Here is a 72,089-nt window from a genome sequence, read left to right as displayed (position 1 = left end):
CTCTTGTATAAAGAACTAAATCACGACTGATAAGGTCAATATTAACAGAATGAAGCAGAACCTGCTGGGACAAGAAGGAAAGCCTGCTTCCCCATTTCATGCACATCTTTTCCTCTGTGCCCTGGAACTTCAGAGGTAGAGATTATCCAAATGTCTTTTTTGTTTTTCTTCAGATAATTTTGACTTTTTGTTGCTTGTGATTTTTTTAAACTGAAGTCAACATTTTCTACCAAAAACAGATAACTTTCCTTAAAAATTTAGTCAAAATCTCAATTTTCCTCAATTTTTTTCAACCAGCCCTCTTAAAGGGAGATTATGCCTCAAGAAACATGACCTCATGTGGTATTTCTCTGTAGCTAACATAAATTAGTACATAACAGATACAAAGAACTCTAAGAGTTGTGACTGTCTCATGCTAGTTCCTTCCAACTTAGTTTTATAATATATTCCTCAGCTAACGCAATTGGCAATGAGAGAATTAATCTGCTTTCCTGAAATAATAGTATAGATTAATCATTTTATCCCAATGTGCCAGTGCCACCAAAATTCATAAAGTAGGGTGACAATACTTGACCTTTCTAAAAAGGGGGTACCCTTGAAAGGGAGTGTATCTAAATCTGTATCTACCAACTCACAGTATATTAATGTACTGTGTACACTATAACACATGAATACATTGTGAATTGGTACATACTGATACAGATACCACACTCCCTTTCTGGGGTGTCCTCTTTTTTTATACGGTAACCATATGTAAAAGGACTTCCTTAATAGGATTTCCAGAGATTGGGTCTGTGAGTAAAATTTGTGCTCAGGAATAACAAATTATGTCAATTACTAATGCTTTTTATCCAAGGGGCAATAGCTGTACTGTACTGCTATAGGGTTCTGGAGGACTGGTGCAAGCACCTTGCTTAGATCAGGAGATCTGCTTCCTCCTTTGGAAGTTATTTAGCTGCTGGTGGCTGTCCCAGGTGTCCAAGATGACATGGCCACTCCATATCATGCTGCTTGTCCATGACCAGAAATGGTAGTCCACCAGGGCATAGCACTAAAATCCTGGCTCTCAACTCATCTGTTTCATGGCGCTCCAGTGGATTTTCATCCACCCTCTCCATTGGCTGTCTTTGGCACCTCAAATATTTCTGAAGCCATTTTGTACAGTATCTAGTACTTCACCATGTGAGCATTTGACCCATGAACAAGAGCAGAACCACATCATCATGGATTTGTTACGTTTATTTTGTAACATTTGACAGAAGTAATAATTGAACAGGAACTGCTTTCTCTATCCTATATCAGGATGCAGTAAGTCAATGCCTAGAGTGTGTCCTGTGGCTCCCTGAACTTGGAAAGAGTACCGTTAATGTTGCATGTGGAAAAGGAGTAGAGCAGATGAGAGTATAAATGTGGACACTCTTTGTATGTCTGAGGTACATGGGCTAGCAGCACACGGACAAGTACCCTAGGATTCATGCAGTGCTGATGAAGACTTAATGTAACTATGAGAAGGATCAGACCCATAGTAACTTAGGACCTAGTTCTATCATCTTTACTCCTTATGAGGATCCTCACCAACAGCCACAGTCTATACCCCAGGAATACTAGTCCTGGATCCTTTCCTCGCAACAAAGCCCGCTGCCAGCGTTGGCCACATATCTTCTCTGGAAATACTATCACTGGACCTAACCAGGTTATTCACAGAATCACGGGCACATTCTCATCTCCTCAACTGACATCATATATGCCATCATGTGCCAACAATGCCCAGATGCTTTGTATATTGGACAGAGTTCTAACTCCCTTAGACAAAGGGTTAACGGGCACAAAACAGACATCAAAACACTCCAGATCCACAAATCAGTTAGTCAACATTTTAATGGAGTGAGCCATTCTGTTAATGACTTAAGAGTATGTGTGTTATTAAAAAAAAAATCTTTGCACTATTCAAAGGGAAACAGCTGAGCTGTCTTTTATATTCAAATTCGGCACATTAACACGTGGTTTGAACCGGGATGGGAATTTTCTGAGTCGCTATAGGGGCTCGCCTGCATACTTGGCTTAATCTAATTCTTGACCTTCCCCCCCGCCACTCCTCCACTCTCTGATTTGCTCACCTTGATCATTTTTTTCTGATTTGTCCTCCTTGGTTACTGTTTTTGGTTCCCTGTGCCTTAAATATTGAGTCTGTTCTGGTATGGCTATGGTCTGAAGAAGTGAGTCTGTCCTACAAAAGCTCACCTAATATATTATTTCACTAGTCTTTAAAGTGCTACTTGACTGCTTTTTGTTTTACTATGTAAGTATTTATCAGTGACATAACAGAGATGATTATGTGGTACATACCAGGATGATGGTGGCAGAATCAGATCTCTATTATTTTGGGGGCTGAAATGTTATTCTGACCTCCTTGTGTGGGCTTATCAATATTGCATTTTCTTTATCTAATGACACCACAGCACTCTTAGAGTCAGGTTAATTCATCCTTTTGAAGGCCCAGATAAGTATATTTCCAAAGAAGATTGATTTGCAGCAGCTGAGGATCTGATCCTGAATGTTAATGTATCATCCAAGAATTTTAGATAGGTACTCAACAAGCTGAAATTAATAAATACACATTAGAAATGCAGCAAGAGATGCAGAATGAGAGACTAATTATCAGGGTTTCAGTCCTCACCTGTTTTGCTTCACATTTCCAGCAGAAAAAGGATCTGGAGAAGCCCTGGGAAATTAATATATTCATAGCTATGGCCATTATTTTTAAATCCATCAATAAGTCCAAGTGGAATAGCTTGGAATCATGAAGCTTGGATTTGTATTTCAAATGGGACTAAATAAAAACCACCCAAAACAAATGGCCATTTTATCTGATGTACTGTGTAATAGTGCATGTCTGCACACCTCAGAACCTGTGACTGATCACATATCCCCTTTTAAGAAACAATATAAAATAGAGCTAAGTGGAGTATGAAAAAAATCCATAAATGTATTCTTCCTGTAAAATTAAAATATAACTCGTCTCCTCAAAATAATAACAATGATGGCTAAAATGGTAAGAAGAGCATATTTCAAAAAAAACCTTGTTTAAACTTGGTAGGGCAGTTGGAACTTGGCTTCATTGAAGTTAAAGGAAAACTTCCATGGACTTCACAGAGGCAAGTATTTCATCCAATATGTCTTCCAATCATCTCAAAGGCATCTTTAACATTCCTGTAAGTCAAAAAAGCAGTCCTGTAGCATGTTAAAGAATAATAATGTAACTTATTAAGTGATGAGCTTCCGTGAGAGAGACCCACTGGATTTTCCAGATCTGAAGAAGTGGGTCTGTCCCACGAAAGCTCATAATCTAATACATTATATTGTTAGTCTTTAAAGTGCTACAGGACTACTTTTTGGTTTTGCGACAATACAGACTAACATGGCTACCTCTCAGAGGCTATTTACATAAGTGTGATTCTTGTACTTGCCAGCTAAAGGGTGTTATAAATGAAATTTACACATTGTCAGAGACTATTCTTCAAATGGATATCCAAATGATTCTCACTGAATCTTGTGGTCTACAGGGTGCTAACAAAATCCTAAATTTAAATATAAAGAAAAGCCATTCTCCATCCATTTGCTTTCATTATTTTTTAATTACACAATTTGAAAAGGCATTGAAAAGGTGCTAATTTCAGTAATTACTTTTTTTAATTGCCACCTACTGCCAAGCCAAGTAGTAGTACAGTGACAGAAAATATTAGACAATCATTCTCTCTGTTTTTCATGTCTTTCCCATTAAACCCCCCGCCCCCTTTTTTTCCCCACTTCTAGTACTACAGGCTGTAAGACTGTTTTTTTTGTATGTTATTATGGCTATGGAATTTTCTATATAATACTGTATTAAGTTACAAAAGTAACACATTTCTTACAGGCTCTGTCCTACTGCAACCCATGCCTCTGCCAGCTCTTTATATAGCTCCATGCTGGCTTTTGTCATAGCTCAACCAGCTCTTGCTGGAGTTGTGCATCAGGATGCACCCCTTTTCTTTCACCTCTGCTTAAGAGTTCATCATATATGTCACTGGCAGTTAGAAAGTCTCAGGCTGTGAGGTCATCAAGAGCCTGGATGATGAAGTGATGAAGGGCCTAATCCTGGAGTCTGCACTCAAGCTACATTTCAGTGGAAGAGTTCAGGTTGGTGGCTATTGTCTGAAGATCATCCAGCAAAATTACTGTCTCTCAAATCACTTCCATGCTCTTAAAAAGTAACAGAGGGTAAGCCGTGCTAGTCTATACACTATCAAAACAAAAAGCAGTCAAGTAGCACTTTAAAGACTAGCAGAATAGTTTATTAGGTGAGCTTTCGTGGGACAGACCCACTTCTTCAGGCCATAGCCAGACCAGAACAGACTCAATATTTAAGGCACAGAGAACCAAAAACCAAAAGCAAGGAGGACAAATCAGAAAAAGATAATCAAGGTGAGCAAATCAGAGAGTGGAGGGGTGGGGGGGGGAAGATCAAGAAGGAAGACTGTTCACTTTCACATTTAACCTCTCCCTCAGCGTGTCTCTCCTGTAGCTCCAAGTGTAATTACAAAGTACATAGACTTATCAGAGCAAGGTTTAATCTGACTAATTTTGGGTCCCAGAGATGGGAAGTGACGGCAGCACAGGCAAGTGACCCAAATTCCCAGGATTTCCATCAGGTTTCTAGTCCATGCTGAAGCACAAGTTGCTGCAGCTTCTCTGCTCTTTGACCCAAACTGAGAAGATGAAACCTCACTTGGGTACATTGAGCTGTAATCACTCTACATGGTTACAGTATAGACATCTCCATAATGATGCCAACTTAAATCTGTTCATTATAAGATCTATTGGCTTGTGGAACAGCTGCCATTTTCAAGGTTGCTAAAGGTCCATTTAATGTGTAGATCAGATCCAGCCGAGGATACTTGGGGCCAAAATTCACTACCCGATCACTGTGTAGTGATCTATGTGAAATTGTAGTCTAAATCTAATCCCTGATAAGATGATCACAGATCTACTGCCACAAATGATACTATTTGGTGTTGTTTGTTTAAGCAGGGAGGCCGAAGATTCAATAAGTTTAGACAGTAAGGGCCTTGTCATGCAAATACATATGGAATCATAGAATCATAGAATACTAGGACTAGAAGGGACCTTGAGAGGTCATCGAATCCAGCCACCTGCCCTCATTGCAGGACCCAGTACTGTCTAGACGATCCCTGATAGACATTTATCTAACCTGTTCTTAAATATCTCCAGAGATGGAGATTCCACAACCTCCTCGGCTTATTCCACATTCCTCCATATGAGTAACTTGACATGCGTGGGCACTTCCTCTAACAGAGCCCATCACAGACACAAATCTATATCCATGGATGTGGATATTTATGGGTATAAATCAATATCCACACAGGTGCAGGGCTCTACTGGGAATCACAACGGTGAAATCAGCAGCATGTGAGGCTGCCACTCCCAGGAGCCTTTGCCCCATGCGGGCACTTCCTCTGGCATGGTTGTACCATCCTCAGTCCTGTCTCCAGCCCTGTCCAGTGTACAAAAGACAGCTTCTTGGTTAGCCAGAGGAACCACGGAATCAGCCAAGCAGGTAGCTGTCAATGTATCTACCTCCCCAAATAGCCCAGGAGCCATCTGTTCAAGGAAACCTGGCTCTCCAGCCATTGCTCTGCCAGTTGGTCTGCCAGGGGAGGTGAGGATGCTGTTCAGCCCAATCAGCCCAAGGAGTTGGGCAGCTGGGGAGGCAGAAGGGAACAGGCCATAAATACCATGCTCTGGTCCTGAGGGCAGCCCCCCTCTACACCTCCCAACCTTATGTGTCCATTGTTACAGGGGCCGTGGGGGATCTGGGGTGCTAGGTGCAGGTATGGGGCGCATGAAGGCAGCAGTCCCCCATCTCCCCTCTGGGTGCACAGCAGCCGTGTATACACGTGCACGCTACTTCAAAGTAGCGGCACTAACTTTGAAATAGCGCCCGTCACGGCTACATGTGTTGGGCGCTACTTCAATGTTAACATTGACGTTAGGTGGCGAGACATCAAAGCCGCTAACCCCATGAGGGGATGGGAATAGCGCCCTACTTCGATGTTCAAGTCGAAGTAGGGACCGTGTAGTCGTTACGCGTCCCGCAACATCGAAATTGCGGGGTCCTCCATGGTGGCCATCAGCTGAGAGGTTGAGAGATGCTCTCTCCAGCCCCTCAGCTCAATGGTGGCCGCGTGGAGCGGCCCCTTACAGGTCCCCGCCCCCTCCCTTCCTGTGCAGGAAGCTGAGAGAATGTGCAGGCGGCAGCCCAGACATGCGGCCAGCCTGCACGTCTCTGAGCCACCACTGTCTGCCACTCCAGCTGTGATGGCCACCTGGCAGCCCCCCCAGGGGACCCCCCCCCAAGGGGAGCCAGGGCAGCCAGGGCTCGCGGGCTGGCAGCCAGGCCGGGAAGCGGCAGCGGGGCCCCTCCTGGACGGAGGCTGAGCTGCGGGATCTGCTGGGGCTCTGGAGCGAGGAGGAGGTGCTCCAGGTAATGGGGAGCAAGAGGTGGAACGCGGATGCGTTCGCTCGGTTGGCCGAGGGCCTGGCCACCTGGGGTCACCCTGCCTGCACTCCTGATCATGTCAGGAGTAAGGTGAAGGAGCTGCGGCAGGGTTATGCCCGGGCCCGGGATGCGGCCGGCCGATCTGGGGCCATCCCTGTCACTTGCCCCTTTTACAGGGAGCTCAGGGACATCCTGGGCCCCCGGCACACCTCCTCCCCTCTGGCCACTCTTGATACCTTGGCTGAGGAGCCCCAGCAGGCCCCGGAGCTGGAGTCCGCCCCGGAGGTAAGCCCCGCACCCCAGGGGCCCCCCCTGGAGCCCACCCCCGGGGCACTGGAGCAGGAGGAGGAGGAAGAGGAGGGGGACTCCTCCTCCACCGACACTGGGCTCCAGATCCTCTTGCCATCCCGGAGCAGCAGCCGGGCGTCCGCCCCCCAGGTGTCCCCTGACTGTGGGAGTGGACCTGCAGGTATGTACCCCCCCCTGCTGTATACCCCCGGGGTTGAGGGGCGGGGGTAATAGATATGTGGCCAGGGCCCTCCACATGCCCAGATGGCCATGGCCCCAAGGACAGCAGTGCCATGTCCCTCACAGGAGTGCATCAGCCCCTGCCCACTCCCCCACCCCCGCAGCACGACAGTGCCATGCCCAATCCCCGGAGCTGGGGGGAGTGGAACCTCTAGGGTCCCCCAGGAGGAGGGGGTGGGACACCCAGCAGCAGCAGCAGCAGCAGCAGCAGCAGCATGTGATGGAGTGGGGGGAGTGCAAATGTGAGTCTCAGGCTAGATATGGGCAACAAGCTGAATAGCTCCCAGTGGCTAAGGATGATCCTGGGGCTACAACTGGCAGGTTACACCTCTGCCCTGAACAAAGAGGAGGGAAGAGCCGAGCTGGCTTTGAATCGGGAACCGCACGTAGAGGCTAGGGGAAGGGAGAGCTGGAAGGCAGCCAGCCTGAGGAGGGGGAAATCTACACCCCAGAGGGGCACCCCTTGGGGTCTTCTCCCCAGGACGGGTTGGAAGGACTGTATCTGACTGCTGTACTGTCACTTCTGGGAGAAACTGGGCATCTGTTGCCTAAGAAACCTCTCCTGTCAGACCCTGCTGAGTGAAGTGAGAGTCACTTCCGCCGGGGGACAGGGTGCAGTGCAGGGGGACCCTTGAACCCCATCACAGCAGCATCTCCCAGGGACGGGGATGGGGAACCTGCAGCACAGGGGTGAGGGGACAAGGGCCACGGCTCGGGCCCCATACTAACGCCTGTCTCCACTCTTCTTCCCCCCTCCTGTGTTCCGCAGCTGCACCATCAGAAGGACCGGAGAGTGCCAGCGAGGCTTCAGTGGTCCCAGAATCCCCTCCGGGGCCATAGCTCCAGGCCAGCCCCTCAGTGGAGGACCACCCAGCCCCACGGTGGGCAAGACGGCGGACCCAGCACCACCACCCAACGGCGACGGACCCCCAGCTGCTGGCCCTCCACCGCCGGCAGCTGGAGGTCGCGGAGCAGCGCCTGCGGGTCGAGCAACGCCGCCTCCATCTCTATTTCGATGAATAACATCTACACGTCCTCCAGGGCTGGCAACGTCGATGTTCAACTTCGACGTTGCTCAGCCCAACATCGAAATAGGCACAGCGAGGGAACGTCTACACGGCAAAGTAGCACACATCGAAATAAGGGAGCCAGGCACAGCTGCAGACAGGGTCACGGGGCGGACTCAACAGCAAGTCGGTCCCTTAAAGGGCCCCTCCCAGACACACTTTCATTAAACAGTGCAAGATACACAGAGCCAACAACTAGTTGCAGACCCTGTATATGCAGCACGGACCCCCAGCTGCAGCAGCAGCAGCCAGAAGCCCTGGGCTAAGGGCTGCTGCCCACGGTGACCACAGAGCCCTGCAAGGGCTGGAGAGAGAGTATCTCTCAACCCCCCAGCTGATGGCCGCCATGGAGGACCCCGCTATTTCGATGTTGCAGGACGCGGATCGTATACACGTCCCTACTTCGATGTTGAACGTCGAAGTAGGGCGCTATTCCCATCCGCTCATGGGGTTAGCGACTTCGATGTCTCGCCGCCTAACGTCGATTTCAACTTCGAAATAGCGCCCAACACGTGTAGACGTGACGGGCGCTATTTCGAAGTTACTGCCGCTACTTCGAAGTAGCGTGCACGTGTAGACGCAGCCTACATGTGTTACCCTGGGCACTACATGCAGTTTGGGGGGTGGTAGTTATTCAAAAGCTAACAAATTCAGTTCTTTACCAGTTATTGCAGGTATAGGCAACTTGAATGGATCTATTACAGCTAGAATATGTACCCTGCTTAAGCATTGACTCCTAATACTTGCTTTAAGAAAAATAAGTCAGTTCAGCTTTTTTAAGAACTAAAATTAAAATTGGAATATTCACCTGTAAGTGAGATTAATTCCCTGGCCCTGGTCTTAGATATTCCCTGCTGTTAGCTTCACACAGCTGTGCAACTCCCAGCAGCAGTAAACTGGGTAAAAATAACCACACAGCTTCTTAGAAATAATCAAGAACAGATTCTTCTAGTTTCCAGAAATATTCACAGCCCCCACCTACTCTTATTTTTAATTGGCTGCAGGAGGGGGGAAGTTATAGCCTGAAGCCCTTCCAGTTCTAGTTTGCAAACTGAAATAAAATACAATCACTAAACTGTTATATGGTTAACTGCATTTAGCCTCTAACGTGGACGATTAATTCAGCCTCTTTCACACACCTACCTTAGTTAACGCAGCCTGGCCTGGCGCCAAGAGGCATGGGGGGCCTACATGGACACCTTCAACCGGCTAGTGGACTACCTGGCCCCCCATGCCGCGCCGGCCACCGTCGCCCCGCCACCCGCCACTGAGGGTCATTCCACCAAGGGAGACCTGGGGCCAGCTGAGACTCGCCAGACATAACTGCCGGTCCGCCCAGCCCCCAGCCATCCCCAGACAGGGCTGCAGCCGAGGTGGGGCTCCCGGCCACCCACCCCCAGTGCCAGACTATAAGGGTGTGGGGCCCAGGACGTGGCCCCCCCCCTTGTATATAGTTTGGATTTATTTATTTGTGCCCCCCGTTTGCCCAGTCTGAACCTTCCCCCCCCCATGTAAATAGTTCTCCCTTTCATTGTAATCCCTGGTTTTTTTGGTGAATATATGCATACTTATTTAATATTCAATTATAGTTAGAAGTTCTTGTATATAGTTTAGTATTAGTTAAAATAACAGTTCAAAGAAAACCAGTTTGATTTTACAAACAAGTGCGTGCTTTTATTTGTCCAGGAAAAGTGGGGGGGCGTGTGTGCTGTTGGGTGCTCCGTGGTGTGGGCATAGGGGCAGGGAGTGTTGTGGAGGAAGGGGGGGCACAGTGGGGAGCCTGCCAGCGTTCACCCCACGGCCTCATCGAAGTGGGTCTTGCAGGGAACACTAGTTTGGATGTTCTGTTTGAGCTAGTAACCAACCAAATATTGCAGTTCTCTTTTACTATTACATCTGTGTACATGTGGCCTGAGTTTTCCTATGTTGTACCTTGAGTTGTCACATTGGATTGCTGCAAAGTTAATGAGAAACCCTGCCAGATCAGAATGGTAACATTTTGTGCATCCCTTTTGCTTTGTGAAGCTGTAACTGACTATAAAGGCAAACCAATGGAGATTCAGGCCTATTCAGAGGTAGCTGACGGTCAGCTATTAAAATTTCAAGTGACATCAAACTCAAACACTCTGTGGGCCTCTTGTTTTGTCATAGTACTTGAGGAGCAAATATGCTGTGCTCCAAGTCCTAAATAAGGGTGGAGGTGAGACGTAGGTGAAGTGTTGAACTGGGAGAAAAACAGGAGGGCTGCTTCTCGGTGATGACCTGCACCACTGGGATTGATTTTGCTATTATGAAACTGGTGTAATTATAGCCGTGGCTTACACCACAGGAGGAATAGGATTACAGCCAAAAGAAAGAGAAACCTCAGGGGGTGTTTGTCTAACTCCAAGTAGTTATCTAAAACAGCCCATGGGTTAGGAAATTCATTGGCTGTTGTTTATCCTCATTTCTAAGAGCTGTTATCTATCCCCAGGAAGTGAGAGTTTCAAGTTCCAGGAGACAGGACTTAAGGGTTAATAGGAGATTGTGCCATACAAACAAACTGTCCTGTAGAACATGGAGGTTCAGCCGCCCACGCTTCCTAGCTGAAGCTGCTTGCTTTCAGAACTTCCCGGTCATTGGGTCAAAGCCTTTTCAGCGGTTCTGGGGCATCTTTGCCTCAACCTTACATGTGACCCTTACAGGCTCATGAAACTAAAGACATACACATAGTAATACACATAGCTATGGCAGGATACTAAAAGGAAAACCAGAGATAAAAATGCAAATGCTAACTTTCACTTACACAGCTGAGCAGGTACAGGGACAAAACAACAAAACACTGCATCTGGCTATCTAAGCTATACTGCTACAAATTTCTTTGCAGTACCAATAGGTATTCATGCACTACTCTGTTTAACTCGCAAGCAGGCAGGAGGAGCGGCGAAGGGTGATCAGTCCTTGTGGCAGACAGTGTCCGGTCTCTCCAGGATTCAGGAGTTCCTCTCCCTCCTTATGTTGTTGCCCCCCTTTATGGTCCTGCCATTTGCTGGCTCCACCCAAGGCCTGACACATCACATCCTGGTTGCTTCTGCTTCTCTTCGCCTGCAGCCCCTCTTCAGCCCCCCTCCCCATTTTACACAACCATACATCTCATGCTTATTTTTTCCTTTTAAGGTATGTAGCTTGCGCCTCTGGGATGCTAGGTCAAAGGCCATCGATCTTTCCTGTATAGGTTTTTCCTGTTTGTCAATTTTAGACGGGGGAAGGGGGGGAAAGGCTGCACATAGTGTAGTCTGCAAGCAATTCAGTAAATCCCATTACTGACTGGTTTAGACTTGCCCAATTCACTTGGTTCCTCAGTTCTTGGTGTGGGGTTAGTGGTTTTGCCTGTTTGTGCTGAGGCATATTTCCCTACAACAATTTAAAAGGGTCTCTGACCCTGCCTCCACCCCACATACCTCACCGCATTGTTCAAGTGCCCATGCAATCCACCCTAACATTCCCGAGCGTGGCCATTCACTTAAGGGTCACCCGGAAATTTTGCACAGTATTTTCTAAAACAATAGCAAATATGCTTAATTCTATATTTGTGTTCTTCACTTCTCATTTTCATAATAACGCCTCTTTTTGAATCTTTGTGAGTGTGGAGCTGTGTACCTTTTGCTCTTTGCTTTATCTCCTGACCAGCTCACATGCATCTAAACTTTCCTCCAGTACCTCTGACTTCCCCATTAATTTACAAAATAGTTCCTGTGAGGTGGCTAGTTACAATACAGACTCTTGTCAGAAGCTACTTCTAACACTTCCCTAATGAGGACATTTTTTCCACACTATTCTGTATTTTGGTTATTCCAACTGACTGATTTTCCAGATTTTTCTTCATGTGCATATTATTAACTTTTTTCATGCAGTGCCTGAATGTTAATGCTGTCTTGGTTGTTTTGTCTAGCATAATGACTTATCTAAAGCTAAAGTTTTGAGACAGTAGGAAGTGACCTATATTAGCCTTTTGGCATGAGGGATAGGTATGGAATTAGCATGAACTGGAATCTACGAAAGCAAAGCCCTTGCTGACCAGTAGCCCCCCACACAAAAATTTTGAATGACGGCACAGGTGAAGAGTCATTATTGAATAAAGCCTTATCTTATTTTGAGAATGAAAAGGTTTGAAAATCAGGTTAGAACTGTCCTGAAATGTATCTATCTGTTCTCATGTGGCATATATGTAAGAATACATTGGGCCTGTGTGTGTGGCAAGTGGCAAGGAAGAGAATAATAAATTGCCTTTCCCATTTCATCTGTACAAAGAGTGTTATATGCTCATAAAGTTAGATATTTTCCCCCTTTTCAAAAGAACCATTGAAATATACTAGCACATTGTATTCAAAGTTCAGTCTTGATTCTGATCTTGTTGAAAGGAACACATTTCAAGTATTTTGACACTTAATCCTGGTTATTCACGTTTATCATTTCAGATTGAGGTATAACCACTACCTGTGATAACTAAGACTGAAAAACATCTTATCGGCTGATAATGGAAGCTGCTCCGTGGAACTCCAATTCCTTGATAGTTCATTTGGAAGGTTGTCTGTCTTCTTTTACCTGGGGTTTTCAACATTGTGACAAGACATCAGGGAAAATGCAATATATCCTATCTACAAAGTGTTTTTAAAATGAACATTCTATTATATAATCATATGTGACTACATGATATGAAAGGTCCACTGGGTAAGTGTGAGCAATATAGAGTGTCAGGCCCCAGGAAACAACAAAGGATTAAAACAAACAGGTATTATATTACCATAACATAAACGTTTCCAATGAGATGCTATCATTAGGTAGATCACTAACGGCATTTTTGTCATCTTTTATCATGAAAAGGAGTTGGTCTTTATTGGGCTGAGGTTCCGCACAATAAACTAAAATAAGGATTTATGATGGTAACAGAAACTACCAAAAATGATTGATGTTTGAATAGGTTCCTGAAATAAGTAAACACATCTTCCAAGAACTCTGTTGGAAGACAGGATAGTGGCCTACATAGACTTTTGGTCTGACCTAGCATGGCCGTTCTTATGTAAAGGATTTTACATAGAGACTTTATGATATTAACAGTGCTAAAATTGTAAAGCTGAGTATCTGACACAGTACCATCCTAGATCCACCATTCCTGTATTGCAACCCTTCTTGGTTCAGCCTGGCACACTCATTCTAATAGATGTATTAACATTAATTCATTATTATCTGAAGGTGTTTTGGTGCTTTCACCTATCTCAGATGTGGGTCAGTGTTATTAGCATCATTTTGCACACAGATAACCTGAGGTGATATGGTATTCTTAAGGACCTACAAAGTCAAACCCAGAACAGGAAAGAGAACCTGAGTGTACCTACGCCCAGTTCTCTGCATTAGCCACAAATCATCATTTCCTTGTTTGACCCCTCAGTGTTTCCTTTCTTCCCTTTTCCTTTCCCAGGACCACTCTCTTTCACTGTTCTTTTTTTCTCCTTCTTGCCTTTTTGCCCTCCTATCTTTCCTCCCTCAATTTTCCATTACTGCTCTGTCAGCATGGGCCCAATCTCTCCTTTGGTTCTTTCTGTCCTTGAATTCCCAGTCTTTCCACCTCCCTCATATCCTGACTGATCTGTGCCGTGTGGGTAATGAACTATACCAGGGTGACCGTATTTCCCAACCCCAAATATCTGCCCCTCATACCTACTCTGTGCGGGCAGCTGTCTGGCTGCCCCTATGCCTGGGGCTGCTGGGAACGAGGCTGCCTGCCCCTGCAGGGCAGCAGCCACCACACTGGTGTGCCTTCTGGCTCCCCACAGCTGTGGGGCACCGGGAATTGGACAACAGTCACACTGGTGCAGCTCCTGCGTTCTTGAGCCATAAGGAGGTGAGAACAGGGTGGCAACCATGCCCAGACGGCAGTCCCCCTTGCTGGATCCCTCTCCTATGTGGCCGGATGGCATGTGAGTATGTGTTCTGCAGCCAGCAGCTGCACCTGTACAGGGGGCTTGAACATGGGGCAATTAGCCCCTTTGTTAAAATACATTTGGATGCCTACCTGGTGCCCCAAATAGGTGGCTGTTCCAGCCAAAACAGGATGGGTGGTCACCCTAACTATAGCTCAAGGGGAGGAAGCAATGGGTCATGTCCACCTGTTACTCCTCATTGTGCTGCACTGTGTGGCTGAGCAGAGGGATCTATAAAAAGGATGCACCTTTGTGTGCTTGTTCAGAAGCACCTAGAGTAGCATCTAGTAGTGGGAGAGGGAAGTGAAGATGCAACCTTCCTCACAGCCTCTTTCCCCACTGACAAGTGATATTTGAGCAGACATGAGTGACAACAGGAGGGAATGTGTGACTGTCACCTTAGATATATGGCACTTGGAAGATATAATACTGCTGTTTCAGGTGTGGGTCCTTATAACTCACAATGTACTTATCACTTTGCTTCTGTTCCAGCCTTTGATACAAATTTAAAAGCTCACATTTATGTCATGAAGCAGATAACTTATTGCATAAATAATCATGTAATATGGACGAGGACTTTTTCACACCTTGCACTGTGTTTGTGGTGTGGGGACAAAGAGGGCATACTAGAACAAAGAACCAGTGGGTAATTTTTGTGGGACAGTTGCCTCAAGTGTCTAACATATGAACTCCATCTATGAGCCAAGCCATACTTTTTATTGGGACTGTGACTTGAGTGCTTGTTCCTTAATGCGTGTGTCTACACTAGGAACTAACTTCAAAGTTAGGCACTACATCGAAGTAGCAAGCTAAGAGTCTACACACATTTTCTCTTACTTCAAAGTTAACTTTGAAGTAGGGAGCCCAACTTCAAAGTCCTTCCTCCATTCCCAGGAATGGAGCAGTGCCCTACTTCAAAATTTAACTTTGATGTAGGGTAGGTGGAGACACTCAGCTTCAAAGTTGTACTTCAAAGTAAACAACTTCAAAGTTATTTTTGTAGTGTAGACACAGACAATAAGGAAGAAATGGATTGGGCCCATTAGGTGTTTTACCTAATTTGTTGTACATGCTGGCCCTAATCAGTAGAAGTGCTACGGGTGTTTGAGCAGGGGACTGGACTTGATGACCTCCTGAGGTCTCTTCCAGCCCCATGATTCTGTGGTTCAACATACCAATAAATATGATAAATTATTTTATTTACATAAGGCTACATTTTAAACTGAGAATACATTTGATATCTAGCCTTAGAAGAGGTTAGTTTTAGCAATAATGTAGCAGTAGAAATACTAAGATTGATGATGCTCCAAAGCCTTTCGCTTTATGCAGTCACTCCCTGGCGCTGTGTCTACACTACAAAAATAACTTTGAAGTTGCTTATTTCGAAGTGCAACTTGGAAGTAAGCAACTTTGAAACAGAGCATCTACTCGCACCCCTCTTTGAAGTTAAACTTCAAAGTAGGGCATTACTCCATTCCTGGGAATGGAGTAAGGACTTCGAAGTTGGACTCCCTTCTTTGAAGTTAAGTTCGAAGTAAAGGAAAACGTATGTAGACTCTCTTCTGGCTACTCCAATGTAGTGCCAACTTCAAAGTTAGTTCTTAGTGTAGCTGCACCATGGGAGTAAAAGAGTGAGGCCACAGATATTCTAGAAAGCTTAGAGAAGTGCAGCTGCATGGCTAGAAGCTCTTTAGCATAGCCTCTTTAAGCAGGTGGTAGAGAGCTCTCCCATTGATGTAATTAATTCTCCCCAAGTGGTGGTACTACGTTGTTAGAAGTTTTTCTGTCAACGTAAGCTGTACACACAGGTGTTTAGGCTGATGTAACTTACATTGCTCTGGAGGGATGGGAGATTTATTCATAACTGAATGACCTAAGTTATACCACCATAACTAGTACTGTAGCTACAGCCTGAGTTTCAGAACACGGGTGTTTTACCTAATTTGCTGTGATTTAAGAGCCAGAGCAGAATAACGTCCACTGATTCTCAGATATTTTAACATTACATGTGGAATGGTTTTATCACCTTCTGGAGGCCGTAGTTTGGGGGATTGCCCACATCACAGCAGAGAATCGAGGAATGTGATAATTTACGGAAAAATAATAAAAATTAATGCACAAAAGGCTTATCAAATGCAAAATCTGTGATCCCAGTTTATTCATTCATCTGTTTAGTGTTCGCATATTTACTCAGTCAAAAGCACTAGCATTTTTAGTGGCAATCTGGAGCTTTTGGAGCCCACTGCCAAGTTTGGTTAGCTGGCACTTCACAACAATGTGTGTCATGTTTTGTCTGTGCCACATCTACAATTTTTATTGTCTTAAAGACCTTGAAGATGCTGGTTGTTCTCCACAGAGGCCTTGCCCAGCCCAGAATAGGTTAAGAAGAGCCAATGGACATCATGGCAAGTCAAAGCCAGATGGGCAAGCAAAAGGTTTGGAGGAACTGATTGGTTGCTGATGAGTCAGGTGTGCTGCATGGCATATCAGTCAAAGCAGTCAGTCTTTTCTCAACTAGCTTCATTACATGAAATATGAGTTATTTTCATGCAGACCGCATTGGCATCATGTTGATGTGCAAGAGAGCAGTCTATAAACCCCAGTGTTGAGTTGTAAGAGGCAGAATGTGGGCCTGATGCTCCAGAAATCATGGGGCTGCACATTCTTAGAGTGACCAGAAGCAGTGATATTGGAATTCAAGTATGAGTTTGTGGCATTCAGTTTGCTAGGAGGCTCATTAGTTTCCCTGGACTGTACCATCTGAAGCACAGTGAGAACATCACTTTTGAGGTAATGCACAAAATTTGAAATGAACATGGCATGCTTGGTTATATTTAGGTTTATGTTTGAGACAACTCTGATCTCTTCCCTTTCTTTAATGAAGTCTGATGTTCTCCTGATCACACTTTCCAAACCATGGACTTTATGGATGGAACAGTAAAAAAAACAAAATTTCACAGCAATATTTCCAAATTGTTAAAGGCTTAAGTTGTCTGAAGTCATCAAACACCAGTCTGTTGAATTCAGGAAAGTCAGCCTTTACAAGAAAGGGCAAATTTCTGGGCTAAAATGAACCAGTGAAAAAGTGCAAAGATGTTTAAGGGACAAAAATGGCTGTAATAATGTGTGTTCAGTCTGACATGTGGGTACTCTGGCTGATGCTTTTGCTGCTACGGGATCGTGCAGCTGTTCCAATCTGATAAGGAAAGTAAGAGGCCAGTCTATCTTGAACACAACCCTATGGTTAACAACACTGTGATTAGTCATTCAAAAGACATTCAGAAGAGTGACAGTGGCTTTCAGGGCTAGTACAGCACACAATAGCACGCATTAACTGGACAAGAGCTATTTGTTAAAAACACTACAACACACCACAGTTAATATAGTTTGGTCTACTTTACATTGCTAAAAAAACTTATTTTTTAAGAATTGACATTGCTTCCAAATATAAAGATGTTTGTCTATTTTTACAGCTTAAGTCATATTTTCCCTTGATTTACTATCTACTATTTCTGACATTATGACCTTTCTCTAGCTATATCACTAGAATAATTTGCAGTTTGATTTAAAGCCCTTATAATCTAAAACAAAAGAATACGACCTACATTTTCTAGCCTGGATCATAGATTAAAAATTGACTGGAAGGTCTCTTTCTACTGACAATACTATACTGGAAGAAAAAGCAAGTCTCTCTTAAATATGTAATGGAATACATTAAAATTATCCTATTAAATCTTTAAAAAACTTGCAACTTCACTGAAAACCATTTAACTTCAAAAGAGATTCTGAAAGACAGTACTTTAAAGGATGGGTTTTTAAGAAATCTTATAGGCAAGAAAGAAAATCAATTCTTACCTTATTTTTATAAGATCAGCAAAGACTGTGGAGATCCCTTTGTAATTATTTCTGACCAATTGTTAATTTACGCCAGGGCTGTAGCCAGAAGGGCCCACTTCAGAAGGTCCTAATTTCGAGTGGGTGGGTAGTGACGGGGAGTGAGTGTGAAGCCCTGGAGTACAGACCAGGCTTTCTGGCTGGAGAGCCAGACAGAGCAGGGTAAGTTACCATACCCCAAACCTGGACCTCATGTGGAGTGCTGGGCAGGCTGGTAAAGTAGCATGGTAAAATATATGATCCACCAATGAAGGCCCAAGCCACATTATTGTAGAGTTTATACAAACAAGACAGTCACTGTCCCAAAGTACTTGGAATCTAAGTAATAGGATAATGTTGGGTGTTGGGTTGTCGTAGAGATTGATCTGGTTGTTGTCGTTAGGTTTTTATCATTAGGGGGTTAGCCTAGCCAGTTTTGATTGTCAAATCAGAATTTTCCACTTCTCTATATTTATTTAAGGAACTTATTTCCACTTAATACAGGCGTAAATGACTGCATGGTGATCGAGGCAGTGGAGAGAGAGAAGATGGGAAACAATCAGCTGTCTTACAAAGTCCTTGAGATAAAATAGGGGCTTTTGTAGGTTGGACTGGGTAAAATCTATCCATTCCTGGGGACTTTGAGGTTACAGATAAAAAATAAAATCTGTGTACTGATAATGTATAACACAAAGAACCCAGAAGAGAACTGAATATGTTTTCCAGTGCAAATTTGCCAGTTAGATTCATCATCAATAACAGCCACAGGCTCGGTGCCCGTTGGTGTCCAATGCTTCCCTCAACATTTCTTCTGTCTTTCCTTCTCCAGTGCAGTGTGACTTAGTTTCTCTAGACTAGCTCCGCACCCATCTACTATATCATCTACTCATTCTCTGTGGGGTCTGTCTCTCCTATTTGAACCATCCATTATGCTAAATACCAGGGTCTTGACTTTTCAAGTCGATTCCGATTATATGGCTTTGCTTAAATTCAGCAATCAAACATTAGAGAGATTCCTAAATATTTTGCGTTGGTTTTAAAAAATACTTTTTTCTGTGAGAAATGAATATGATGATCCATGAACATGTAAAAACCCCACATGTAGATAAAATACTTGCATATTCTATGTAAAAACAGTGCTTTGGCACTGGGTCAACATAGCAAAATTTTCTAATCAAAACTATGCTTAAAAAGTGCCAGTCGTGACAAATGCATATGTGCCTTTTTGACATGGCTATTATTTGTTTCTTTGTCGAGCTCTATCCTGAGCTCTTTGAATGGATTTTGACCAGTAAACTTAATTGAGTGATCCAGATGACCTTTAAAGGGCCTGCAGCAGATGATAGAAAGTCTGTGTGCTGTGCAGTATTTTGTTTTGTCTGTTAAATAAGTATCTCATTACTCCCAATCTTATCTTACTTCAACACTGTGTCACTAAATTACTTACATGGTTGTAACTGAAGTAATCCCTTGCCAATCTGATAAACTTTAGCTTGACTTTTTGGAACTAAACTAGCATCTCCTTTGTGTGGGCAAGAGCATCTTTCAGTGCTTTTCAGGCAGGTATATACTTGCCTTCATGCAGCCCCATTTTGTGATAGCTTATGAATTCTGCAAGCTGCTGCTTCATAACATAAATGGAACTTCTTTACTTTTTATCTGCCAAATATAAGTTGGATTGGGTGCTTGATCCATAAATAACAGGTCACCAGTCTAGTAGCAATATTACATGGCATTTTTCTCTATTTTTCCCTTCTCCGATTTCACATCATTTATACTGCTTTGGAAATGACCAGCAAGAAATTTTAATCATCTAATTTTCTTTGATGTTTATGAAAGAACCATATGGTGTTATTCAAAGACAATGTGACAGTGAGTTGCAACTCCAGAGGCCCTGAGACCACTGACAATGGTGAGCGAAGCCTCTGCTCTCCAACTGTGATAGAGTAGCTCCTACAGACCTCAACACTGGACTGTATATTAGTGCTGACGTTTTGTGACACAGATTACTTCACTGAGTGGCACTTACAAAAACCCCATTGAAATCAATGAGCACAGTGATATGAGTCACTATTCAGTTTGAATTAATGTTGCAAAATAAAACTCTATTGCTAATCACCTAATACAGACTTTGCCAGTTGGGGTGGGAGAATAGACACCCTTCCTGTCTATTATGGAGAGACCCATGTTAAAATTTCTCTGATCCCCAATCTCTCCTCTCTGTTTACAAGGCAGGAAGCCTTACATTTCACCTCCTGTAAGTCATATCTTTGCTTTTCATCATGTGCCCTACAACCATAACTCACCGTTTTGAAGAGACCAAGACTTCATCAGGCCCGGTGAGCTGGGCTTGTGCACCCCACTGTTTCTGAACCTTTGTTCCTGTGTTGTGAGAGAGGGAGAACGGAAGTCCCTGATCCACCTTCTCCATATCACTAAGTGTTGTACATACTTTTATCATGATCTTCCTGAAGTAATCAATTCGTCTTTTCAGTCTCTCCTGATATGAGAGATTTTCCATGCCCATAATTATTTGTGTTCTTCATAGCTTTGAATTTGGCCCTTTATTTAACCATCTGTTCCTCCCTGCAGCCTCCTGAAACTAACTTGTTTTTGTAATACTTTTAAAAACTGACATCTCAGTACAGAACTCTGTAATGCAATAATATTTATTTTGTATTGCCTAATACAGGGGGTCTCCCATGTCATTGCACCATGACCCTCTTCTGACAACAGAATGTATTTCATGACCATGCACAGAGGGCAAAGCCTGAGCCTGCCTGAGTCCCACCACCCTGAGGGAGAACAAAGCTCGAGCTTCCCCAGCTGTTCTGGGAGGAGGTAGTGGGGCAAACTCAAAGCCCCAGAATTTCAGCCTAGAGCAGGGGGCCTATCCCCTGAACTCTGTGCACACCTGAAGCCCTTAGTGGTGGGACTCGGACTTCAGCCCCAGACTACAAGTCTATGTTAACCCTGATGGCTTATTAAAATAGGGCTGTGATCCACAGTTTGAGAGCCACTGGGATAGTGTAATTTAATTTTCCATGCAGAAATGCTGCAGCTGGGTGTTAAACTGTTGTGACAGTGAAACTTCACCAGCCCTGGTAATGGATTAAACAACTGCATGTTTGCTGTAGTGCAGCACAACAAATCAATTTAGGTTCAGATCTTAGTAAATAGAGAATGTTGAAAAAGTATTCAAATTTCACAGCTGCAAACTAACCTGCCTTTAGATGCGCCTCCAGGAATTAACAAAATGTTTATGCATGAATTTAAAAACTTAATAGCAACTGCAGGAGCTCTCTCTTTAACTTTTAAGCTAATACTTCATAGCAAAAAAGTGTAATTTAAGCGTAGGCATTTTTGTTTTGAACAAATTCCCAAACCGTGCAAGCAGCAAGTTTTAAAATAAACAGTATTTCCTCCAGTGATAATTTTAGGGAATATGTAATTGAAGAACAACAGCATTATGCTCATAAAGACCTGCATTCCTAATTTTTGCTTAGTTGTCTCAGGTTGCGTCTACACTTGGAGATAAAATTGATTTTAAGTCAGTCAGCCTCATTTTTCCAAGTACCTGTCCTCAAAGTAAATTCCATTACCTCAATTTATGGACCACTAAAATCAATGTATCGAAATCCTAAAATTGTAGTAACCTGACGAGTGTAGCTTTCAATTCGCATTTAAAAGTCCGAATGAAGGGTAGTGAGGATGTAGCATGTCTTTAAATCACATTCATTAGCCTCCACAGATGTCCTGTATGTGCCCCACAAAGCACCACAGTTCTCTGCTTTGGCCTCTTACATCTCCACTGCTCTCATTTGCATAGGAATTAGGCAACAGGGCCATTACAATTTAGCACCTGCAAGCCCGTGGCTGTAGGGTCATGATAGGCAGAAAAATCTTGTTTCTTTTTCTTTGCTAGGAGACAGATGTGGGGTCTGTGGTTCTGGGTATACCCCTGCTAGCTGACTTTTTTTCTGCACTGCTTGGTGTTGGCCAATGGCCACCTGAACCATATATCAGCTAGGCTGTGGGTGGGGGTTGTGTTTGTCTGGTAGGATGAGAAACTTCTTTTCAGCCATTTAAGTGTTGTCCTGACCCCCACATTCCCTCCCTTCTCTGCCCCCGGAGGCATCACATAGTCTGGAACATTCCTACACCCAGACATGTCACATGGCTTGACCTTGAACCAATAAAAGGATGTCCTGTGCAACGTGCCAGGCAGCTTGTGCATGGTAAGGGACACAATTTTCAGGGGCTGACTGCAGCTGGAGGTCTTTTAGCTGCCTGCGAGACATCTCCTTCAGCGGTCCCAATTTTGGGGGGATGGCTGTAGCTGGGGGTCTTGTAGGCACCCGGTGGGGCGACTCCCTTGGTGGTCATGATTTTCAGGGGCTGGCTTTAGCAAGGGGTCTTGTAGCCACCAGGGGGATGTCTCCCTTGGCAGTCATGATGTTTGGGGGCTGGCTGTAGCCAGGGTTCTTTTAGCTGCCCGGAGCCATACATGTTTCAGCGAAGGCAATGCATGAGCTATACAAGTACTACAGTTGTTGAAGAGAGGCTTTGCAGCGGGGAACGTTCCTGTCCTTATTCTTGTCAATCCACTCTTTCGAAGTGCCACCGCGGTTTTTCGAAAGGCAGCGTCCACGTGGCTCCAAGTCCTCTTTTGAAAGAAGGGAGGCAGGAAACACGCGGACAGGGTGGGGAGCCCCCCCACATGTTGGGGACCCTCTGGCTAATTTCAGGGCTGATAAGTTGGGCCTGGCATAAAAAGTTTGCTAACCCATGTGGTAGAGAAACATGCTGGAGATGGATAATGTCAGGCTCTCCAAAGTGCCTCAGAAACTTCTGCTGTCAGTGGAGATGCATCTGCACTTTCTGTTCAAGGCGTTCATCTTTTTTACAGTACTTGCACATTGTTCAGTGTAGCCTTGCTCATCTCCTCCTTTGGTCAGACTGGTAACTCTGCTTCCTTCAAATGGTTATCATGCTTTCTTGTTATTACTGCTGCCATTGTCACCTTGCATGAGGTATGGTGGGATTTTTTTTGCTTTGTTTTTTTTTTACATTCGTTACCATCAACAACTTCCTAACCTGGCGGACAGGTGTTCTGCGGCATTAGCCACCACATCTTCCTGCGGGGTACAGGCTGTCTTTTTGTGTTTCAATTGGATGGACGTGACATTGCAATGTGCACAACTTTAAGGCATGACTTTTCTCAGCATGTTGCCTGCTAGGAGGAAGGGAGGCCAAGAGTTTGAAAAATTACAGCTTAGGACACAGATGGAAACAGAGGAAATTTTGAAAGCAGAAGGATGTTTTCAGGCTGTCAGGAATCTGACTGAAACCCTCATTCCCCACTACGATGGTATCAGGATAGCAGATGGCACAGTGTTAACAGCATAGGAAGACGTCAAGAACCAGGGGGAAGTATATTTTAGGGAGCATCAAGGGACATTATAGACAGTACTGAGTGTGAGGCAATCATCAGCACAGCCATAATATAACCTTCACCTTTTCTGGCAGAGATTGAAACTGCAGTAAACAAGCTCAAACTGGGAAAGGCACATGGTGCAATATTATAGATGAATTCATAAAAAAGAGGCTGGCAACTGTGCATTTATTGTCCTTCTGAAGAATCTGTCGTTGGGCAAATCGGAAAGGAGGAACTGGCCAAAGTCCCAATGCAAATAAATCTACATCATAGTATGCCTCCTCTGTATCTCCCCTCAAAGTCGGCAACACATCTTGGAAATTGAAAACAAGCCAGGCAAGATGGGGGTCAGAATAGACTGACTAAGCATTGGGAGAGGAGAGAAGAAATTACATTTTCATTTTAGGCTTAGCAAGTGTGAGATAATTCAATCAACAGCTCTATGTGAATGTCAAGATTGTAAGAGAGGTTGGGATTGTTGTAAGCAAATTGAAATGGCTTGTGGTTTGTATATCTGACTTGATCAATTTAATTTTGTCAGAACATGTATGGGGAAAAAAACACAGAACAAAACTACCAGCATACCAGCACTGCACACAGAATAAGTGGGCCTGGATTTGAGGAAAAACTTCACTCAATTGAGTTAAATTTCTCTTCTCATGGTATGTTTTAAGGATCAGCTGGTAGAAATATGGGGATTTGGATGTTTGCAGGGTCTTTTTAAAAAGGACCCCCATGTAGACAAGCTGCACATGAGCAAATTGTGACACTTTTGAAGTGCCGTGGCTGGCAGCATGCTAATGAGGTGCTGAATATTCATTAGTATCCTCCTATTTGGCCATTAACATGGTCGTTACAAAGATTTTCCTAAGTGTAGACATAGCCTCGCTGGCTAGAAATTGCTGTCAATAAGATGCTGAGTGTTGAAACTGGGAACTCAATTGCATTAGTTCAGCAAAGCACTGTAACAGGAAACTATATTTACCTATAGAAAAAGTTGGCTAAAGGAAAGTGTGGCTGCCTTAAGGAACTCAGATTTTGGGGGTTTCATTTGTTTTTTCCATCTAGCAAGATTTGGCATGATTTGTACAAAATGAGGAGCATTGGATAGGGAAGGACATACGGCCCAGGGAAGCTTGGGGAAAGTTTTACTGTCTAGCAGCTTTGCCATTAGCTATGGAACTTCAGCCACAATTTAAAACTGCAGTCTCTTGGAAGGATGATGAGTCAAACTCTACAGTGCCTGCCTTTCTCTGGGGCAGGGGTGAGCAAACTTTTTATATCAGGCCCCACCTTTCATCTCTCCAATTAGCACGGCCCCTAATTGTCTAAGATGATCCAAACCGATGGAAATGTTGGTTATGTACACATGGGGAAAAAAAACCCTCTTTTGGCATATGTAAGAAAGTACTTCTGTAGAATGTAAAAACTTTATAAATTGTTACATAAATGTGAATACACATCCATAAAAATAGTAACATATTTCAACATTTTGTATGAGATGGATGAGCCAGAGATCCTTCCGCCAATTGTGCTGCAACCCTCTGATTTTTACAAAATTTCATATCCCTCCTTAGGGCCCCCCACCCCCTTTGCTTACCCCTGCTCCAGGGTGTTAATCAGCTGAATTCCCCCCTGTGGAACACTGGCTCTTCTCATACAGAAAGGTTCAAATAGCCAGTCTTTTTAGGAAAGAACTTTGCCCTCTTGCTTCATTTTTAAGATTTAGTGGCTTTTACAGGAAAAAAATTCTATTAAAAACATGGTGGATTTAAAAATCTCCACAAGGATTAGTGCTTACAAAATCAGATTTTTGGATCTTGGTCCCAAATGTTGAATATGAATCAAGCCTGAATTGTCTGCCTGTTCTTTGCAGAGTCAAACTAGGAAGCCAAAACTGTTCCTTTCAACATCTTAATGTTGACTTCCAATTTGAGAAGATTCACAAATGAACATTTGTCGCACGGCAATACTGCTGTCATCAACAAAACTCTACTGGATGTATCACATCATCTCAGGCATGACATTTGCAAGTTTGGTGGTAGAGCTGGATCACTCATTTTCCTGCATTTTCTTTTCTTAAAGTGCTTTAAAATATACATAACCAGTTGAAGAACAAGTTCTGTATTCCCCCAGATGCTAGGTTGGCTGTAACCATAGCATAGAGCGCTGGAATTAAAGGAACATATTTAATGTAATTTTAAAGCTGCACCATTTGATTGATGTTAAACCTGTCAGAAAAAAAAAATTGAACACAAGGCAAAATTAGTAAAATGGGTCTACAGTGACATTTTTGTAACTAGACCAAACTTTCAGAAAGCAAAAGTTTTTCATCTCAGTGGATTTGGAAGAGCTGAAGGACAAAGATGAAATTCAGCTTTCTGTATCACTTGCTCTCAGGCTGACACTTACTGACAGGAATATACTGTCAAAACAGGATGGAAAGCAAGGTTATGCAGCCAATAGGGAAACAAACAATTACCTTCTGTAAACCCTTTTGAGTTTAGTCCATTTTCTGTGATAGCACTGACTGGGAACTGTGAAGGAGGAAAGCAAGTAGAAATCAAACGACTACAGCAAATAAACCCTAGGAAATGGACGATGGAAAAAAGGCAGAAAAACCTGTTACATAGAGGAAGTAAAATACGAACTTACCCAAATACAAAAATACACCCCAAAGTCTCACCGTAAAAAGGAAAGAATGAAATATAAGCATAATGTTCTCACAACAGGCAACTATTCATTGTTTGAGGAAAGCATAATTTTGTGCATCCACTCACTCTGTGCTGATGAGTAATATTCTTCAGGGCAGCTTGTATCACTGGAAGAATTCGGTCTCTTATACACCAATTGGAAAATAATCTTAATTAGGCATGACTGGAGTTAGCTATTTCCCTGCAGCTGACAGTGGCTATGAGCAGCAAGCTGTCTATTGAGTTCAACCTAACTAGCAATCCTGCGTAACCTGCCCAAATGTACTACACATAAGAGAACTGGTGATATCTCTGGATACCTTGGCTGCTACCCTCTGCGAAGGGAAGACAGGATTGTGACATGACATGACAGAGGGCTTCCTTTGAGCACATAGGATGCCTTGGGATGCCTTAACAATTCTGAACTTTAGCTTCAGCAGGTAACAAGGAAGGTGATGACCTCATTTTGAGGATTTTAAAATCACCAAAATGTTAGTTATGTGTAAATGGAAATTGAATTATGATCTCTTGATAATCTACATTTAAATCCATCACTGCTTAGTGTAACGTCAAAGAAAATATCATCCCTGTGCAGACATGGTGCACGTAGGACTGTACAAACTTTCAGTGGGTAAGAATCAGAGATAACATTGGCTGTAGGTGAACACAGGAAGTAAAATATGAAATACATGCTTATGAATGGTTGATCCTTTTGTCACTTTTCAGATGCAAATTAATTCCTAGTTTGGAACCCCAACATGGATTCCATAGGCCATAAAACATTTGAATCTCTGACCACCTGATTTGCCCCTACTATCTAGAGTAAGATGACGTAAAATGATTTGCTCCAGTAAATAAGCTTCTTTGCATTTATATGGGAGACCTCCCTTTTGATGTTTAGCCCATAGCAGTATGTTCAAGATTTAGTTAGAAATATATATTAATATCTTCATGGGAAATAACAGGTTGATATTAAAAGAAATAAAGACTGTTGCTGCAGGGATGCTTTTACAACTGATGCACAGTTAGCTGAAGGGAACCGCTTCACCTACTGTTGTGACTATTTTAGGATAAACGGTTAGAATATGTCAAATATGCTGTCAAAAAGTAGTTCACTGAAACTTGCATACCCTGCAGGACTACCTAGAATCTGAACATTCCACAGGTTCAACAGATTGTTAATGACAAACTTAAAATCATCAATGTGTGGGTAGATGACTACAGACGTGTGTACAGTTGCCCCCCTCCTCCATGCCTTCCGGAAGAAGCATGGCAGTGAACGGAGTGGAAGAGGCTAATGAGACACAGATTAAAACATCTAATGCCTCATTAGCATATTCCTGTGAGAGCTTGCTTCTGGAAGATTCCCTTACGGATCAAAGCTGCAGTGTAGATGGGACTTCTTTGGAAGGAAATGGAGATCCTTCTGAAGGAAATTCCCCTTCTGGAAGATCCTTCTTCCACAAATGTTTGCCCATTCTAATAACATAAGAACATTTAATCCGTGCCTCATTAGCATCTTCCACTCCACTCATTACCATGCCCCTTCCAGAAGAGGGTGGGGAGTGTATACGTGGCTTACAGGTCTAAGCTGACCTTAAATGTCATATAATATGATTTAATGCATACGAATATGACGTTGAAATTAAGGGTGGTTTTCAATAAATATATTTGATTTATTTTCTTTCATTTTCCGTTACATGCTGTAGGTCATGATTTCTTTCAGTTTATTCATTATTTGAATAAATACATGTTTCTGTTCTTTTTCTCTGCAAATTGACCGTGAATCTCCTTACTTATAGTTATGTTGTGATTGAACAAATCAATCGTGGTATTATGGTGTCAAATTCTTACTGATTATATCTCATCATAGCTACACTAAATTGGCAATGATTTAAACCAGAAATGATATGAGCCCATTATCTGTTTGTTAACTGAATTAAAAGGCAAAATACAACCAATATCACTTGACTCTAGATGAGGATTTGAACCTTACATCTCTTGAGGTGGTAACCTACTGCTAAGCTAATGAACTAAGCTTTTGAATGTTCATTAAAATACATTTGTAAAACACTTTCACTGTTTTTCACCCCCTTGCAGACAGGTCAAAATTCTTCAACAGCAAAAATATATATACATATACAGAAAAAGAGAAAGTGAGAGAGAGAGAGAACATTGCCCCTTCCAGTCAGCTCTTGGCTCAATTATGTGTTGCTGAGAGAGACGTTATTAGGATTGAAACTATGAAAACCAGGGGCAGGCAACCAAAAGGAGTGAGTGGGCCAAACGAATGTCCCTCATTCAATTCATTGCGGCTGCCCACTGGGGTTCTACCTGAGGCCCATAAAACGCCTCTCACTCACTGGAGCACTAGAATGTCACACTTCCTACTTCTCCCCCTCCCTCACAGCCCTTTTGGAGCACCACAAATCTCGTGCTCTGTCCTCAGTCCTCTCCCTCACTCCCACAGCTTGAACAGCCACAACCCGCTGATATGCAGCATTCCAGCCATGAGAGGAGTGGGGATGGATGAATCAGTGCATTCATAGCGCTCCAAAAGTCAGGGAGAGAGGAGGAAGGGTAGAAAGTGAAGGAGCTCCAGAGCCCTAGTGTGTGAGAGGTGCATGGGAGAAGAGAGCAGACAGGGGGTCCACAGGCCACAGGGGGAGCCCCAGTGGGCTGCATATGGACCACAGGCCACAGATTGTCCCCCACTGGTGAAAACCAGCTGGTTCATTCACTTTCACACGTGATTTTTCAAGGGTCAGATCCATGGCTGGTCTCAATTATACCACCTACTCACTTCAAGTAAGTGGTAACTTTTACACCAACCAAGGATTTGGTCCGAAGCCTCAAATTTCAATTAACCTAGGCAAATTGAAATAAATACAAAGAAATTCAAATGGAATCATTGTACATCAAGAATGCTGAATTGTGCTTCTGTGTAACTTCAATATAGCTCATGGACACAGTGCCTACTTCAGCAAATGGTCCTAGAGTCCTAGCAAAAATTCCAGAGGCACATCTTCATTTCTTGGAATACTAGGTTTCATTCTCTTCTCATATATTCCATTTGCAAGGGATTGCATCTATTTTGATTGGCATTAAATTGAGTAAGGAAAGAGGCCAACAGACCACATCACAGTAAAACTGAGAGCAAACTTTGGTTTCTCACTGCTCTCTCTTTAGCTGTTTACTTTTCCACCTCATCCATTTTGGGATCTTTTTCTGTAACGTAATATTTTCTGTAATATTCCAACATTGATATTAGTTGTTGAGACAATTAGTCTTAGACTTAGACAAAAGTGGAATTAAGTGAGATCACAACCAGAAAAGTATGGTAAATGTAAATAAGTGCTTTTGTAGACAAGAGTTTTATAATTATATCCTCTAATGTATACATGGGAGAATATATGATTATAGCCTAATGATTAGTTAAAAACTGTAACTCTGTCAGCCACCCATCTCTGTTTAGCAGGAAGAAACAGTCTCTCAGGCCATTGGTAGAGATGCATGAGACAGACTGTGTCTGTATCTGACGTCAAGGCAGAAAGAGATTGGAAGGATCTCTGTGATACAGTATGATCACACTATTGGTCTTAGGAATAACTAGAATACACATTGTGGTGTGACAGATACAATAAATAATTAACGCTTTGTACCAACAAAAGTTTGTATAAGAATTAGATTGTGTACCTAACGAAGGCAACTATATCCCTCTGCTTATGTGAAGTAATTATGTAGCCCTGGGGAAAGAGGAGGGGGTGAACAAGTGAATGGGTAAGAATGTGAGTGTTTAAAGAGAGAAATATTTAAAGGTTGCCTCGGTGTCCAGGTGGCAAAAGTGGGAGTTAAACACTTGAGAGCACCAAGACGCTATCCAAGGAATGTTTGGTAAAAGTGAGACTGGTGCAGGACACATAGACAGCCTAGAAGTTGAAAGTCAAGCACCTCTAACTAAAACAGATACCACAACTCAATACAAGTCTGAGAGAAGAGGCACCAATATGCTGACAATGAAAAAAGACCTCCAGAGAAACCATGTTGCATGAACTGATTGACTGATTTAGGAGCTGAAAAAACACAACGTATAGAACTGAATGGAACAAGATGGCGTGTCTTGCATGAATCTTGTCAAGCTTGGAGTATCAGATCTTGTCTTGTCAAGCTTGAAGCAGCAGTTTGAACTGGTAGAAGCCCTGCTCCTTGTTTCCTCACATCAAATCACCTTTCCAGTGACAAGATGTGAGCAGCAGACTTGTAAGTATGACATCAACAAGCCCATGTGGATATATATGTGTGTGCATGTGGGTGGGTGGGTGGGTGCGCGGGTAAAGAGCACTATATGCATATGCTAGAATAATGTTACATTGTCAATGCATGTGGTGTTTTGCCTTATCGCCAGAAGAAGATGCCATCTAATTATTTCAGGTATAACACTTTTTTCCCAAAAAATCATGCCTCATATGCGGTATTCTCCATTTGGAAATGAAAGAATCATATATTTCACCTTTGAATATTAAGCATGCTTATATACTAATTAGAAAGTTAAAACTTGAGGAATTCAGTCATAACTCATCAAATTAGTTTTTTAAATAAAACATATGGCAAATACTAGAATTTAAGGTTTTTAATATGTTGTACATTCTCTTGAGCAGGGATTGTAACCAAATGTAAAGGAGGACAGAATTCTACTACCTCTTTGCTTATCTCAAAGAAGGCTTCTTTCCATTAGAATGCTTTCTCCCTTCCTTCCCTGGTCCAAAGCAGCCTCAATCTGTTGACCCTTCAGGCACGTTGAATAACCCACCTACCTGAGAAGCCTGATCAGAACTGAGGCTGTGGTGGAATAGAAGGTGGGATTTTTGTTTGGTGCATATGTGTGGCGTGGTGGGAAGTTTAGGTCTTAACTCGTTGTTTCTGATGATTGATGGTTAGAGGAGGTGTACTACACTGGAGAGAGGGAGCTTCTGTTTTGAATGATCTGTATTATAACTTCTTTACTATTAAGTTCTTCAATGTTCTGTCAAAGGTGTGCAGAGCTTTGGATGGGAGTGTTTTGTTGTGTTGTTTTTTTCAGATATTAAATATTAACATACCCTAAATGCATTAATAATAATAATAATAATAATACTCTTGTTTGCATCTGTTGGTAATTACAAAATATAGCCTATGATGATTAATTTCAGCAGCACTATAGTGCCATATCTGAATCAGATTGAAAAACTCAGAATAGTAAGTTCCATAGATTTCTTGGAGCTTATGTACTTATTTATGATCACTTGGAATTAGTGATTTCTGGATGTTTTAAAACAGCTTTAAGTAATAGCACATTATCACATCCAAAAATTCAGAAATATCATAGTTGAGCCCAAGTTAACCTTCTTGCCAGGCATACAACAATGCATTTTGATGAAGTTTCAGTTTTAATATCACAAGTGCAAATCATTCTTGCTATGATTTTCACACAAATTAAAATAAAGGGAGTAGAGATGGTTATTAGTGTTGCTGAAAATTCACTGTTTAAACATTATAGTAAGACTTTAAATAGCAATTGCAGAAATGTACTTCTTGAAGCAAATTGTGATGGCAAAGTATGTTGTCATCCCTGTCACAATTAAGAAATATGACTTTTCTCAATACGAGTATTCTGCTTTTCCTTATTGCTTCTAAAAATATTTTCTGATTGTGACTAATATGGCTATTTCCTTTAGTCCGTGTCTACACTGAGAGAAATCTTCGAAATAGCCATGCTGATGGCCACTTTGAAGAATACTAATGAGATGCTGAAATGCATATTCAGCACCTCATTAGCATGCCACTGGCTGTGGCACTTCGAAATTGCCGTTTTTCGCTGCTGTGTGGCTCGTGCAGATGGGGGTCCTTCTCAAAAGGACCTCGCCAACTTCGAAATCCCTTTGGTCCTATCTGCTGGACGAGCTGTGAGGCAGCAAAAAGCTGCAATTTCAAAGTGTCGCAGCCGGAGGCATGCAAATGAGGTGCTGCATATGCATTTCAGCACCTCATTAGTATTCTTCAAAATTGCTATTAACATGGCTATTACGAAGATTTCTCTTAGTGTAGACACAGCCTTAGTGACTCTGAAAGATCTTATTGTGTTAGGTTTACCTATCATTATGAACAGAGATTGTGTGTAATTCCATGGAGTAGGGGTAAGGATGTAAAATCCTGTTTAATTAGTTAACCTACCTGATTAAATGGGGGGGTTGGCCAGGGAGGCAGGTCTACCGCAGCCAAGCCCGCAGCATTTGGGGGGCTGCTCCAGCCCCCATTGGTTAATTATAACCAGTATGCCTCATTAAACATTAACTTCCTTGGTGGATGGTAAGCAGAGCTCATGCAGGAATTACTAACAGTGGGAGCTGATTAGACAAATTCACTCAGATTGTAACATCCCCAGTGATACATGACCACTTGGAGAGGCTTACCTATGCTGGTACAAACTGGCTTTACAAAGAGCCTCAGACAAAGAAAGGTCTTTAGGATAAATAGCCTGAGTTTAAAATAATGTAGGGCCTCCTTTCTGGTCAAGCAAAAGGACATAATTTTCTGTTGAAAGGAGCAAGAATTGTAAGACTTGACCTACCAGAGCACCTTGAGGTTGATGGGTGATTTCTGTGGAGTTTGCTTTGTTTTGTATTTAAAGCATGGGTAGGTCCTTGTATTGTTTTTAACATGTTTTTCTCTGTAGTGCTTTTACTGTAAGAATAAATAGGATTGCTTAGTAGTGGAATGGTAATTCATGACTGTAGGAAATACACTAGAAGTTGTCTCTGGAGCAAAAGCAAGGGTGTATATCCAGGGAGCTTTGTGGCTTTAAAACCCAATTCAAGTGGAAGTGAGTTTTGGTATGATACCAGGCTTTTGCCCCTCAGTGGCTGCTCATGAGGAGTGGGAATACAGTTTCAGTTTCCCTGAAACTTTGACACTCATTACTATGAATATGGCACGGAATTCAAAATTGACGCAATTGACACTGGATGGAATGATAATAAAGGCCATTGCTGTACACTCTGGGCCAAATAAAGTTCTCCTTTTTACACCCATATAAATCCAAAGTAACTCTGTTGCTTTTGGTAGAATCATTCCAGATTTACAGTGATGACATTGATATTAAATTTATTCCAGGGAAAGGGGGGAGTAGGGAGGGAATTCTGCCTTAGGAGGAGTCACAATTCTTCCTATAGCTGTTGCTGGGGTAATGCCATGCATATTAAATATCATGCATGAATGGCTACGTCTACATGTGAAGTCTACTTCGAAGTAGCTTATTTCGATGTAGCGACATCGAAATAGCCTATTTCGATGAATAACGTCTATACGTCCTCCAGGGCTGGCAACGTCGACGTTCAACTTCGACGTTGCGCAGCACCACATCGAAATAGGCGCAGCGAGGGAACGTCTACACGCCAAAGTAGCACACACCGAAATAAGGGTGCCAGGCACAGCTGCAGACAGGGTCACAGGGCGGACTCAACAGCAAGCCGCTCCCTTAAAGGGCCCCTCCCAGACACAGTTGCACTAAACAACACAAGATCCACAGAGCCGACAACTGGTTGCAGACCCTGTGCATGCAACATGGATCCCCAGCTGCCGCAGCAGCAGCCAGAAGCCCTGGGCTAAGGGCTGCTGCACACGATGACCATAGAGCCCCGCAGGGGCTGGAGAGAGAGCGTCTCTCAACCCCTCAGCTGATGGCCGCCATGGCGGACCCCACAATTTCGATGTTGCGGGATGCGCAACGACTACACAGTCCCTACTTCGACGTTGAACATTGAAGTAGGGCGCTATTCCCATCCCCTTATGGGGTTAGCGGCTTCGACGTCTCACCGCCTAACGTCGATGTTAACTTCGAAATAACGCCCGACACGTGTAGCTGTGACAGGCGCTATTTCGAAGTTAGTGCCGCTACTTCGAAGTAGCATGCACGTGTAGACACGGCTAATGTGTGATAAGTTTAAAGAAGTTCCAAAAAGTAATTCATTTTAGAAGATACGGGTACTGTATAATATGGTAAGAACAGCTTTAAGCATTGCAGCAGGTGTGCTCATTTAAAATACAAAGTTAGAAATACATTAAATATGGCATGCTTTTTTTTCGCTCAATCAGCAGATAAGGTTTAGAACCTTATCTGACGGCTATCATATCTAACTCTAAAACACATATAGATGGAATTTTTGTTCCCACAGAAAGGCTAGTGCTCAATATTTACAAATTTAAGACAGGTTGGGATTGAAAAATTGGAACATAGGTGTCATGGAAAATGTTTAACATTTCTAACCTATCTTAACCTGTCCTGGAATATATCCTCAGTTTAAAGCAGTTGAAATTTTTTCATTAAATCCTCTTTTGGTGGGAAATGGCTTTTATATATTTTTTTCAGAACTTTTTCCCCAAAACTCTTTGAAAAAAATCAAAGAAAAATCTTGACAAACATGAAAAATTTTACGGGAACCTTAAACAACTTATGTAGGACTCTGTTAAAATGCAGGCATTAAAGGCATTATTTATTATCCATAGAAGCCAGTTAATAGACTCCTTCTGATATTACTGGGTTTTGGATGAGGATATACATATTTAAAGTCCTCAATTTCTCCAGAATGCCTGCAATTAGATTTAAACTTACCTCAACAATTAGAATTTCTTCCAGAGAATAAAGGAAAATAAGATCCCCAAGGGGATATTAGAAAATTGAAAGAAAAATGAACAAGTGCACTAAGAAGACAAAATTTATTTTGATTTTGTTGTGGTCTTATTGACCACTTCCCCAGTCAATTAGCTCAGATCAAGACAAGTAATCTATAGAAATTTGTGGGTTAAAAGGTTACACTAAAATAAAAATAAAGCTTGTTTACAATGGCCAGGAGTATGACATGGCAACTTGCCTGCCTGGTGCAAAGGTTATGTGTCTCTTGAGACATCTAGATAGACTTATGTGTAGTGCGGAGGAGGAGCTGGTATTTTTGGTGCATGTGGGTACGGTGGTATAAAGAAAGATAGAAGAGCAGTCATGGAGGCAAAATTTAGGGTGGTACGTAAGAGAAGTCCAAGAACTCTATGTTAACATTTTCTGCAGGGTCTTAATTCATGGATGAGACAAGGGCGTAGAGAGGAGGGGTTAATTTTATTAGGAACTCTGGAAACTTTTGGGAAAGCAGGAGCATATTCAGAATTGATAGGCTCTACCTAAATCAGGATGGAACCAGATTGCTGACACTTGAAATTAAAAAGATCATAGTACAGCATTTAAATTAAGGGTTGGGGAAAAGATGACAATACAGAGGAGCACAAGGAATGGACAGAAAAAAAATTTTGTAGGAGATCTATTAATGGAGATTTTTCTGTGTCCTGGTAAAGTGAAGAGGACTGAAGATGAGAAAATGAGGGATAGACCTGATGAGAAACAATCAACTGAATGGAAGTCTGATTTAATCACATCTTGTAATGTGAGGCAGCAGATCTCTGTCGACAGAAGCATTCTGTCTCATGGGGGAACGGCTGAACGCAGTCTACAAAAGTGCCATGTTCTTATTTGCTGTCGAAAGAACACTGGAAGCTGGATGTTCCCTTGGTTTTGTTGACAAAATATTAATTTTGTCAGCAAAACTCTCCAGTGTAAACATAGCCAGAGTGATCAACTTTTATCACTCAGCATTACAAACAGTATTTTTTTGTGTGTGGCTGTTGCTAGAGGGGGTATTCAGCATGACATCTGGCTAATGTATTTCTCAATTTGTCTGGCATTCAATCAAGAAGTGGGGTTATCAAGTACTCATTTTATTTTCTCTATCTGTGAGAGACCCCTGGGCATCTAAATGTAAATGTAATCTACTTGTGACATCAATTCAAACAAAAAGAGAAGAAATTAAAGAATATGGAAAAGGAAAAGAAACAAAAGAGGTTTTTAAAAGCCCATTTTGTTTTCTATTTTCATAAAACGTTAATTAGAGTTAAAGATGTTTTTGTAATTTCTTGCTGCTGAATTTCTCATGGTCTTAAAATTCCTTCCTGTTTTGCTAGTTACATGACAAAAGATAGCCAGAAAGGTACAAATTTACAAGTTATTGAATGAATGTTAACTGGGTCCAACAGCAGCACAATGGTGCAATAGATTCAAAGGTACGGAATAAACGCATTAAAATCATTTTCTGTATTTCCCTCCAAAAACATCATGGATGTGTATACCCAGCAAAGTTATTTCAAAATAACTGCCTCTATTTCAAAATAACTTTGAGAGCATCTGCACAATGCAACCACTATTTTGAACTAGCGGACACCTTATTGCAAATCTAGTAAGCCTAATTCCACCAGGAATCGTGCCTAGTTCAAAACAGATATTTCAAACTAGGGGCTGTGTAGACAGGGAGCAGAGGGTTATTTTGATAGTGTGTCCGATGTCTCTATTTCAAAATAGGCTCTGTTGTGTCTGGATGCTTTATTTTGAAATAGCTGAGCACGATATCAAATTCATTCTGACCATTTCTGTCAGGAAGACGGGGCTTCTGGAAGGAGAGTTTCCTTCCAGGAGGTTCAAGGGCTATTCTTCTACACGGCTGTTTTGGAGTCCGGAAGAGCTTCTTCTGGACTCTGAATCATGCGACCTTAAGCTAATCAGGCATTGCAAATTTACATCCGCGCCTAATTAGTATTTTCTGGGCTGTTCATTAGCATGCCGATTTCGGAACAAGTGGCATGTGTAGAAACGGCCTTTGTGTGTACGTGCACTATTTTAGAATAAGCTATCTCTTCCGGAATAGTTTAGTCCAAAATAATGCTGCTGTGTAGACATAGCCCATGATAGCGATGCATCTTACAATTCATATTACCTGGGTTCCTATATGATTGATTGCATCTTCCAACCAATGAGGAAATATGGCTTTCCTTCATTAATTACAGGTAGGAACCATGGCATTGTGTAGTCTGTAATCAAATGCTGAAGGAATTGAGCAGTCTCTAGGTTTCCCAGAAATCAGGGATTGTAATTACTTTTCTTTTTTTTTACTTGGGCTTGGGCAAGGAAAAAAGAAGCCTTGAACACTTCCCTTTCTTCAGCAGGCATCCACATAAGAAACAGGCAAAGTCTGTCCCAAGATTATTAGTGCATTTATTACTAAGCTATTAAGGAACAAGCTAGCATTTCAGGTTTCCTTGCATGTATTTCTCTAGACTGCAAAGTACACAATACATTTCATAAATAGAAAAACAAAAAGCAGTCAAGTAGCACTTTAAAGACTAGCAAAATGGTTTATTAGGTGAGCTTTCGTGGGACAGACCCACTTCTTGAGACCATAGCCAGGGAGCAAAGCCTGCAGGTAAGTGGAGAGCATGGATTCCTGGGAGATGAACTTGAAATGGGAGGGAGTATGGGCTACACTGGGAGAGTAAAAAGAGGGGCAGGGCAAAACTGGGAGGCAAGACCAAATCAATGTCTGAGATGCCTATATACAAATGAAAGAAGTATGGGAAATAAACAAGAAGAATTGGAAGTTCTAATAAATGAATACAACTATGATATCGTTGGCATCACAGAAACTTGGTGGGATAATACTCATGATTGGAATGTTGGTATTAAAGGGTACAGCCTGCTTAGGACGGACAGACAGGGAAAGAAGGAAGGAGGTGTAGCCTTGTATATTAAAGATGTACACACCTGGACAGAGGTGGAGATGGATCGGTTGAAAGTCTCTGGGTTAGACTCAGAGGAGTTAAAAAAAAGGATGAGGTCCTACTAGGCGTCTACTACAGGCCCCCTAGCCAGGTGGAAGAGGTGGATGAGGCTTTCTTTCAACAGCTAACAAAATCATCCAGGGCCCAGAATTTGGTGGTGATGGGGGACTTCAACTATCCAGGTATATGTTGGGAAACTAATACAGCAGGGGACAGACTGTCCAATAAATTCTTGGATTGCATTGCAGACAACTTTTTATTCCAAAAGGTTGAAAAAGCTACTGGGGGGAGAAGCTGTTCTAGATTTAATTTTAACAAATAGGGAGGAAATTATTGAGAATTTGAAAGTGGAAGGATGCTTGGGTGAAAGTGATCATGAAATCATAGAGTTCACAATTCTAAGGAAGGGTAGAAGGGAAAACAGTACAATAGAGATAATGGATTTCAGGAAGGCAGATTGTGGTAAACTCAAACAGCTGGTAGGTAAGGTCCCATGGGAAGCTAAACTGAGGGGAAAAATGGCTGAGGAGAGTTGGCAGTTTTTCAAAGGGACATTATTAAAGGCCCAAAAGCAAGCTATCCCAGTGCATAGGAAAGATAGAAAACATGGCAAAAGACTGCCTTGGCTTAACCAGGAGATCTTGTATGATCTCAAAATAAAAAAGGAATCATATAAGAAATGGAAACTAGGACAAATTACAAAGGATGAGTATAGGCAAACAACACGAGCATGCAGGAGCAAGATTAGAAAGGCTAAGGCACAAAATGAGCTCAAGCTAGCTACAAGCATAAAGGGAAACAAGAAGGCTTTTTACAAATACATTGGTAACAAGAGGAAGACCAAGGAGAGGGTAGGGCCATTGGTCAGTGACAAGGGAGAAACAGTAACAGGGAATTTGGAAATGGCAGAGATGTTTAATGATTTCTTTGTTTTGGTCTTCACTGAGAAATCTGAAGGAATGCCTGACATAGAGAATGCTAGTGAAAAAGGTTTAGGTTTAGAAGTTGAAACACGAAAAGAACAAATTAAAATTTACTTAGAAAAATTAGAAGTCTGCAAATCACCAGGGCCTGATGAAATGCATCCTAGAATCCTCAAGGAGCTGATAGAAGAGGTATCTGAGCCTTTAGCAATCATTTTTGGAAAATCATGGGAGACGGGAGAGATTCCAGAAGACTGGAAAAGGGCAAATATAGTACCCATTTATAAAAAGGGGAACAAGAATAACCCAGGAAACTACAGGCCAGTCAGCTTAACTTCTGTGCCAGGAAAGATAATGGAGCAGGTAATTAAAGAAATCATCTGTAAGCAGTTGGAAGGTGGTAAGGTGATAGGGAACAGCCAGCATGGTTTTGTTAAAAACAGATCATGTCAAACCACTCTAATAGCTTTCTTTGATAGAATAACGAGCCTTGTGGATAAGGGAGAAGTGGTGGATGTGATATACCTAGACTTCAGTAAAGCATTTGACACGGTCTCACATAATATACTTATCAATAAACTACTCAAATACAACTTAGATGGGGCTACTATAAGGTGGGTGAACAACTGGCTGGATAACCGTACCCAGAGAGTAGTTATTAATGGCTTTCAATCCTGTTGGAAAAGTATAACTAGTGGGGTTCCACAGGGGTCTGTTTTAGGACCAGTTCTGTTCAATATCTTCATTAACGATTTAGATATTGACATAGAAAGTACACTTATTAAGTTTGCAGATAATACCAAGCTGGGAGGGGTTGCAACTTCTTTGGAGGATAGGGTCATAATTCAAAAGGATCTGGATAAACTGGAGAAATGGGCTGAGGTAAACAGGATGAAGTTTAATAATGACAAATGCAAAGTGCTCCACTTAGGAAGGAACAATCAGTGTAACACATACAGAATGGGAAAGGACTGCCTAGGAATGAGTACAGTAGAAAAGGATCTAGGGCTTATAGTGGACCACAAGTTAAATATGAGTCAACAGTGTGATGCTGTTGCAAAAAAAGGGAAACATGATTCTCGGATGCATTAACAGGTGTGTTGTGGACAAAACACAAGAAGTCATTCTCCCGCTCTACTCTGCGCTGGTTAGACCTCAGCTGGAGTATTGTGTCCAGTTCTGGGCACCGCAGTTCAGGAAGGATGTGGAGAGATTGGAGAGGGTCCCGAGGAGAGCAACGAGAATGATCAAAGGTCTAGAGAACATGACCTATGAAGAAAGGCTGAAGGTATTGGGCTTGTTTAGTTTGGAAAAGAGAAGATTGAAGGGGGACATGATAGCAGTTTTCGGATATCTAAAAGGGTGTCATAAGGCAGAGGGAGGGAACTTGTTCTTCCTTGCCTCTGAGGATAGAACAAGAGGCAATGGACTTAAATTGCAGCAGGGGAGGTTCAGGATGGACATTAGGAAAAAGTTCCTAACTGTCAGGGTGATCAAACACTGGAACAAATTGCCAAGGGAGGTGATAGAATCTCCATTACTGGAAATATTTAAGAAGAGGTTAGATAGATGGCTTTCAGGGATGGTGTAGAAAGTGCTTGGTCCTGCCATGAGGGCAGGGGGCTGGACTCGATGGCCTCTCGAGGTCCCTTCCAGTCCTACTCTTCTATGATTCTATGATTCTATGATAGCCAGACAGGTCTGTTCTGGTCTGGCTATGGTCTGAAGAAGTGGGTCTGTCCCACGAAAGCTCACCTAGGCCGTGTCTACACGCACCCCAAACTTCGAAATGGCCACGCAAATGGCCATTTCGAAGTTCACTAATGAAGCGCTGAAATGCATATTCAGCTTTTCGTTAGCATGCGGGTTGCTGCGACGCTTCGAAACTGACACGCTTTGCCGCCACGCGGCGCGTCCAGACGGGGCTACTTTTCGAAAGGATGCCGCCTACTTCAAAGTCCCCTTATTCCCATGAGCTCGGGAATAAGGGGACTTTGAAGTAGGCGGCATCCTTTCGAAAAGTAGCCCCGTCTGGATGCGCCGCGCGGCGGCAAAGCACGTCAATTTCGAAGCGCCGCAGCAACCCGCATGCTAATGAAGCACTGAATATGCATTTCAGCGCTTCATTAGTAAACTTCGAAATGGCCATTTGCGTGGCCATTTCGAAGTTTGGGGCATGTGTTGACGTAGCCCTAATAAACCATTTTACTAGTCTTTAAAGTGCTACTTGACTGCTTTTTGTTTTGATAGTGTATAGACTAGCACGGCTTCCTCTTTGTTACTTTTATAAATAGAGTTTTACATCAGTCACAGGAAAGTTGTAACATTTTCTCTCTTGAGGTTTAATTCATTTTCTTATTGTCAGTACTTATTATTTAATCCAAGCCTATTCTTTAAGTGTTCTCTGGAGAGGTTTTGTTTTGGTTCCTGTATATGTTTTTTTTTCAAGACAATCTTTGGCACACGAAAAGGAATTCTCAGATCTAAGTGTAAAATCCTGAAGAAAAATAATCATGAAGCTTGATAATTCAGCTTCCATTATAGCAGTGAGGAGAAAAATATCAATGAATCTGTCATATTTTTGCTAATTATTTCTTTATATATCACCTGCATTTGTTTACACTGGAATCATGACTTTCTCTAGTTAATTTCCAATTCTTAGACAGCCCTACAGGTACTTCAGCTGTATTATGATTTTATACCATACTATCTGCATTCCTTCTAAATAGAGTCACTTGAAAACAACGGAGTTTCTAGCAGACTTCATGGAGCATCTGCCATTTGTCACACTCCAACCTTAGATGGGGTTAGAATTCATATTTGTGCATGCAGCCATACAAAATATTAAATTTTATAATTTAGCAGATGATGTGAAAATCCCATTTGTAATTTCATAGGTTTCCTCCACTCCACACACAAACACACACAACTGAGATTTTTGGGAGGAGGGAAAGCATGTGTAAATTTTTCAAAAATAAAAAAAAAAAAAACCTTTGTCAGACATTAGACATGATGTTAACAAGGGCTCCCAATACAGCACTTGAATTTATCCTCCTAGTTGGTGAGAGTCTCAGTAGACAGATCAGGGACAGAATGCCCATGGAGAATTTAGTTGTATAGGTGATATCTTCATCTCTTAATTAAAAACCGTTGGGTACTATGTGGAAGTTCCTTGTGACATACAAGGAGTAAGGAAGCTTGATGGGAGAGTTTCTCCCATTGACCCTCTTCAGTAAGGATGGCCAGGTAAGACAAGTGCAGGTACATTGATTCTAGATATGCAACTACCATAGCTAGAATATATACCTGCAGTCGACTTACTTTGTGGTCGAAAGTCAGTCCTTAGAAGACGTCCAGCGGTTCACCTATCTTGGCAGCACTCTGTCTAATGATGGGGATGTTGAGGCGGATGTCAACTGCAGAATCGGGAAAGCCTCGGCAGTGTTCCAAAGACTATGCCCAATTTGGTCTGTGTCAACAATTGGCCTTGCTACAAAGCTTCGACTTGATAGCACTATTGTCATGTCCACTGCAATCTATGCCAGTGAAACATGGAAAAACACTGCAAGAATATCACATAAGCTGAATGTGTTCCACCAACGATGTCTGCGTAAGATCCTTGGTGTTACCTACATCAATCACATTACTAACAAAGAGATTCTATGAAGATGTGGTCTGTGGAGACTACAGGATGTTGTGGCAGAGCATAGATTGCGTCTTGCTGGACACATCTTGCATCTTTCAGATAATCTTCATCCAAAGGTAGCAATGTGATGGAGACCAGCTAAAGGAAAGAGAAAGAGGGGAAGACCACTGAAAACATGGTGAAGCATGGTTAAAGAAGACTTTAAGAACATTGATATAACGTGGGAAGAAGTGGAAACAGTGGCATCAGACCGAAATCTCTGGAGAGCACTTGTTGCCCAATGTGCCCAGATGCACAGGCGGACCTAAGTCTCGGTCGACTTACTTTGCTTTGTCTCTTCTTGCCACTGATTTTTAATGGCTAAGAGTAGCAACAATAATTATTCAGGCATATTGCTTTTTTAAATGTATTTTGTTAGTTTTTAGAATATCTATTCTGAAGATTTTAATGATGTCAGTAATTAACATACCTGACACCAGATGGTTACCATTTTCCTTATCCTTTTGTACAGCTATGCTGAGTAACAAGACAAATGTGTTACAAAACTATTACAGCAGATTTCTTTGGGGCATAACCCTAACCTTAAAGAGGCCCTCTGTCATTTCAAAAATAATGTTTCGAAATACTAAAATTGAAAGGAGAAGGTTTTATAGCTTCTTAATCCCTAATTTGAAACCAGTGACTTGTAAGCAACAAAGTAGTTGAAACCTAAAGATGTTTCAGGGGGCATAATTGTAGTAGACTGAAACTTTATGTGGTATTTATATTTTAACAAGCTATTCAGTAATCATTAGTAATTGTCTGATCTTGAGGCCCCATGCTGATATTAAATAGGGATCACACAGCCTGCAACTGTTTGTCTGAAATCCATTTTTTTGTTTTCTTCTTTTTTCCCCCTCTAAGCTTCATCAGGCTTACATTTTCAAAGAACCCTGACAGAAACTTTAGATGAAACATATATCATATTTATGGGAAAGTCATTTAATGATGCATAAATTGAAGGGAGGAGAAAATCAGTGTCGTAATGCGGTGGCTATAATTCAGTCTGAGACACGTTTTAAGTTCCAGAAGATATTACAGAATGGCTTTATTTTAGAAACTAACAAGGGCATTTAAAAATAGCAAGGATTAGCTGTGCTAAATCAAGATGTATTTGATTCCATGCACACAGGTCTTTCACAATTTTTATTAAAATGTTAATCTATTTTATTTGAAACAACTCCACCATTGTATATGACAGTTCCTCATGTAATGGAGAAAGAGAACCACTAAGGATTAAAGTAGAATAAAATAATTAATGCTAATAAATGTGGCTCTGTGGACGATATATCTTGTGAAATGAACAAAACTTAAATGAGATTAAAAATTAGATTGATAAAGGTTATAATGTTGATGTAATATACTTAGAATTCTACAGGTTGAACCTCTTTCATCCAGCACCCTTGGGACCTTTCCGGTGCTGAATGAGAGAATTTGTCTGACCAAGGGAGGTCAATATTGTCTAGAACATTACCAACATTCTGACTGCTTATTGAGCTCATAGAAGACTTTTAGAGGTAAATTACAGCTAAATGACAGCACACAACACTTACAGCCAGGACGGGTGTCTATAAACAAGCTTTATGGGACCATGGGAAATTTGGCCACACCCATGATAACTGACCGTCTGGCTAACTAAAATCCTGACAGATTACAGATGTTGCCAGATGAAGGGGTGACAGATTAGAGACGTTCATGTAGTAGAACTTGACACATTTATTTAAAAATAAAAATGATACAAAATAACATGGAACCCATTAAATGGATGAAAAATTGGTTAACTGATGTGTCTCAAAATTGAATAGGGAAACATCATCAAGCAGATATATTTCTGGCAGGGTCCTATAGGTGTGGTTTCTTGGTTTTATGCTGTTTAACTTCTTTATGAGTGACTTTGAAGAGAACATAAAATCATCACCAATAAAGTTTGTGGATGACACAAGGATTGGCAGAGTAATGAATAATTAAGATGTCAAGTCACTAATACAGAGCAAGCTGAACCTCTTAGAATCCAGGTTGTAAGTATACTGCATGTTTTAATACAGCTAAATATGTACATTTAAACCCAAAGAATGTAGGTCATGCTTCTAAGATAGACACTCTATGTTATGAAGCAATGACTCAGGGAAAAAAAAGATTTTTCAGCTTGTTGGGAGTTCTATGGTAACAGTGGCCAAAGGGGCTAATGCGATCTTTGGACACATGAATAGGGAAATTTTGAGTTGGAGCAGAGAGGTTGTTTTACCTCTGTATTTGACCCTGCTGTGACTTCTGTTGGAATACTCTGTTTAATTCTGGTATCTATAATTCAAGAGCAATTATGAGAAATTGAAGAAGGTTCAGAAAAGAGTCCCCGGGATGATTAAAGAATTAGAAAACATGTTTTATGGTGACTGAAAGGGCTCAATCCATTCAATTTAATAACAAATTTAAAAATGACTTGCTCACAATCTGTGTCTATATAGGAAACAAAGATGTGTTAAGGAGCTGTTCAGTCTAGCAGACAAAAGCAGCAAGATTCAACAGCAGAAGGTTGAACCTAGACAAATTCAGACTCAAAATAAGGAACTCACTTGTATTAATGTGAGTAATCAATCACTGAAGCAATTGACCAATGGTCATCAAGGATGCTCTATCACTGGCAATATTTAAAGCAAAATTGTATTTTTTTAAAAATATGTTCTTTATATGAACACATTATCCCAGGGAAGTTTGATGACCTTTTTCATGAAGGAGGTAAATCTAGATGATCAAAATGATTCCTTTTGGTCTTGGAATCTATGAATGCTCTTGATTTTGCTGTGCTTTTTCAGGATATAACAGAGATCTGCAAGATATTTTCATCTATGTTATAGGGTTCTGTTAAATGCTATGGGTAAATTGTGGGTTGGTCTACATACCTGAGGAAGAGGAGTAATCATCTTGGATCTGGCAACATACAAGCAAACAGAGCCATTCACCTGAATATATCCTTCCTGGAACAGGTGCAAGCGAAATGGTCCAGGGAACAGACAGACCTCTCCTCTGATTAGATTAGAGGTGCCAGAGCACTAAGTTTGGTCATTTACTGCTGTGTAGACCATCAATAAATTGCAATCTCCTAGAAGCAAAGAGGTATCAAGTGAAGAATAGCAACTTAGATGTGTGTCGGAGGCACAATGTGTGCTGGAGGGTATCGCTTACTTGCTAGCCTTTGGACAGATTGAGCATTCTCACCAATGGCCTTTGAAATATGTAAAATGTATCCTTTTTCTCTCTGGATTTCAGTGGAGATAGGGGACAATGCTAAACCCTGAACCAAACTGGTCTCACCCTCTTGGGTTCAGGTTATTCCATAAGGTATATCTAGTGAGCCAAGCTCCTAAAATAGGTTTCAAAGGAGTGCAGGTTAACAGCTGTGAATGGCTCCTTTGTACACCTCCTGATGGAATGGAAGTTTCCCTCTTTCACTCCTCACAATCCATCAGTAAACCAGTGTATGACTTATCATAATGTGGGCTATCGAATACAGAATCCTCAGGGAAAATAGCTGATAGTTCTTGCCTTCAGCTCAGCTAGACTGGAAAATATTTTCTTGGATCACATCTATTTATTTCTCACTTGTGAGTTGTTATCTTAATTAAATATATTTTCTTTCATTTCAATCTTTATTGTGGTTATGCAAAAACAACTTCTTTTTAATTACAGTGCGGGGACTTTTTGCTTGAATTCAGAAAGTACTAACAAGACATCTGAAGAGAAGGGAGCTCTGCTGCTTCTTTTGTTGGATGCTGTTGTACTAAGTCGCCAATGTTTCTCCCTGGCTGGCAATTCTCTGTCAGAGTTAAGGTTGTAAATGTCTCATTTCTATTTTCAGAATAAAATGCCAATATATGCTTAGTCCTTCACAGGAATTTTTGAACAGTCTCTTGTCAGACATCCAAAATTAAAGAGCTTGTTTCTAAATTAAGTAATTCTTGTAAGATTTTTAAAGAATACATGTAACAAAAATCCAGATGCATGAGTACAGGATAAGTCTATCCCATTTTGTTCCAAATACATACCTTTTGCTTTCAAAACACTTTTGGCTGCAACATAATTAATTCAAAAGAATCTGTTCAAACGAAATTATCTCCCGGTTCCAACCAGGTAGTGGTAAATTAAATCATCCCAAGAGGAGGAAACCAATGCTAGCCGTAAAAAAATCATTTGCATTTCTTTATTCACTTTTGCAAAATTTTCACTTTTTCACTGTCTCAGGATGGTTCCAAAATCGATAAAAAGACACTCTGCTTGGACTCAGAATATGCCACCTTTGAATCTAGAGTGTTTTGCGCAACCATTTTATCACAGTTTAGCAGTTTCCTTTGGCTCAGACCCAGATGGTCTAGGCATTGTCCAACATGTACAGGAAGATACAGAACTTGCAAGCCATGTGCTTTAATTCAGCTGAAACTTTATTAACATAACTCATCGGGGAGGTATCCAGCCATAACTTGCGCCATCAACAGGGCGAAGAAATACCACAGGTTTAGGGGCAAGATATGTGGGAGGGTATCTCTGCACCCGCACCTTGATTGGAAGGGGCAGGGCCTTGGGCAGTCAGCCACAGTGTTTCCAGACTGCAGTGCCGCACCGCCATCCCAGCCCTCAGAGCCACACAGCGTAGCACTTGGGCAGAAAACCAAAGTGGCCTGGATCTCTGTCCACCACTGCCACCACAGTAGCAGTGGCTAGCAGCTCTAGACCTCTTTTAATTGCCAGGCCTCTGTGAATTCTTCCCCACCTCACCTGCTGCCATCAGTGGGCCTGTGTCCCACGCAAATCATGATTACTTCCTCACTCATTTCTCATTGGTAGAGAGCAGATAACACCTCTCCCATCATAGATGGTCCAAGCCTGTTGGGTATCCCCTGGTATAGTGTTAAGAAGCTGGGGGAGAGGGTCATCTCAGACCCTAGGAGCCCTGAAGCAGCTCCCCTGCTTATTTAGAGAATTTCTTTCCACAAGTCTGCTTCCTAGTGCAGGTTTATCAGGGAAATTCACACCCAGTGGTGTACATCTGCCACAATGGTATATCAGCAATTACTTTAGCTACCTTGCCCCCAGTTCCTGTAGAGCTGGCTGATTTTCAGTTAAATGGTGATTCAGATTTTCATGATCTCCCCTGGCCTATCAGAGGTCTGTTCCATAAATGGATAATAAAATGTCATTTTGCTTCTCCTTATTTCCCCATTGCTCTGGCCCAGAAACAGCCCCTGCCCCCCACCCCTTGGGTGAACTTGGTTTCCTATGGTGATTTCACGTTCCTGCTTCCCGCCTTCAACCTGTTTTCCTCATGAATTAATATTCATATGGGGCTTCCTTTGTGTTGGATTATATCCTCCTTATTTTACATTAGAGATCTGGGCAGACAGGTGAAACAGTCTTCTTGCATCTGGGAAAATCTGAGTCATCATCTTCATCCCTTCCTGGTTACATAGTTCAAACATGTCTTTAATACCTACCTACAGTTTCTTGCATGACATCTGCACATGTATTTTGAAATACTAAGAGTGATGGGTACAATATTTGCTTTGATTTGATATCTTACTCAATATTCTTATAGATTTATACTATGACAGCAATGTTAGGTGTAATGAATTCATTAGGCCTAATGAGAGTAGCTGTTCCATGAGTGGGATCTTTCTCAATTGGCACTAAGGGGTTTAGGATCACCAATGGGGACATGCCCTATCTGGATTTTACTACATGTCAACTAGTCTCCTAATGTGGCCAAGAAAGAAAAGTTTCTCATAACTGACAAAACCAGTGAGACAAACAAAGGCACGGATTCTACAGCTTGTTGCATAAGACTGAATTCTGGGGTCTGTGTGGAACTCTATTGCCCTCAGTGGGTCTGTTTCGGAATGTAGAGGTAGATTCTTGATCCAGCTGCAGAATAAGGTCTATCATGAGAAAGTGGGAATTTGACTATACTACTCATTGGAAAAAATATTTAAATCCTTGTTTTTTCTACTGATTCACAAAAATGGGTGATTTTATTTATTTTGGGAAGAGATTGTGCTTTTTGAAGTTGAGGTTTTCAAGAAACCTACAGTTAGGTTTTGCATACATTTTTTTAAAATGAAAACTACCACAGGTTGAATCTGTCTAGTCTGGCATTCTCTCATCCAGCAACATTCGTAATCCACTATGTTTTTAGTTAGCTGGGCAACCACTTATTATGAGTATGGCCAAGTTTCTCCGTGATTCTATAAAGTTTGTTTACAACCACCAGTCCTGACTCTGTGTTCTGTGCTGTTATTTAGCTGTAATTTACCCTTAAATGTCCTCTAAGAGCTCAGTGAGCAGTGGAAGAGCTGGTAATGGTACTAGACATATTGACCTCTCATGGTCCAGCAAATTCTCTCATTCAGCACTGGTGAGATACAGAGGATGCTGGACTAGAGAGGTTCAACCTGTAGTTTTTCTGTGATATTAACTGCAACCTGTGGGCACCTTCTTATGATTATAACATGGGTAACTAATTTTAACTGTATTTATACAATGCGACTCTGTCTATATATTTACGGGTTCAGAGTACATTTTCAAATGTCATTAATAGCCAGTCCAAGTGCTTGTTTTTATTACAACCATAAATAATTAGGTGAATAATTACATTACTCTAAATGCCATTGCAGTAGGAGAGATGGAAGCTAACAACTGCAAAATCACCAGTAATTATACAGTTCGGGCATGATTATCAAATGCATTCTCCAAATGTGAAATGGTGTCCTTGTAAAATAACCTGGCTATTATCCCAAAATGGTCTATCAGTTAAGAGAACATGTTTTGTATTATCTTTCCATAACAATTCTTTAACTAAAATGCTTAGGAGAAAAATATATTAATTGCATCTATTGTAATAGTGATCCAAGGGCAATTTTTAAAAAATAATAAATATGTAATAACATACAGAAGGTGAACTTCAGTTAAGAAGATTACTGCATACTTATTCTGATGGTAAAATATTTAGAGTGAATTTCATAAATTAGCAATTATATTGCTCTTTTCATTTGATATGCTTCTGCTTAATGGTGGTGATAGTATGGTACTTAACATTAGTTACTAATTTTCTATAGTTTCTGGGGCATTTTTGTTTGTTCTTCTGGGTTATTAATGCCTCATAACATAAAGCAGGGCTTGTTAAATTAGACACTTGACATCTTACATTTCTATTATCAATTGAGCTCATAGCTGGTGCCTCATGGATTGTTGTCTATGGTCAGCAGTAGTAACTGATGGATTTAGATATTGTGAAGTTTTTTGTTCTGTTTGAGATGATATTTTCTGTAGCAAGCACATGTAAGTCAGATTCATGCATGGTTCATTTAAGCACATTTCTTTGTCAAATTTAAAACGAAAATCCATATACTGGTTGTATTTTTAACATAATAGCTTTCTCTACACTAGCCTTGTCTTCCCAAAGATAAGTTGAAAACCTGGGGGGGGAGGGCACTTTTGAAAGAGCACATGGAGCGTCTACACACACATCACGTTCTTTCGAAAGGAAATTGGAAGAATGCAGCGCTGCTTTGGAAACTGCTCCTCCGGTCCTGGGTCAGGAAGAATGGCCCCTTTAGAAAGATCCTTTGAAAAGAAAATGTGCGTAGACCCTCCATGGACTGCTCTTCTGAAAGAGGAGTCCTCCATGGTGCTGGCCAGCTGGGGTGCAGAAATGCCCTGGCCAGGTGCAGCAGGGCTCTATGCTCCATATGTCTGGCTGCCTTTAAAGCCTCACAGACCCAGAAACCCTGTGGCAGGAAGCTGAGAGTGTGCAAGCAGCACAACCTGAGCTGCATTCAGCACACCTTCACAGCCACCGGACAGCATAGCTAGCAGCTAGCCACCTCAGGAGCCCCAGGCCACCTGCTCAGAACCCTCCAGGAGGGAGCCCAGGACAGCAAAAAACGGGCCCCCTCCTAGACTGAGACTGAGCTCAGTGACCTCCTGGGCTTCTGGGAGGAGGAGGTGCTCAGGGAAATGGGCAGCAAGTGCTGCAATGTGGTCACCTTCTCCTGGCTCACCACTGGGCTGCCTCCTAGGCACATGCTACCCGCACCCCTGACCATGGTCATCCATCCAGGCAACAGCCAGCCAGGCATCACTGGACCTTGGTGAGGGAACCTCTGGGAAGTGCCTGTCAGGGTGCACATTCTGGCTTGCTGGGCGGGGGCACCACAGCTACCAGCAGGCCATTCACCAGCCCAGTGGAAAAGGGACAGACTCTGCCCAGCTGGCTGAGGCTCCCAGTGAGCCATAACAGCTGCTGCTGACCCTCAGCACCCGCTCCCATGGACAGCACCATGAGCCACTCATGCAAAGAGGGGAAGAAAGGGGCTGGACCTCACACGGGACTGATCCTGTGGGGCAGGGACCCCATCAGTGCCCACGATTCCCCAAGGCTACCCTGCTGTAGGAGGGGAGGGTGGACAGGTGCTGCCCATGGGGTGGGGCATGACCCCCAGGTCAGTGGTATGGGACTGACATACCCTTCTTTCCTTCCATAGAGTCACACCATCAAAGGGCCGGGAGGTCCGTGGCCCCTCGTTCATTTGGTCAAGCTAGACTGCTCATCAGAGGTGGAAGATGGGACCCGGGCACCCCTCCTCCCATAAGCACCATGGCAGACCTACATCAGGAGGGCCTGGAGACACACGGCCAACAATACCCTCCACATCTCCACCATCTGCTTCCAGAAGGAGGTGGCTGAGTGGAGCCTCTGGCTGGTGGAGGAGGATGTGGCCTGGTGGTGGGTGGCCTGGGGTGAACGAATGATGACCCTCCAGGACATGGAGCCTACCTTCTGGGAGCTCCTGGCCTGGCTTCCCTCCCAGCTGCCCCCGTGCCATATCCTGCCCTCCCATAGCCCTACTTCCCCATACTCCACGCCCCATCCAAGCATAAGGCATAAGAGACTGGTGACAGAGTGGGGTTTAGTTGGCAGATGCACGTCCACGTGGCCTCTGCAGTGCCGTCAGCCCCTTCTGCCAACCCCAAACTCTTGAGAAGCTCATTTTGCATAGCTCTGCTGGCAGTGGTGCTGGGCGGAGTGCTGTGTAGACCCAGCCCAAGAGACAGCTCTCCTGCCAACAAAATAAAACCCCCTCAGTGAAAGGTGGTAGGTTTATCATTGGGGAAGCATCTTCCACAATGATACTCTGCCCACAATGGCACTTTTTGTCACTAAAAGTTTTTGTTCAGAAAGGTGGATTTTTTTTTCCCTCACACATCTGAACAATGAAAGTTTCAACGACCAAAGAGCGTGCGTAGATATAGCCTTAGTCTCGGTCACTTGAGCTCAAAAGCTTGGATAGCAGGTAACTCACATGGTGGTAGAAGGGTTAATTAGTTATTTTTATGGGTGTTTGCAGATTTATAGAACTTCCATAGATTTATGGAACTTCCATTAACATAAAACACAGTTAAAATTGTAGAGAAAATTAAAATACTTTTGACAGCTATAACAGTAGCTTAAAATGTCTAGATCTCTCCCAATGCAATCGGTGGACAGAAAGAGGAAGTCACTAAACTACACTAATTTGCATCACCTGAGATTTTGGCCCTCAGATACTGGAATGCTGATGTGTCTAAAAAGACAATCTAATTGTAATCTCTCCAGATCACTAAGAATGTCCATTATGGACGTGGTGTCGGAAATGAATTTTCATCACTCCGTTTTTCACAGCCTAACCCCTGTTTTATAGTTTTGCCCATTGCCAACCATTGAGCAAAATGATTACCCAATTACCTTAAAAATAAGATATGATATTGAGAAGATGTGTTTTTGGCTGTAATCATATCATCACAACCTCCACAATCACACTCATATCTAAGTTACTCTTTTAAATTACACCTACACTATTGTTAGGTACTTGACAAAAAATGATCTTAAAACGGCGCAACATTCTCACCCCTGTATGTACAGCCCACTTGCTCTTTTGGAGTTCATGAGGAAAAACACCGAGTACACAGTCCCTCCCCTTCCTGCCCACCCCGTCAAAAACTGCCTGGGCTGCAATATTAACAGTCACAAAGAGTGGTAGGTTGAATCTTACCCCCTTTATACTCTTCCTACCTGTATGAACACATTGGATCAGCATATGTTCTACTCAATAATAATTAAATTAATTGTAGATAGCAAAAAGTTGCACAGTTATGGAGCATTTTCTGTCTTCAAAATTTTTCACTATGCACTTTTTCAGAGCTTTGTTTTTTATCTGACATCTGTTATGTTTTGTGCTGAGTCAGGAAGTCTGACAGAGTCCTGAGTACTTCAGTACTACAGCTGAGGGTAAGTATGAACGAATATTAGGCTCAAAAAGCCTTTACCTGTCCCCTAAGCTAGTTGAGGAACAGGGCTTGAAAAAGACCTAATTTCATCTATGTGCATAAAGATGTTTTTGAAATGATTCAAGACTCCTGCTTCACTGTACAAATTTTTACCTAAAGAAAATTAATACAGGGAAAACTTATGACTTGTGTTATGTAGCAGACCAGACTAGATTATTACAGTTGTCTATTCCGGTGTTATAATTTAGGAATGAAAAAGTTATGTAATGTTACTAGAACTGGTAGCTTAGAAATGTTCAAGTAAGTGAATTTTTGAATCTATGGAATGGGAAAACTACATTAGTACCTGATGACTAGAATCCAGAGAGACAGAGAAGGCCTGACATAGACACAGGGAAAAAATAGCTTATCTGTCATAGGCTGTGTCTACATTAGCCCCGTAGGGGGCATGGTAATCAGCCTGAGTGGAGAATAGTAATGAAATGCTGTGATGAACATGCATAACCTCGTTAGGCTAATTCTCCCCGTGGCAGCTTCAAAGTTGCAAACTTCGAAGCACTGCTATGCCATGTAACTGCAGGCACTTCCAGGTACCAGTGCAAAAATTTTTGGGGGTAAGAGCACTTTGAAGAACCCATGGCTACACTTATGTCAGTGCTTAGAAGTATGTGACTTTAAAGTTGCCACAGGGAGAATTATCCTAATGAGGTGCTGCATATTCATTGCAGTACTTCATTAGTATTCTCCACTCAGGCTGATTGCCATGCTCACTTTGAAGAAGCAGGCTCGTGTAGATGCAGACACAAAAGCTACGTCTACATGTGCACGCTACATCGAAATAGCTTATTTCGATGTAGTGACATCGAAATACTCTATTTCGATGAATAACGTCTACACGTCCTCCAGGGCTGGCAACGTCGACGTTCAACTTCGACGTTGGGCAGCACCACATCAAAATAGGCGCTGCGAGGGAACGTCTACACGCCAAAGTAGCACACATCGAAATAAGGGTGCCAGGAACAGCTGCAGACAGGGTCACAGGGCGGACTCAACAGCAAGCTGCTCCCTTAAAGGGCCCCTCCCAGACACAGCTGCACTAAACAACACAAGATCCACAGAGCCGACAACTGGTTGCAGACCCTGTGCATGCAGCATGGATCCCCAGCTGCAGCAGCAGCAGCTGGAAGCCCTGTGCTAAGGGCTGCTGCACACGGTGACCATAAAGCCCTGCAGGGGCTGGAGAGAGAGTGTCTCTCAACCCCTCAGCTGATGGCCACCATGGCGGACCCCGCTATTTCGATGTTGCGGGACACGGATCGTCTACACGGTCCCTACTTCGACGTTCAACTTCGAAGTCGGGCACTATTCCCATCCCCTCTTGGGGTTAGCGACGTCGACGTCTCGCCGCCTTACGTCGATTTCAACTTCGAAATAGCGCCCAACACGTGTAGCCGTGACGGGCGCTATTTCGAAGTTGGTGCCGCTACTTCGAAGTAGCGTGCATGTGTAGACGCGGCCACAGTCACAAAAATACAATGTGTGGGGAAGTTCTGGTTTGTAATACTTCAGAAGATGAAGAAAATATTAGGAGTACAGCCCTACAGCAGATGGAGAAAACACAAGTGCTCCATCACTGTGAAATAATCTTTCCTGCTGGATCAACCCAACAACTTTCAGAGTAGCCTTTAATACCTTCACAATTCAATGAAGAGCACTCTTCTCAGAGTAGGGTATAAAGAACTCTTAAAATAAATTGCAAGAGTATCCAAGAGTAGTGGGACTCCAAAGGTAGTACAGATAGCAAAGAATACTTCTGGGGCACATCTACACAGAATTGTTCTCCCAGCAGCTACATGCTAATGAGCAGACTCGCAATTGCAAATGGCTGCTCATTAGCGTACTTACGTGGCTAATTAGTATAGCTGTATGTGATCTTACTGTTGACAGAGGCTGCTGCCAGCAATAAACAGGCCATATAGCTATGCCTCTGCCAGCAAAAACCCCCTCTGTCACCAACCCTTTATGCTTGATTTTTTTCAGGCATACGGGGCTGGCGACAGGAGAGGTGTTTGCTGACAGAGGCAAGTCCACATGGCCTGTTTATTTTTGGCAGTGAGATCACACATGGCTATGCTAATTAGCCATGTCAGTATGCTAATGAGCAGCTATTTGCAACTGAGAGACTGCTCATTAGCTGCCAGGAGAATAGTGCCATGTAGACGTGCCCCCTGTGAATACGTTTCCTTGTAATCTTTGCTACAGAGAACACCATTTCCCTGATAGACTTTTATTCTAAAAATTGAAAAATAAATTATTTCTTTAAAGAAAATTGCTTCAGTGGATGTGTATACAGAATTACCACCTAGCTTTTAAGACTGCAATGCAATTGACTTTAAGAGCGTAGCCTAAAAGCGTAGACTCTGCTAATTGAATGTTTGGTTATATTTTCTTACTTTTTTCATGTATTTGTAACCAATTAAAAAAATTCATGGCACATACCTTAAGGGAATGAACCTTACAATGTCAGCTGTTTTAGCTTCTCAAAACTATTAACTTAAATATAGTCAGCAAACTAAAAATGTTAGTGAAATAAACCAATTTTTACTCTTAATGACATTCAATAAAAATGAATAATTACTTCAGCAGAATTGGGCTCCTGGCACTCAAGCAATGTATCCATCTGAGCTCAGATTAGAGCCCAAGCTCTGGGGCTCTCCATCCTAATGGGGCCACCAGCCTTCACTTGAGCCTGAGCATGAATGTCTACACCACAGTTTTAGAGCTCCATTTGCCTTTCACCCAAGCCAGAGTCAGCTTTGACCAGTAGGAGTGATGTCCTTGCTGTAAGTATATGAAAGGTGAAATTCTCATTAACTTCATTCCAGAAATTTGGTTTCTAATTAACTGGGTTCTAACATGGCTTTAACAGCCCCACAACTGGCCAACAAAACCTTCCTTGATGGCTTGTTCTATTGCTTAACCATTCCTTGTTATAAAGATTTCCTACAATGTAATGTCACTTTTCTGTCTATGCTGATGGGTGAGAATTATTTATACCTGTCCTCACATGGAAAACATTTTTTTTAAAAACTCTCTCATGCTGAAATCATTTAAGTGAATAAAATTCATAATCAAGTTCATTCTTATCAAACAATTAGATGTGTGTTTGAAGTAAACCTAAATAAATACACAAATGGACATTGGGAATGCATAACCTTCTGTGAGATGCTCTTGGTATTTGTAGAATCCAGCACCAGGGAAGCCAAGAAAACTTTATTGGATGTATTGGATACATACCTTACATGCTGCACATTTGAGCATGTCTTCTCTCTGGTGATAATATGGTGACACTCCTCAAAGCTTAGGTCTGTTTTTAAAAGCACCTTGAACATCTTGCCAGATTGTCAGAGAAAAAAAAAACAGTGCTTTTTTGGTCCTTCTGTGGAAGAAGGGGGGACTGAGGAGGATTCCAGAACCTTCCCCATTCCCTAAAGAGGTTTTTAACGTCTTTTCCTGCTTCAGCTCATATAATATGATTTTTCCATTCTCCACCCCTAACAAAGGAATGCTCGCAGAGAGTCACTAAAAGCTAATGGTTTGGAAGGTGACTTCCATTGTCCCTCCAGGGTAGAACTGTTCAAGGGTAACTTCCATTGTCCCACCAGGATAGAACTATTCAAGGTAGGTGACTCCTTGCTGACCCTGTTTCAGATGCACAGACCTGGTTTGCGTTCTGCAACTAATATATATATATATATATATATATATATATATACACACACAGAGAAAGAGAGAGAGAAAGTTATGATTATATATATGCTAAAAACTGTTTATATATAAAACCCACACTGAAGGTAATAGCCAGAAATAGAGTTCATAAAATCAAATGGAAACTCATAAGTTTACATACAGATTTATCCAAACCGTTTTGCTCTTGAATAAATTATGCATCAAAAGTCTTCTGGTCTCACGTTTTGTGTGTGCAATTTCAGCATAGCTGGAAAATCTAAATACTTGAGAACACAAGAATAGAGGAAAGGCCATACTGGGTCAGACCAAAAATCCATCTATCCCCATAGCCTGTCCTGCGACAGTAGAAAATGTCATGTTCCAGAGGAGAAAAACAAATCAGGTGATCACCAAATTATTCCTACCCTGTCATCCATTCCCAAATTTTGACAAATATAGGACAGAGACACTATCCTGACTCATCCTAGCTAATTGCCATTGATGAGCCTATCCTCCATGTATTTATCTGTTTCTTTTTTGAACCTGATGATAGTCTTGGCCTTCACATCATCCTCTAGCAATGAGTTACACAGGTTGGCTGTGTGATATGTGAAGAAACACTTCCTTTTGTTTTAAACATACTGCTTATTAATTTCCCTTGGAGATCTCTTATTTCTTTTGTTATGAGGGATAAATAACACTCCCTTATTTACTTTCTCCACTACAGTCATAATTTTATAGACCTCAATTTTATCCCTAACCATCTCTTTTCCAAGTTGAAAACTTCCATTTATATTTTCTCTACATATGGCAGCTGTTCCAGTCTCCTAATTATTTGTCTTGTTCTTTCTTGTACTTTTTCCATGTCTAATATAACATTTTGGTTTCCACTGTATATTTCATGAATGTTTTCAGAGAACAATCCACAATGACTTCAAGATCTCTTTTTTTTAGTGTGAACAGCTAATTTAAATGTCATTCATATATATATATATATATATATATATTGAGAGAGAGAGTTGGGATTATGTTTTCCATTGTACTTTTTTTGCATTTATCAACACTGAATTTCATCAGCCATTTTGTTCTCTGATCACCATGTTTTATGGGATGTTTTAGTAACTTCTCAGTTTGTGTTGGACTTTACCATCTTGAGCAGTTTTGTATCATCTGCAAATTTTGCCACATCACTGGTTTTCCCCTTTTCCCAGATGATTTATGAATATATTGAATAGGACTGGTCCCAGTATGGACCCCAGGGGAGATCTCATGATTTACTCATTCTGAAAAATGGCCTTTTATTCCTACCCTTTTTCTCTATCTTTTAACCAGTTACTGATTCATGAGCGGGCTTTCCCTCTATCCCATAACAGATTTTCAGAAAGTCTTTGATTAGGTGCTCATCAAAATCACTTAAGCAAAATAAGCTAAGGACAATTATATCCACCTTGTCCACATTATTGCTGGTCCCAACCCCAGTAGAATTCTGATAGAGTGCTGAGGCACAATTTTCCTTTACAAAAAATGTTGACTCTACCCCAACAGATCATGTTGTATCTCAAACGTGTGTGTGTGTATGTATGTGTGTGTGTACATAATGAGCGAATAAAGTTATAACTGTAACCTCTTAATCACTTGGTCAGCTCTTACATAGCCCAAATGAAAGTACTCTCAATGAATTATTTAATTCAGAAGTCAAATCAAGGGAATCATTTGCTGAGAGGCAAAAGGATCTAGTTGTCCACAACTCCCCAGGCTTTTCATAGGTCACTTTTTACATCTTCCCTAATGTTATGATCATATATAATGCTGTCTGTGATGAAACTAATTTGTCCCATCTCACCCCAATATTTTTCTGAAATGATGTCCCTGAATGAAACAAGTACTGTTGGCAAACAAAATTACGTATAGCTTAGCAAATTAAGCTAAAAATTGTCTCTGCTTTGGCCTATTGATGATGTGATTATTTCATGAAATTTCTTTTTTTTTTTTTTGCATACCTATCACAGGCTTCCTAAGGATAGTAGCAGTACAATTTCATATACCAATCAGAGAACGTAATCATATGTACATCTAGAAAGAAACAGCAAACAGATCATACATAATAATAGGACACCGTTTTCCTAACAATGTGGCAACTATCTTTTAATGCAACTTGTCAGTGTCTCCCAAATTCATAAAAGACTAGCAACTCTGGCATGACTATACTAAAGATTTGATTCTAATCTCATATACACCAATCTTACACGGGTATAATTCAATGACTTCACTGGAATTACTCCTGATTTACACTAACATAAATGAGATCCAAATCACACCCTATATATTCACTATGACTTAGCTGAGTAGTGACATTGACTATAATCACCACAGTTTTGACTCTCTCTCAGTATGACATTTTAGTTGTAGAAAAGCTGTTTTTATTAGTAGTATACATTTTCTTCTGGGATAAGATGTCATTCCATTTAATGGAAAGATTTGCTGCTATGCTGTTATTGTTCCAAATTCCTCCAAAAGAAGTAGACATCAAAGGCCTTTTTCCTTCACATTCTTTCTCCTGATGAGGGCCTGCATTTACATCCTACATCTGATCTCCTGCCTCACTCTTTTAGTTGTGATCTCTCCTTTGCTCATTCTCTGACCATGTTCCAGTGAGCCCGATAGGCTTTCTGGCTCTGCTTCATCACATATTCTGATTTATTTTAATGAACAATATTCCAGACATCTGAGAGAGTCAGTCCTAAAGTGAAGTTATTTATTTCTCATGACATTTTTGAACACTTTAGCTATTTAGCTAAGATACCATAATTTTAGCTTATGCTCTTTCAATTAGTAGGACAAATTTCTGTATCCCTCATTTAATGACCTGTTTTTGTGTGCAATCATTATCTGTCTTGTTTCAGTGAAACAGATTTTTAAATTGGGACAGGTCAAGAGAACACACTTGAAATGACATCTGACAAGAGCTGACATTTCACAGCGCTTCTGATGCTCTAATCTTCATGCTAATGAGGACATTCGTTCTCATAGAGTTTAACAATTGTTGATGGTTTTAGAAAGAAAAAAAAATGTAGCACTTAAGTCATGCACAGTGCACATTCTGACAGCAACCTGGGCTTAGTGAATGGCAGAGCACCAAGAGCTAATCTTACTTAGCGAATCTGCTATATATTTTAGAGAGTTAGTCTGCCTGTCTATCTGTCCACCATGTGTGAGTCTGTCTGTTCAAGAACTCCTCCTAAATGGCATGAGATAGGACCAACCCATTTGGTATTCACGTTCCTCTTATCCTAATTTAAAGTAGGGGCAGGGTTTTGTTGTGCCAGGAAAATGGGATGTTCCTGGAATGCCCAAATAAAAATTACATCAGAGACTTGCATCAAACATTTTTGATGTGGAGACATAGATGTATATCGTATTTCCAGATACGATATTAATTTGCTAACAGAAGTAACTTATTATTGCTGGTGTCCTATGTTTATCCACCTATGACCTCATTCATGAATGATTTATGCTCCATCTAGACATAATTTCAATACAATTTTTATGGAAGCATCATGAAGAAGTCCTCTTCCATGTCAATTGCACAAAATTGGTATGTATCAAGACAGAATGTATGGCAAACAGCAGGGCAATTACCTGCAATCTGTAGGTGAGCAAGCCCTAAAGTGGAGCAGGAGAGCATAAAGAGTACTTTCATCTGCAACATCGTGCAAAAAACACTGATTCTCAGTTCATTAAAATAATAGAAATATTTTTGAAAAATCCAACACGTTTATTAGGCCAACCTGGAGGAGATCTAAACTACTGAATAATAGCATAGGCAGATGGAAGTAGTGACAGATGGCAGACCAAGGAGCAACGGCCTCAAGATACAGAGGGGGGAGGTCTAGGGTGGATATTAGAAAAAATGATTTCACTAGGGGAGAGGTGAAGCACTGGAATATGTTAGCTAGAGAGGTGGTAGAATCTCCATACTGAGAAGTTTTTATGTTCCCACTCGGCTGGGATTATTTAGGTGGGACTGGTCCTGTTTGGAGCAGGGAGTTGGACTCAATGACCTCCTGAGGTCTCTCCCAGCTCTATGATTCTATGAATGCAAGAATGAATTGATGAGGGATGGGGTGATGTTACTGTATTTTTATAATAATTATACAACCATTACTGTATTAAGCTTGCAGTAAATCTTATGCCAAGTGGGCCAAGTCAGGTGTCTAATGAAAGCTGGTAATGCACTGAATCTGATTATACCACTTATATATCTGTAGCATCTTTTTATGTAAAGTTATAGGTATTGGCTCTATACCAGAATTAGAAATGTTTAGAGCTACAGATCCAGAGTGGAAAATGTGATCACCTCTCCAGTCAGGTGTCGTGGAGCTGAACAGAGGGACAGAGGCCCAGATTTGTATTCCACATTTTAAGGAAATTGACTGAGACGTGATCACTGACCCAGCGACCAATGGCAAAATGCCACAACAGGCCACCAAATCAGAAAATCCTCCATTGACTACGTAAAGAAAAAAGGGTTTTTCTCTCCACATGGCAAGTTTATAAAGATGTCCCTGGTAATGACTGTTATTCTTCATTCCTCATAAACTGAGCAAGTGTGCACTATGGTGGGGGGCTGCCCCTCAGAAGATGTATTTTCAGAGACACTCAAGAATAGCAGGGTATGCCATCAGCTGTACCCTGCATCAATAGCTTTAGTTGTTGTAGGTAATGTATCACTTTAACATTTTTTCTCTCTCTTATCCTATTGTTTCTTTCTTCATGAATAAACCTTTAGATTTTAGATTCTAAAGGACTGGCGTTCAGAGTGCTGCTTTGGGTATGACCCAAGCATATATTGACCTGAGGAATGTGGCTAGACCCTCTGGGGCCTGGAAGATTCTGTGTAAAATTGGTGAAACAGGTTTTCATAGCCTCTCACATGAGTAAGGAGAGTTACTAGTGTGGGCACTAGGAACTGCTGGAGAATCTGTGGGTTTGCTTGTATAGCTTCTGAATGGCTAGAGGGGCTGACAGAGGTATTTGTCTGGCTTGGTTCACCTCGTTAGGAAGGAGATGTCAAGCTGGGCTGTAAGTGGCCCAGTTTTAAGCAATTTGGCTAGGGTAGGGTACCTCAGCTTGGCCAAGAAGCCCCCAAAATATCACATCTCATCCCTTATTAGGAAAGGTGTTTAAAATGCCTAGGACAATGTTTTGACAAAAGATGAAATTAGCAATAGAGATAAAACTAACAATAGGGCATTTTGAGGTATTTTGCTAAATTTGCCCTGTCCCATGGCTTGTTGCTATTGGTAAAGGAGACACAAGTTGGGTCAGCTGAGAATATGACATTTGGTACTTGTTTTGAGATAGAGTTTAGATGTGAAAATAACCACAGAACAACCAGAGGGTTTTCTTTCCCCGTGGCTTTAGACCACAGGAAGAAGAATGGCCCTCTGCTTTGAGGTGCTAGCTAAACATGTGATAGCTGGACAGAAATCTAAAGGCTGTACTTCACTGGCATTTCTTAGCAAAGGTACGGGAGTAGCCATTTTGAAAATCTTGGCTAAAAAATGGCAGATTAACAAAGATATTGGTAAGATCGATTTGATCTCTAGCATTTTAAAATGTTCTAGTGACTATAATATAAACATAATTGTTGAACATCTCAAGTACTCTTCTGTTCTGTTGTTTATACATTACAAAGGGATTTAGAATTGGCTTTCTTTACAGTTGATTCCAGCTGTTGTGACCTAGTGGAACTTCAATTACAATCTCTTAAGAAACTGTCTGTTGAATGGGGTTGGGGGAAGATTTTCCTCTCTTGTCTGAAATAATAATATCAGATCACTATCTGAATCCCAGATTAATGTTACAGATGAAGGCACCAGAGCCTGGAAAACACAGCTCTTAAAATTCATTTCAGACCCAGTAACAGACAGGAAAAGTTTGCAGTGTTTGTATATTGAGTACTAATTTTAAGATCAACATTCTCTTCAGTGCACTTTTCCAAAACAATAAGAGACAGAAAACTGAAGAGCTCCAGATAAACATGGAAGACAAAAAATGAGTTGTTCTGAAACCTCTAAAGAAAGCCAAAGCTGGCATTACAACTAAAGTTCATCATACATCCGGGAGAAGTTATGAAATGATCTTTAGATATACAGCTCACCAGATGAATAATTTTATGTATACTATGTTGTATAAAAATTTAGTAATAACAATTGCTAGTCTGCTGTTAATGAACATGCTGTGGAAAGACATTCTCTGTATTTTTCAAAAGCCAATATACCATAAACCAGTATTTCTCAAATGAGGTCAGTGATCACATGAAGCCTCCAGGAGCTCTTCTGCGGCCACAGCTTTCTGGACAAAGTAGTACCCCCTCCCTATTACTTCTGAGTGCACTTCCTTGGTGTTGATTGTTGGGATCCATGGTAGGGGTACATCCTTACCTCTCTCCAGATGCACGTGGTGCGTGATACTAGATAAGCAGGCAGCCAGTGAGTTCCTCACCATCCAGTTGGGGGGCGAGAGGGCTTAGGATTCAGGATCCATCCCAAACCCCATTCTCTGACCATGGTATCTTGTGCTCTGGCTCCCTACCGTCTCTGCTGATTCCCCATCCAATTCTTAATTAGTCCCTAGGCCTCTCAGGACTAAGTAGGTATGTTGTGGAAGGTGATTCCAGTACATTTGTTAATATCACTTTTCACAACAAATTTACTAATTAGCAACAAATAGTGATGATTTGAACATGTATATTTACGTATTTACTTACTTTTCCTAAAGCTAATGTGTTTTTGGGAAAAGTGAGAGAGCCGCCACCAACAAGTGTTGATGGCTGCAGTCTGAGGCCAGGAAAAATCCTGCCACAACCAACTGACTCTGCAGGCTGGGGGAACCAAAGTCAATGCATAAGATTGTCCAAATGAGACAATATAAATGATATAAGTGATCATATTGAATCCTGCAACATCACACCTCCCAAAGTGAATTTGTTATGATATGAGGAGGTGTGTTACATATAATATGCACTATACGGATGAGAATTCTTCATTTCCCTTTTAAAGGCACTGTCTGCGGTTTATGGATTTGAGGTGAAAGAACTGAAATAAATTAGCCCTTTTTGTTGTTTTTCACCAAAATCACTGATGTATCTTCTTGCTTTTGTTTGTATTTAATAACCATTGACGTTTCAGAGGCTTATGCTCTACCTGAAAATGAAGTGGACTTGTCACTTATCTAAAACTGATACTTAGTAAAGCTAAGCAATTCCTCAAACGAATGCCTGAATGCACTCAATTGCACTCTTTCATGCCGTTGATTGATTCCAGGAATAAAATTCAAGCATTATAGCACTTTTCTTCTTTTTGAGAAATTAAACCAACTAAAATCATACTTGCCTCATGCACATTCCACTCCTATCAATTTTGTCACCATTCTCATGTTATGAATTCTGTTTAATCTCATTCTATGTTCAGTACATAATTTGAGTAGTGATGCAAACAAGATCTCTTCCACTGTAGCCATGTCAGTCCTAGGAGAATGTGTCTCTAATAAAATCAAGAGGCACTGTATGACTGGAACTTAACAGGAATTTTCTTTTCTGTAACTACCGTTCTATGCTTTCCAGTATTGTTTGTTTGATTACATTTATCAAGGTTGCAACAACTATAATTTCAATCAAAGCGTGAGTAAATGCTTATGTTGTCCACAGCATTAGTCCCTTACTTCTAGAGATTTAAAAGCACAGAGTTTTGTTGGATTTTACCTTCTCAAATGTTACAAGAGACTTGCTGCTATTCCGGCAATAATCAGACATCATTACTTCCCTGATATATCACATCTGTTCATTACAGCTTAAAAAATTCAGTGCATGTTCTTAGTATTTCAGGCCTGATTCTCCAATTCTCTGTTTGGCTAAACTGTCTTAATTAACCATCAGTGAAGTGAGTCCTATTTTGCATCCATTTAAGTGAGAATAACACTTCTGTTTCAATCAGAATCATGCTTATGTTTCTGATTGCCAGTAAGCAAAAATACTATTTATTGACTCATACAAAATAGCACCAAAGTCCACTATATTTGCTCATGGTAGGTAATATTTTTAAATTACTCAATGAATATTATTCTATTGAGTAGATTTTGAATGGCTAAGCACAGAAATATAATTGTCTCTGGCATCATGCTGTAAGAAGCTTGAAAAAACTTTTATAAAAGAGGATGTCAGTCTTCACAGACAAAGTCAACTTCCCAATGATGGTCCTAGATGATGTAGTATGGGAAGGTGGAGGGCAGCCATCTGTGGGGAAGGAACAAGTTCTGAGCTATCTAGAAAAACTAGATGTGCACAAGTCCATGGGTCTGGATTTAATGCACCCCAGGGTACTGAGGGAATTGGCAGATGTCGTTGCTGAACCTTTGGCCATTATCCTTGAAGACTCTGGGAGATCGGGGGGAGATACCGGATGACTGGAAGAAGGCAAACGTAGTGCCCATCTTTAAAAAAGGAAAGAAGGACAATCCAGGGAACCATAGACCCATCAGCCTTACCTCAATCCCTGGGAAAATAATAGAGGGAATCCTCAAGGAATCCATTTTGAAGCACTCGGAAGAGGGGAAAGTGATCAAAAGTAGTCAACGTGGATTCACCGGGGCAAGTCCTGCCTGACTAATATGATTAGCTTCTCTGACGAGGTAACAAGCTCTGTGAACATGAGGAAGTCAGTGGATGTGATATACCTTGACTTCAGCAAGGCTTTTGATATGGTCTCCCACAACATTCTTGTCCATAAGTTAAAGAAATATGGATTGGATCCTTAGACTATAAGATGGATAGAAAGCTGGCTTGACGGTCGGGCCCAACGGGTAGTGGTCAATGGCCCAATATCTGGATGGCGGTCTGTTTCAAGTGGAGCGCCGCAAGGCTCGGTTCTGGGGCCGGTGTTATTCAACATATTTATTAATGACCTGGATGAGGCACTGGGTTGCACCCTCAGCAAGTTTGCGGATGACACAAAACTAGGGGGGGAGGTAGATATGTTGGAGGGTAGAGAGAGAAGCCAGAGGGACCTGGATAAATTGGAGGACTGGGACAAAAGAAATCTGATGCGGTTCAATAAGGAGAAATGTAGAGTCCTGCACCTGGGGCGGAAGAATCCCAAACATTGTTACAGGCTGGCGACCGACTGGCTCAGCAGCAGTATGATAGAAAGGGACCTAGGGGTTATGGTGGATGAAAGGCTGGATATGAGTAAAGAGTGTGCCCTTGTAGCCAAGAAAGCTAACAGCATCCTGGGGTGCATTAGGAGGAGCATTTCGAGCAGATCTAGAGAAGTAGTTATCCCTCTTTATTCGGCACTGGTGAGGCCACATCTGGAATATTGTGTCCAGTTTTGGGCCCCCCAGTATAAAAAGAATGTGGATTTGCTGGAGCAGGTTCAGCAAAGGGCAACAAAAATGATTAAGGGTCTGGAGCACGAGACCTATGAGAATAGGCTGAGGGATTTGGGCTTGTTTGGTTTACAGAAGAGAAGACTTAGAGGTGATTTAATAGCAGCCTTCAACTTCCTGAAGGGGAGCTCTAAAGAGGAGGGTGAGAAACTGTTCTCAGTGGTGTCAGATGGCAGAACAAGGAGTAATGGTCAGAAGTTGAAGAGGGAAAGGTGTAGGTTAGATATTAGGAAAAACTTCTTCACCGGGCAGGTGGTGAAGCATTGGAATACGTTGACTAGAGAGATGGTGGATTCTCCATCCCTTGAGGTTTTTAAGTCCCGGCTGGACAAGGTCCTGGCTGGGATGACTTAGTGGGGGTTGATCCTGCTTGAAGCAGGGGGCTGGACTAGATGACCTCCTGAGGTCCCTTCCAGCCCTATGATTCTGTGATTCCTTATGTGGTTAGGACATAGGATTTTCTATTTAACAAAATTATTTCTTTAATGGGAAATCATTGTGGTTGTTCTTCATAATTAATTTTGCAAGCCTAAGCAAGATGATGAAAGAGCTTAAAAGACCATTCTCTTGGATTCTTCAATTTGCGTATACCAAAGTGTGAGACGACAGCTGTCGGTATATTCCACCTGGAATCCTGCACCGAGATATCAAAATAGACATACAGTATAAACAACTTTGATTGCATTAGTGCTGCTATCGTTAAATGCTGCTAGGGTGTCCAAACCCTTGGGGCTTTTACTTCACTTGACCTTCGGTCCAAGAAAATGCTGTATTTTGCTTTTCCCCTGTTAACCTCAGTCACGTTAGTTAAAAATCCTCTGTTGTACTGAGAATTGCAAATGCATTCTGTGCGACTTCTCAATTGCTGCTTATGCTGCCTGAGAAAATGTTCTTTAATTGCCACTTCCCACTGCATTCTGTTAGCTCACATTGATGTGGTCACTTACTAGAAATGGGGGGAGGAGGATGCCGTTGTTTGCTAAAGAGCTGTTAAAGGATTTCTGACAATGTAAGTGTATTTATTATTATACATTTATATTAATATTTAATCAGTATATGCTAGAATGTTTAGTCATACTGAAAGTTATTTAATATGCTCCAATATAAAAAATGCAAGATATCAAACCCAAAAGAAATATTTTTAAAAAATCTCAACTGCCTACAGGTTATCAGCATTTCTATTTAAACATGGAGAACACCTTGAAAAATCCTAATTTTCACAGAAACTTTTTGCTGTGCAAACCCAGAAATACCAAGCAAAGGAAATAGTTGACGAGGACAGCTGACACATTTACTGAGCACAGTTAACTGGTGATGTCTCATCAAATGGAAGGTCTGTCACACATGCTTTTTATGAACTGGCTAGAAATTGGGCTTCCTGGGATGGATTTTGAAAAGAGCTCTGTACTTAATTGCTCCTATTTAGGCCTCTACAGTTACTTGTGGGATATTTAGTACCAAACCCTGAATCTTGTGTGAAGACTATTGCTGGGATTAGGGCTTCCTCTTTCAACTTGAGGCACGATAGTGACATCATTATGTAGGTGTTGTTGCATCCCTAGTCTCTCTTCAGAGAGGCACCTCTTGCTTTTGCCATAAGATATGGATAGTTTTGGATTTCACAGACATGCTCCAGACACAACCCCAGCCCTTCTGCATGGTAAGGCTCAGTCAGCCCCCAATCCATGTTGTCTAATTTTTTTCAGGTCTGAGGCCAAAGGACTTCTGATGGAGAAGCATAGCATTTGCTCTATAGCAGAGGTCAGCAATCATTCTGGGGGTGGCGGGGGGGTTGCCATAATTTGATCTCTTCACCTCTATGAATGGTCCAAGGGCCAGTGATGCTTTTTAAAGTCACTAATAGTCCTACTTACACCACTTTATTAATATATAAAGCGAGATGCAGAATTTTACCATTTAGGTGGTGGATGGTAGCATTAGCTGGTGTTTTGTTAATCCACAGGTGGCACGGCTTTGAGCAAGCTCCCAGCTACATGGGGTAGGCCTGAGCTCCTGCTTCATGTGTCAAGGAAAATTGGGTCATGTGCTACTCTTGGCGCCCATGCAGGGGGTTGCTGACCCCTGCTCTGTAGTAATGTTTCCTCCTTTTCAGACAAAGTCTTTCATGTAGAATCATAGAACACTAGACCTGAAAGGGACCTCGAGAAGTCCTTGAGTCCAGTGTCCTGACCTCATAGGTAAAAGAATACACCAATACGATTTTGAAACCAGATATTAAGACACGTATGTTACACTGGAAGTAGCAGAAAATCAAATCTGTTCCCTGATCTGTGCATGCAAGTCCCAGTTCTGTAATAGTTATTTAAAACACATTCCAATATTCAAGCTGTGCTGCTTAAAACAGCAGCTAATTAGTGGTTTCATTTGTATGTTATACCTGTAGTCAACTTACATAGCAACAGCCATTATAAATTTGAGGGCAGTATTAAAGTTCTATTATTGGCATTCTTGGTTCTGTGGTCCCTTTCAAAACACCCAGCCTGTGTGGTGATCAGGCCATTGTAAAGTTTCTTGAATTCTTCTTATTCATTTATTGCACTGGTCCTTTACATTGTAAGTTATTTGAAATCACGGCTCTATTATATTTAAAAGTTAAAATGTGGTTTTGCTCCTATACAATTTAGCAGAATCACCTTCTGACATCAAACAGATCTCTTGCATGCTCTCATATCTATATTTAGACAATACATTCCTATGTTAAATACTATAAATATCAATATAATTGTAGGGTTTTCTTTAGTGAAGCAGTCCATTTGAAAACAGATAAATATGATAGCAAAACACAATTGCTATAGTATGATTTATTATTAAGCAAAGCAACATGCAAAGGCCCTAATCGGGGTTGTTCCAATTGTTGCAATTGCAGCGCCTCATTAGCATCTTTCGAACCCACTCATTAATATGCCCCTTTCAAAAGGAAGGGGCTTGTGTAGTCACAGAGTTCCAGAATTATACCACTTTTCATTGGGCAAGCGCCAAAAGGATGTTCTAAGCCCTCAGCTTGGAAATGTTTGTACAATATTGCTTTCATAAATGTGCCGTGGTTGATGTAGAAACACACTTTAAAAGAACCTTCCAATAACCACCTTTTGTCTTTGTACATATTCCAAAGGCATGAAATGGTTTTGACTCAATGATTAGAACACACATTTTTCCTACTTGGGAAGTGCTTTCATGTTGCATATTACAGTGATGCTTTAGCTTTATGCCAACTTCTGTCCTTGTTCTTAGTCACCAGCATGTTGTGATCCTCTTCCAGCCCGTAGAGTCTATTTGTCTTGAACTTCATTTGCAAGTATTCAGACAACAAACCAAACAAACACAAGGGATGTTCTCTGACTGTGTTCTTTCTTTAGAACTTTATCAGTCATTCAGCACAGATGAAAAACGCACTCCAATAATCCACTTCTTCCTGACACTATTCTAAGTCCCTTAATCCAGATTTCTCATTCGAAAGTCCAAATAAAGAATGTGATAAATCAGCTATTCATTTTAACATGGTATATTAATAAATGCCCATTTTCTAGTCTGTGTATCGACTCAGAAAGTGCTCTGTAACACGTCACGGGACGCCCAGCCCCTGGGTCTAGGGCGGGCGGCAGTTCACCAGAGTTATATAGTTCTGGGCCCAGCCCTCAGTCCAGGGCGGGGCAGCAGTTCCCCAAGCTTTATATAGTTCTGGGCCCAGCCCTCAGTCCAGGGCGGGGCAGCAGTTCACAAGCTTTCTATAGTTCTGGGCCCAGCCCTCAGTTTGGGGCGGGGCAGCAACACGAGGACATGCACCGGCCCAGCCCTCAGTTTGGGGCGGGGCAGCAACACAAGGGAAAACCACCAGCCCAGCCCTCAGTTTGGGCGGGGCAGCAACACAAGGGAAAAACACCAGCCCAGCCCTCAGTTTGGGGCGGGGCAGCAACCCAAGGAACTATAGACAGGCTCAGCGGGGGCTGGCCCTGTCAGGGAGGGGGGTAGGGGGTCGCAGGCCCTCCCACTCCACTGCGACCCGGCCCGGGGCCCTGAGGGGTCGCTCACATGCAACCCCGGCAGTGGGGATCCAGACCGCAACACACTGCCATTGGTTCGTGAGCGACGTTCCCCGGGCCACTTCCTACCTCACCCTCTGTTGGCGGCAGGTCCCAGTCCATCTGGTCGAGGGGTCCTCCTAAGTCGGTCTCCTCTGGGTCATCCACCTGTGGGGGCCCTGGCCAATCGTCCATGACCACGTCGTTAGGGTAGTCAGGCGGTGGCAACACAGGGGATGCAGGGCGGTCCTGGGTCCGAGTGTTGTAGGGATCCGCCGGGGCTCTGAGGCAGCCTGCTCCCGGGGCCTCTTCCACGGCAGGGGGTCTCCACCGGCAGGAAGGTCCTGGTAGGTCCGGGAAGTCCGGGTAGTCTCCTTGGGGCATACGGATCCGGGGTTGCGTGGAGCCTCTGGGGGCCTGCGCCTCCAGCCTGGCTGGGCGGCTGCCGGCCCTCTCCCTTTGGCCCCGGGGAGCTCGGGCAGGCACGTCCTCCCTGCCCGGAGGCCCAGCCCTGAATGGTGTCCAAGTCCCGCCTTTGGCTCTTCTAGCCCTTGGCCCCGCCCTCTGAGGGGCGGGCCTCTGGTCTCCTGACTCCGGCCCCACCCACCAGGGCCTTGGCATAGCTTCCCCGGCCTCTGGGTCCGCAGGAGGCCATACTGACCCACTACATTCCCCCCCCCTCAAGTCCGTCTCCCATGCCATGGGGGCGGGCTCTTCCATTTCCCCCAGGCGGGACAGGAAGTCTGCATTTAGGTGGTCTTTACCTGCCCGATGACGTACGTCAAAGGCGTACGGTTGCAGTGCCAAGTACCACCGCATAATACGGGCATTTGTATCCCTCATTCGCGCCAGCCACTGTAAGGGTGCATGGTCTGTAACTAGGGTGAAGGGGGCACCCAGCAGGTAGTACCTCAGGGCGTCACAGGCCCACTTCACCGCCAGAGCCTCCTTTTCTATCACGGCGTAGCGCTGTTCCCTGGGGAAGAGCTTCCGGCTGATGTAAACTACGGGGTGGTCCTCTCCGTCCACCTCCTGGGACAGGACAGCTCCCAGGCCTACACCGGAGGCATCCGTCTGCAGGATGAACGGACGAGTAAAGTCGGGGCTGTAGAGGACTGGTTCCCGTATCAGGCATTGTTTCAGTGCCCGGAATGCCCTGTCGACAGCCGCAGTCCACACCACCCTTTGTGGCTGGGTTTTCGTTAGCAGCTGCGTCAGGGGGGCTGCAACTGAGGCGAATTCCGGGATGAAGCGTCGGTAATATCCTGCCAGTCCCAGGAATTGTCGTACCTGTCGCTTGGTACTGGGGGGAGGGCAGGCCGCTAAGGCCTGTACCTTGCCCACGAGGGGCTTTACCCGGCCTCCTCCTATGGTATACCCCAGGTAGGTCGTCTCCTGCCACCCAATCCGGCACTTCTTTGGGTTCATTGTCAGACCCGCGGCCCTCAGAGACCTAAGGACCGCGGCCACCCGGTCTAGATGTTCCTCCCAGTGACGACTATATATAACGATGTCATCAAGGTAGGCCGCGGCATAGTCCCTGTGGGGCTGAAGGAGACGGTCCATAAGCCTCTGAAAAGTCGCCGGGGCACCATGGAGACCAAAAGGCATCCGGGTGAACTGATATAGGCCCGATGGGGTCGCAAAGGCGGTCTTCTCTCGTGAGGAAGGTGTCAGGGGGATCTGCCAGTACCCCTTGCTGAGATCCAGGGTACTGAAGTAGCGGGCGGCTCCCAGACGTCCCAGCAGCTCATCGACGCGGGGCATCGGGTACGCGTCGAATTTGGAGACTGCATTCACCCGCCTGAAATCGATGCAGAACCGCTGGGTGCCATCGGGCTTTGGGACGAGCACCACGGGGCTGCGCCACTCGCTTCGGGATGGCTCTACGACTCCCAAAGCCAGCATCGCCCGTACCTCCTCCTCTACTACCTCACGCATTCGAAAGGGTAGTGGACGTGTGGCATCGCGAACCACCTTCCCTGGCTCTGTGCAGATGACGTGGCAGACCAGGGACGTGTGTCCTGGGAGGGCCGTAAAGTTCTCTTGGAACGCCTGGAGGAGGCACTGGGCCTGCTTCCGCTGCTCCCCCGTTAGCGTTGCCCCAAGGGCCGGTTGTACAGGTTCCTCCCCAGGAGGCACCTGGGGT

Source organism: Carettochelys insculpta, chromosome 8 (genome assembly GCF_033958435.1).
Source record: "Carettochelys insculpta isolate YL-2023 chromosome 8, ASM3395843v1, whole genome shotgun sequence".
In the NCBI taxonomy this organism is placed as follows: domain Eukaryota; kingdom Metazoa; phylum Chordata; order Testudines; family Carettochelyidae; genus Carettochelys; species Carettochelys insculpta.
The sequence above is the reverse complement of the archived record's forward strand: the minus strand, read 5'-3'. Positions refer to the sequence as shown.